The following is a 72,089-nucleotide window of genomic DNA, read 5'->3' on the forward strand; positions in this document are numbered from 1 at the left end:
GATGTAGCCCTGTCTGCGGCCTTCTGGCAAGGATTATCAGAGACCTTGAAGGATGAGACTGGGTTAATAAAAAAGAGAGAATCTGTCATGCACTCTGGCCATGTAAACCAGCACACTGGTGTCAAATCAGTCACTTAAAATGGAGCAGGGAAGTGTAAACGGACCAGAAATAGGTCAGAGCTGGGAAGGGGAACCTTACCTATGTAAGATCTTACTTTAGACCTCGGTCCTGCTTCCTCTGTGCTCCGGTTCCAGGCGTGCAGCCTTCTGTGTATACAGCATGGAAAGAAGAAATCCGGCGCCACAGCCTGTGACAAAATCCAAAGGCACTTCCGGGTTGTAGAAAAAACTTTATTGGTACCTCACAAAACACACGGCCACACCACAATCTCCCCCTCAACGAGTTTCACGCTGGAATCAGCACTTCGTCTTGGAGACGAAGCGCTGATTCCAGCATGAAACGCGTTGAGGGGGAGATTGTGGTGTGGCCGTGTGTTTTGTGAGGTGCCAATAAAGTTTTTTGTACAACCCGGAAGTGCCTTTGGATTTTGTCACAGGCTGTGGTGCTGGATTTCTTCCTTCCATGGGTTAATAAAAAGATAAATATATTTATTTATCTAAGATGTTTTTTATGTAATACCTGGTTTATCTTGTTTATATTTCAGTTAGTATTTACCCAGTCTCTTTCCATTATTAATATCATAATATACCATCTATGAATGAAGTATAAGCCATTGAGATGCACCGATTGGTGCTAGAATTTGTCTGTCAACATGTTCAACCAATGAGAGAGCTAGTAATGGGTTGCTAGGATATTCATGTGGCATAAATAAGCAGAGAATGGACTCACTGTATTTCCCTTTGGGAAAGTCGCCCATGTGTGATGAAACGTGTCAGGGAGTGTCACTGTACGCACATTACGTCATCATGCTGCGTGCGGTTGAGCCAGAAGCACACGCGGTGTTGATCGTCGGCTTTACCATCCAGGAGATTACACTGAAGCTCCAAGCAGACGCTTTGAGGACATTTCCAGGTGTCATCCAGCCCTCCAGCGGACCGTGCTGTTCTGTGACCCTACTAAGTGTGATTCTGACTGGGGAGGTGGTATGAAGACATCCAGCTGGTGGTGATATTATATTCATAATTGCCTGATTTTAACCTATCTCCTTGTGAGTGCTATTCCCCCTTTCCCCTTCCTTGTCCTTTATCTCATCAATAAATGTATGTTATTATGCTATGGGGCTCTCTTCTTTCTTTCCTAGGTTCCTATAGGACTTTGTTTGTCCTATTTGAGAGCTGCCTGAGACCCCCTTACCGGATTCCATTATCTACCTGATGGACTTTGCATAGGACTGGTTCTTATACCTATTTCTTCATTTATTGTATTTTTTGTACTGTTTGTTTTATTGTTTGTGTATTCACACTATTGCACATTGTGTAAAACAATTGATATCAATTTTCCTTATATAATTTTATATTACACCTAGTTCTCACTTCACATATTATAATAGAAATGTAGAGTTTGGCGCTACTATACATGTAGTTTGTTTTGTGTGTGTATATATATATATATATATATATATATATATATATATATATGCAAATACAACTGTATGCTCATCTGCATGTCCTAGGCAGGTCTGCAACCCCGCCTTTTACCATTATCACCCAGCACACAGCACTTCCACTGCAAGGGATTCTGGGAAATGACATGCAAATGAGCACGCAGTGCCACTTTTTGCTTCAAAAAACATTTTTAACATGGTTCCCTATAGGCTTAAGCTTGCTGCATGGTCACAGCTTTGAGCACAGCCAGGGTTAAGGTGCATACCCAGAAAACCACCCACAGACAGCTGTTTCGACCTTAATGGGTCTCATCAGTGTGGAGTTGATTAACTGGGTATGCAAAGAAGCTAAGGGAAATTATATATATATATATATAGATATATATATATATATATATATATATATCTATATATATATATATCTCTGTTATAATTATAATACATAGGGAGGGGAGTGGGGCAGCCAACATGCCCTTAACCTCAGGCAATGTAGCTATCTGCTTCTGCTCAGTCTATATATTTTGACAGATATGAGGGAACGGTAGAAAAAAGGGTATATTATCGCCCTCAATTATTATAGGGTTTCTGCTCCACTCCCCGTTTTGGAGGTTTACCAGAGGGAATCCAGATCGGGACATCTAGCTCTCCCTGCTTTCACAGGTCTGCAGCAGCTGATTGAGGCAGGGGAGCTGACTAAAAACCTGCTCTGAGCAGAGCAAGGCAGTTCAGTTTTGACTCTCAGAGAAGTTTGTAATGAGAGCTGGTTTGTGCTCAGGAAGAGCAAGGACTTTTGTTCTGTTTGTTTGTTTTACCCCTGTTATCTGCTGTAACCTTTGAATGGCAAAATAAAAAGGCCAATGTTTTTCACCTCTGTGTCAGAAGACTGTCTCCTCTAACTGGAAGGCTGTGTGGAAGTGCTGTTCCCAGGACAAAAAGTACATAGAAAAGGGTACTTTTGTCACAATATATATACACTGTACCTTTCATTTTCCCACCCCAACTGCCTAGCCACACCCTCCCTCTGGCCTGTGCAATCATAGCACTCTGCCCACCTGCTCAGAACTTGCTCCTCAGCCAATCACCTAACACCTATCCCACATGTGCCTGGTTACACAAGGCTCATTTTCCCACCATAACAGAACTAGCCCAAATCGAAACCCAGAGGTGAACGAGGGGCTTAGTGTTCCATGCCGCCCCCCAATTGCCCTTTGCCCCACACAGCTAAATACTTTTCATTCTGGTTTAGAGTTACAAATACAAAATACGTTTGGGTGTGTGTCTCCTGGACTCTGACCATAGATTTTGGCCTCGGAATCCCATATGAACACCTCCCTCAGCCTGGCAATGTGTTTGTGGGAAGGTAATGCCAGCGCATGTGTAACAGGAATCTCTGCCATAGAGTTGTGCAAGTGTAACCATCGGTGGGAAAGGTCCCTGTGTGAGGTGGCACCACTTGTTACATCATTACTGCATATGTCATTAATAAAGGGACACTTAACCCCCTCAGGTGCATTTTCATGTATACGTGTAGACTGTGAAGTAGATGGTGAGCCATTGCTGCTCTCTAGAGATATTTAAGGAACAGGATATACAGTATATAAAGGCGACTGCATTAATGTCCCTCACTGGGAACATTAGTCTGTGTCTCCTGTCCTCCACCTCAGTATTCAAAGGACATCATTTGGTGGCGGCCGTTTCGCTGCGACTCACCCCAACGCTGGCCACTTCGCCACTAAGTTAAGTGCCTAAACCCCCACCCTAACCACTAAAACCACTTAAATTAAACACCTAAACAGTCATAACATTTACATTAGAAGCAGCTGGTTGCGGAGGGTCCATCTGCAGCCTAACGCCGGTGGACAAATGGTTGCGGCGAAAATATTCTGATTCAAAGCTAAGTGAGACAACATACCGCTTCAGCATAATGGGAAACGCACATTTTATTAGAACCAACAGCATGGACATATAAAACATTATTAAAGAACAACATTTTTCTTTCAATAAAACTACAAAACAAATTATACAAATAACATGCATTTAAAAAGTTATAACTTTTTTTATCCTTTTAAAATGCTCGTTTTAGGCACCATAAACTAACGTCACTTTTCATTGTGATTTAGAGTAACACAGATACACGACTTATAAGTGAGCATCTTAGTCGCTGGTTATCCCTAAACATGCCTGGCTTTAGAGATACAGTTGTGTGAAAAAGAAAGTACAGCCTCTTTTAATTCTATGGTTTTACATATCAGGACATAATAACAATCATATGTTCCTTAGCATGTCTTAAAATTAGGTAAATACAACGACAGAGGAACAGCAACACATGACATGTTACACCGTGTCATAATTTAACAAAATAAAGCCAAAATGGAGAAGCCATGTGTGAAAAACTAAGTATACCTTATGATTCAATAGCTTGTAGCACCACCTTTAGCAGCAATAACTTGAAATAATCCTTTTCTGTATGACTTTATCAGTCTCTCACATCATTGTGGAGGAATTTTGGCCCACTCTTCTTTACAACGTTGCTTCAGTTCATTGAGGTTTGCGGGCATTTGTTTAAGCAGAGCTCTCTTAAGGTCCCGCCACAGCATTTCAATCGGGTTGAGGTCTGGACTTTGACTGGGCCATTGCAACACCTTGATTCTTTTCTTTTTTAACCATTCTTTTGTAGATTTGCTGGTGTGCTTGGGATCATTGTCCAGTTGCATAACCCAATTTCGGCAAAGCTTTAGCTGTTGGACAGATAGCCTCACATTTGACTCTAGAATACTTTGGTATACAGAGGAGTTCATGGTCGACTCAATTACTGCAAGGTTCCCAGGTTCTGTGGGTGCAAAACAAGCCTAAATCATCACCCCTCCACTACCGTGCATGACAGTTGGTACGAGGTGTTTGTGCTGATATGCTGTGTTTGGATTTCGCCAAACGTGTCGCTGCGCATTATGGCCAAACAGCTCCACTTTGGTATTTTGAGCATTGCACGGTCTGACCTTGGGCTGAATTTGATTAGACGTCCACTCCTGGGAAGATTGGCAACTGTCTTGAATGTTTTCCACTTTTGAAAAATCTTTCTCACTGTAGAATGATGGACTTTACATTGTTTGGGTATGGCCTTATAACCCTTCCCAGATTGATGGGCAACAATTGCTTCTCTAATATCATTGCTGATGTCTTTCTTCCTTGGATTGTGTTAACACACACCTGAATGCTCCAGACCAGCAAACTGCTAAAACGTCGGCTTTTATAGAGGTGGTCACACTTGCTGATGATCCATTAATCAACGGCATTTGATTAGCAGCACCTGTCTGCTACTTAGCATCTTAATTCCTATGGCAGCAGTAAGGGTGTACTTAGTTTTTCACACATAGCTTCTCCATTTTGTCTTTATTTTTGTTAAATATATCATGACACAATGTAATATGTCATGTGTTGTTGTTCATCTGAGGTTGTATTTACCTAATTTTTAGACCTGCTAATGAAAAGATGATTGTTATTGTGTCCTGATATGTAAAACCATATAATTCAAAGAGTGTGTACTTTCTTTTTTACACAACTGTAGGTCTCTCCAGTTTGTGCGTCCTCTTATGTTTCCTCAGGCTGCAAAACACACTAAATCCCTTCCCACATTCCCCACATAAATACGGTCTCTCCCCTGTGTGTGTCCTCTTGTGTCTGATCAGGCAGGATAAGTCACTAAATCCCTTCCCACATTACCCGCATAAATACGGTCTCTCCTCTCTGTGTGTCCTCTTGTGTGTGTTCAGGCAGGATAAGTCACTAAATCCCTTCCCACATTCCCCGCATACATACGGTCTCTCCCCCGTGTGTGTCCTCTTGTGTGTCCTCAGGCAGGATAAGTCACTAAATCCCTTCCCACATTCCCCGCATATATGCGGTCTCTCCCCTGTGTGTGTCATCTTGTGTATATTCAGGCTGAATAACTGACCAAATCCCTTCCCACATTCCTCACATACATACGGTCTCTCCCCTGTGTGTGTCCTCGTGTGTGTCCAGGGTGGATGACACACTAAATCCCTTCCCACATTCCCCACATACATGCGGTCTCACCCCTGTGTGTGTCCTCAGGCCAGATAACTGACTAAATCCCTTCCCACATTCCCCACATGCATATGGTCTCTCCCCTGTGTGTTTCCTCTTGTGTTTGATCAGGCTGGATAGCTTACTAAATCCCTTCCCACATTCCCCACATACATACGGTCTCTCCCCTGTGTGTGTCCTCTTGTGTATGATCGGCTGGATAAGGCACTAAATCCCTTCCCACAATCCCCACATACATACGGTCTTTCCCCTGTGTGTGTCCTAAAAAGTGTGTGTTCAGGTGGGATAACCGACTAAATCCCTTCCCACATTCCCCACATACATGGGGTCTCTCCCCTGTGTGTGTCCTCTGGTGTATGTTCAGTTGGGATATCGTACTAAATCCCATCCCACATTCCCCACATACATGCGGTCTCTCCCCTGTGTGTGTCCTCTTGTGCGTGTTCAGGTTAGATAACACATTAAATCCCTTCCCACATTCCCCACATACATGCGGTCTCTCCCCTGTGTGTGTCCTCTTGTGCGTGTTCAGACTGGATAAGTGACTAAATCCCTTCCCACATTCTCCACATACATGCGGTCTCTCCCCTGTGTGTGTTCTCTTGTGTGTGTTCAGGTTAAATAACACAATAAATCCCTTCCCACATTCCCCACATACATAGGGTCTCTCCCCTGTGTGTGTTCTCGTGTGTGTGTTCAGACTGGATAAGTACCAAAATCCCTTCCCACATTCCCCACATACATGCGGTCTCTCCCCTGTGTGTGTTCTCTTGTGTGTGTTCAGACTGGATAAGTCCCTAAATCCCTTCCCACATTCCACACAAACATGCGGTCTCTCCCCTGTGTGTCCCCTCTGGTGTCTGATCAGGTGGGATGACTTACTAAATCCCTTCCCACATTCCCCACATACATAAAGTCTTTCCCCTGTGTGTGTCCTCTTGTGTGTGTTCAGACTAGATAACTTACTAAATCCCTTCCCACATGCCCCACATACATGCAGTCTCTCACGTGTGTGTGTCCTCAGGCCAGATAACTGACTAAATCCCTTCCCACATTCCCCACATGCATATGGTCTCTCCCCTGTGTGTTTCCTCTTGTGTTTGATCAGGCTGGATAGCTTACTAAATCCCTTCCCACATTCCCCACATACATACGGTCTCTCCCCTGTGTGTGTCCTCTTGTGTATGATCAGGCTGGATAAGGCACTAAATCCCTTCCCACATTCCCCACATCCATGCGGTCTCTCCCCTGTGTGTGTCCTCTTGTGCGTGTTCAGACTGGATAAGTGACTAAATCCCTTCCCACATTCCCCACATACATGCGGTCTCTCCCCTGTGTGTGTTCTCTTGTGTGTGTTCAGGTTAAATAACACAATAAATCCCTTCCCACATTCCCCACATACATAGGGTCTCTCCCCTGTGTGTGTTCTCGTGTGTGTGTTCAGACTGGATAAGTACCAAAATCCCTTCCCACATTCCCCACATACATGCGGTCTCTCCCCTGTGTGTGTTCTCTTGTGTGTGTTCAGACTGGATAAATCCCTAAATCCCTTCCCACATTCCACACAAACATGCGGTCTCTCCCCTGTGTGTGTCCTCTGGTGTCTGATCAGGTGGGATGACTTACTAAATCCCTTCCCACATTCCCCACATACATAAAGTCTCTCCCCTGTGTGTGTCCTCTTGTGTGTGTTCAGACTAGATAACTTACTAAATCCCTTCCCACATGCCCCACATACATGCAGTCTCTCACCTGTGTGTGTTCTCATGTGTGTGTCTAGGTTGGATGACACACTAAATCCCTTCCCACATTCCCCACATACATGCGGTCTCTGCCCTGTGGGTGTCGTCTTCTGAAAGTTCTGGTCTGATAAAGTCAGACTCTTCCCCCTTTCTCCAAGATCTTTTCCTGTGGCAGCAGCTAATATATCTCTTTTGAAATGAGAAGCAGTTATATTGTTTATTAATTGCCTTGACTGGTTGAAAGATGTATTTTCTGTCATATTTATTGGAATGTTGCAAGATTGTTCTGTCCTCATCTTTTCCATATACTCATTTGGGTGTTTGAGCTTCAGATGCTTGAGGCGGTAATCCTGACTGCTAAAAGCAGCCTTGCACTGTGGTCATGGGTGGATTATTGGTGCTTGTCTTTGTACTAGACAAGACAAAAAAGTCAGTTACACAAACTGTCTTACAAAAGGCCATGCAGGAGAGGTAAGTTGGCATATCACAAAAAGATCAAGATGAAAGTAAACTGTAGATGTACATTGTAAGAATGAAGGTTTAGCACAACATGTGCAGCATTAGGGCCGGGAGAGTAGATGTAGTGGATCATACAGTACATTTAAAGTGGATCATAATATATAATGATGTAAAAAGAAATCTCATTAGCTGCAAAACACCAATTAAAGTGGCAGAAATCATTTGATAGATAGTAAGTCGATAGTTTCAGTTGTGAAGGTATAATTAATTTTTTTTAGTACAATGAATAGAATATGTGTCTCATTAGAAGCTCACATATCAGTCACGGGTGTTCCCGTTACCGCACCATGTGCCAGGTCTCTAATAGTTATAGGATGACCCAACTTTCTGCTAAATCTCCATTGTTAAATCAGGAAACAAATGCACAATTATTGTATTTTAACATATTGCATATACAATGGTGATGGGGACAATGCAAACACAAAAACGATGCAAAATCATGGAATGTGATTCCCTCCCTTTAAAGTGCCATCCCAGCACCTAAAAAAGGGCATTCATCACATGATACATCTACCAACTCCCTTCTTTACCTTAGCGGTTAACACGGACGGGGTTATTAATGTATTTTAATATTGTTGATGTATTATTACTGGGTTACTATTTATCGCAATGTGGATATCTGGGCCCCCCATTGAGAGGGACTAGTTATCCACAGTGATAATCATTGGTTTAATGTGTAAATTGTATTTTGAATGTTCTTTTTTGTTTTGTTTTAAATGTGTATACATTTTTTGTTAATATTTAAAACCACATTTGTCTAATAAGGATATTGGGCATTAGACTAGAAGAGGGGCAGAGGTAGGGAATATGGGCGATGACAGTAGTTTCCCCAGGGAGGGGGGTTAGTCTTCCGTGGGGGTGGAAGTGGTGGTGAGAGGGGTTAACCCCTTAATTACCTTAGCGACTAGAATGGCAATGCTTTACTGGCAAACTAATGGGGTCAACAGGGTTAAGTAATGTTTTCTTTTAATAAAATATTAACCCCTTTGGTATACCTTGGTAACCACAGGCATGAAACATGTTAATGTTATTTTGATCATAGGTTTCTGTAATAATAGAAATATTAACCCAATACGATATGTAACACATTATTAACAGTCGCATTAATTCCCATATTGCAAGATTGGACCAAATATCGAGCCAACTAACTTGGTCAGGTAATTTAAAAAAAATAAAGTATTAACCCCTTTGGTGCCTGCGGTATACCTTGTGGTATAATAATGTTATTTTGATCAGAATTTTCTGTAATAGAGATTACAGAAGCCTATAATAGAAATATTATCCCAATGCGGTACGTAACATTATTAACAGTCATGTTAATTCCCATATCGTGAGATTGGCCCAAATATCGCACCCAGTAAATTATTACCACAATCTTGATATATACCAACTTAAAATTGCCGTAATAGCACCCGTTAGTTTATTATTTCCCAGGGTTCGATATTAACTCCACTTTAACAGAATTTGATGTATCTGAGCCGTAGTGTTTTGTTTATGCATTCGGGACAAACCAAGAACTAACCATGCTTTACTAGGCACTAAGGCGGCAAAGGGGGGTGGGTAATGTGTATATTATCCCATTTGTGGTCAGCTAGTCATGGAAACTGATGACTAGTTGACCCGTGGACTACTAAGGGTTAATATGAACTGGAGTGTATTTTAACAACTATTTTATCATCTATTCCTGTGGTTCCCAAACTTTTACGGTTCAAGGCTACCAAAGGCGATCAGGATTTTTCTGCAGCGCCCAAAGTGAAAATAAAAGTTGTATAAACATGCCTAGCAGTTGCAGTGCGCAATTGGTGGCTTGGTGCGGTTACGGTTAGTGAAAAAAATTCAACGCGAATGTAAAAACCACAAAAACAATGTATTGATGGAATAATTAGTGAGACAAATGAGCCTGTTTTTCACTACACATCTTTACAAATCTCGGAATCAAACTGGATACAGCCACCCTCATTTCCTGTTTCACGCTGATTTTCGCACGATATTTGCTCTTTATCACTGCGACCGCAGAAAACCCTGCTTCGCACAAATATGATGTTGCAAATGGAATTAAGATTCGCTGAGCTTTACCATTTAACAGCAGATATTCATCTTTTACTGATAGCCAAAATTCAGTAAGATCCATGGTGCTAAATGTTGTCTTCAGTGTATTGTAGCAAGTTAGCTCAATAAGATTTTCTGCTTCTAAAGAAGTAAATTCAGGTCGAGGTTTGGCTTTGAATGGGTCTTGAATCCATGCGAATTTGTCAATTGGCATCTTAAGAGTGATGCATTTAAAGTGATCATTTTAAGTGACAATATATAGTTAGACTATAGTTTATATATTTACTTTTCTTCATGCAAGACCTATAACCTCAGCTGATATGGCATGGATCTAATTGCATTCTCTCCACAGGTATGTCCCTGATCTGCAAGTCCTGTTTTAAAAGAATTACACACCCGGCGTGCACTATTGATATGTTTGAATATCAAAAGGTGGATTTTTTCCCCCCTCTTAACTGTGTGCTGCTAATTGACCAACTGGAACAAGCTGATTTATTGGGGAGGGGGAGGGTCATGTGACTGCTTTAGATGTATAAAACAAATACCCCAATATCCCATGCTTGTTAGCCGGCATATTTTAACCCCCCCCCCCACCCCTTTACAACTTATTTCACTGCAGCCTCTCCCAAAAGTGACTGCACAAAACTACCTCCCACACCCACTCAAACCCTGAATTGACTCTAGCATTGCAATGCAGCAAAACATTTGACAAGGAACAGGCACACCCCTGCGGTTTTCTGCACACACTCACTTTGCTCACTACAGCTCCATGCAGCACTGCCTACCTCTGGCATAATGAACCTGCTATGTTTCTTAACTTTTTTTCCTTTCTCCTGGCCTAATGGAGATGTTACTCCCTCTATCCACTACAAACTCCTCCCTTCTGGCCCACACCCAACATCACCATACACTCTGGACTACTCAAAAGCCTTGCACCATCTACTGAATGTTGTTGGAGAACTCTAAAAGCCAGCACACCAACCACCGCACACTCAAATTGCAAACATCAGAAATGTAGAACTTGGAGGCGCATGCGCGATGGTGAGGGGAACGGTTGCCTAATCGTATAGCTCCCACCCCCGCCAAAGCATTTTTCAAAATAAAGCTAACCAAAACTACCAAACCTATATAAAAAGAACGTTTACCGATGCCGGAATACACCGCGATGGCCCCGCCATCAACAAAAAAAAAAAGAACACAGGGGATCTGCGGAGGTATCTGAGTAGATCCTCATCCAGAGATGGGAGGGCAGAAATGGCGCCCGGCTCGGCACCAGGATCGGGATCGGAACGCGAGGAGGACCGGGAGGAGACACCAGAGCAACGGCCAGTACGGCGGTGCGATTTCGACCGGCTGTACAACGACATGAAGTCGTTATTTAGAGCCGAAATTCAGGAACTCCGACAGGAGGTACAGGGCCTGGGAAAAAGAACTGGGGCCCTGGAGGACAAAATGGTGGCGGTTTCCTCCACAATTAAAAAATCAGACAAACGTGCTGCATACCTGCAAAACCAGATCACAGAGCTGGCCAAGAGACAGGAGGATGCTGAGAACCGGGACCGGCGGAGCAACATTCGCATCCGAGGCATACCAGAGGAAATAACAGAGATTGAAGTTTTCCTCACAAGATGGATGACGAGTTTGCTCCCTGACACTCCAGCAGCTGAACTAATGTTAGATCGATGCCACAGGGCCCTACGGAGCAAACCGCTGGCGAATGCGCAACCCAGGGATGTGATCGCCAGGTTACACTACTATCGCACCAGGCAGGCACTTTTTACGAAAGCCCGGGGGGAGGAAGCCTGTAAATTCGAGGGTATCTCGATACAGCTTTTTCAGGATCTGTCCCCCCTGACCCTGGCCAGACGCCTGAAGCTACAGCCCATAACCCGCCTCCTCAGGGACAAAGCCATCCGTTACCGGTGGACCTTTCCGTTCGGCTTACTAGTCATCAGGAACGGAAAGGCCACCTCAATGAAAAACCTGGAGGAGGGGGAGGAATTCCTGCGTAGGCTGGGAATAACGACCGGAGAACCCAGGAGCCCCCGGGCAGAGAGAGAGCCGGACAATGAGTGGCAGCAGGCCGGCACATCCCGGAAGACTCGAGCCTCCAGCGAGCCGGAGAAGGAGTGAAAAAGCAAAAAAAAAAAAAAAGAATGCTCAGCTCCAATAAAATGTTTTGTTACCAGTTTTGGTTGCCTACAAGTTATGGCCTACAGTTGGGACTCTCAGGACTGCTAACAGCTAGATGCGCTAAGTAGCGGAGTAGGCATAAGTAATGCCACAGCTTCACCTATCTAAGGCGGGATAAGCAGATTCTATTCCACGGGGTCAGACCTAAACCTGCAAAAGAAAAGACTTACCAGAAATTCCGGTGACAATGGCTGCCCCGCAACCCGGAAGAGACGCGTGACACGCACCTAGGAAAGATGGAGGCATCGCGACTCGTGGCGGGACAAAAAAACTGCACGGCCGGAAGAAGATGAGCCCAGCGCGGGAAGACGTCCACTTCCGTCGACATCCGGCGGTGAATGAGCCAGGACCGGAAGGACGTCACCGGATATGGCCGTGCGGCCATCTTGGTAGAGGCGCCCAAGAGGGAAAGGAGGATCTACGACGGCGCCGGAACAGCCCTGAGACCGGAGAAACCGGATGTCCGCGGCAGCACACAAAAGAAGGCACAGCCCCACGGACAGATGAGCAGTGTCGCCCTGCCCGCAGACTCACCGGCCGCAGACTCCCCTTTGGAGGACACCCCGGCCCCGCTTGCAGACGCCCCCCCGATGGACAGGGCCAATACCTACCCATAACATAGACACGGGGATAGGACATGTCGAGGGAAGTAGGGGGAGGGAGGAATACCCAAGTGAGGCAAGGCAGGGCGGAGTAACACCACACAGCGGACAGCAGTAACGCCACTAATTAAAGGGGAGCAGGACCACCTAGTCTTATGCTCCAAAGTGGGGGGCCAGTAAGGAAGGGGCTCGGAGAGAGCTAGCATGTAAAAACGGCCGTAAAACACCGTGGGATAGATAGTGGCCACAGGGCACAGAGACACCACACACCACATAAAAGCTAAGGAATGGGAAAAGTCCCCCACATAGATAGGGTACACATGTATACCGAATCAGCTTGCAGTCCTGAAGACGCCGGACGTTCACACTGACTAGAAAGAGTTGCCATAAGCATGGTTAAAATCTGATGGGGGGGGGGGGTAGCCTCCTTCTTGCCGTCGCCATGAGTCTCCTCATGGATACCTGGGGGATAGCCCCCAGGAGATTCATGCAAGACCCCGGTGGGCCGGGGAAAACGGGTAAGGCTCAACCTCACGTGATCAGAGGTGGGCCCGCTCGAACCGGAACCCCACGTGGGGCAGTTCAGGTGCCCAGGGGATCTCGGTCCTCTGAGGTCACCGAAAGTTATCAAAGTTTATTTGTTGTCTCCCCAATGTTCCCATTGTGTTTACCCCAGTGTTTCTCCCCTGCGCAGATGAGCAGTATACAAAGCAGTTCACAAGATCATACTCTGAGGAAGTTCATGTCCCCACTAGAAAGAGGTAAAGCAGCAATCCCTATTGAAAACACCAATGGGTAAGGATTTTACTATCTTATCACACAACACAAAAGGTTTTAATAGCCCCCTGAAAAGAAAACTTGCATTCACAGACTACCGGAGGCAAGACCCCGACATAATACTACTCCAAGAGACCCACTTCTCAAGGACCAGTTCCCCCAAGTTCCTAGATAGCAGATATAGAACATGGCTCTCCGCACCAGCAAACGTAAAAAAAAGAGGGGTAGCAACCCTATTACATAATCGCCTGGCATTCAATATAACTCTAACAAAAACGGATAAGAATGGTCGCTTCCTGATAGTAGTAGGCGAGATGGGGGGACAGCCCCTCACAATTGCCAACGTATACGCCCCCAACGAGGGAGCCGATACCTTCTTCACGAAATTCTTCACCATTTTACATAGAGTGGCACAAGGCGGTATAGTTTTAGGGGGCGATTTCAACCTGACATTAGATCCCAAGGCCGACAGGTGCACACCCAAGGCACCGAAGCACACACAAAGCAGAGCAATCTGGAACCAAGGCCTTAAGACAAATAGGTTGGTAGATATATGGCGGGAACAACATTCAGGAGCAAAAGAGTACACGTTCTATTCGCACCCACATGACAGATACAGCAGGATAGACTACCTCTTTGTGTCTAACAGAATGGTTTCGCAGATCTCCCATACGGGCATCCATGATATTTCATGGTCAGATCATGCGCCAATTGAGCTGCAGTGCACAGACTTCAGACTAGACAGACCAGGAGCGACATGGAAGCTTAATGAATGCTTGCTAAAAATCCCTGAAATTGAAACAGAAATAAGGGATAAAATCAGGGTCTATTTTGAGGAGAATGTCGGTAGCGTGACATCCCAATCCACCCTATGGGAGGCCCATAAGGCAACTCTCCGCGGAGAACTCATAGGGATAGCCAGTAGGCGGAAAACAGCAAGGGAAAAGAAAATTCTGATCCTCCAATCTGAGTTATCAGCCCTCTCCGCCCTACACAAAACTACCAAACAAGCGCAGACCTTACAGGCCTGGCGTGACACTAAAACTAAATTGCATCTGTTGGTGTCCTCCCGAGCTGAAAAGGAGCTGACCTGGTCTAGGCGACAATTCTATGAGAAAGTGAACAAGCCAGATACCCCACTTGCCAATAAACTCAAAAATTGTAACCGCAACTTCCATATCCAATCCATTCGAACCAAGAACGGTGACCTTACTTCTGATCCTAAACTAATTGTAGAGGAATTCAAAAAGTACTATGAGACCCTGTATGACGGGGCGAAGGTCTCCCATTGTGAGAACACTCATAGGCAGCTGAGGACGTTTCTAACTGAGGCAAAACTACCCAGCCTGGGCAGATTGGAAAGGGAGGCATTACAGGAAGACTTCTCAGGTGAGGAGATATCAGAGGTAATAAAAGCACTAAAGCCATCCAAAGCCCCGGCCCCGGACGGCTTCTCCAGCCTGTACTATACAAAATTCAGAAAAACCTTAGTACCTCACCTGGCCCGATTATTCAACTCGTTTTTAGATGGTGCCCCTATTCCTAGCCAAATGCTCCAGGCGTCTATAACAGTGATCCCCAAACCAGGAAAGGACCCAGCAGACTGTAAAAGTTACCGGCCAATATCTCTCATCAATTCAGACACTAAAATCTTCTCCAAACTATTAGCCAACCGTCTGAATTCAGTCATGCCGAAGCTGGTCCACCCCGATCAAGTAGGGTTTATATGCGGAAGGCAAGCTACGGACAATACCAGACGGATAATAGATTTAATTGATTTGGCACAGAAAAAACACATCCCGTCTATGGCATTGAGTTTAGACGCTGAAAAGGCCTTCGACCGCATTGATTGGCCCTACCTTACAGAGACGCTGCGAGTGTTCGGCATAGGGGGGAGAATGTTGGGTGCTATTCTGGCTCTCTATAGGGAACCAAGGGCGAAGGTCAGACACCAGGGCTTCCCCTCGGAAGACTTTCCAATAAAGAGCGGCACCAGGCAGGGATGCCCCCTGTCCCCACTTATTTTTGCACTATGTATAGAACCCCTAGCGGCACATATCCGTAACTCCCCAGATATAACAGGTATACAGATAAAAGATCAGTCACACAAAGTGGCCCTGTATGCATATGACATTATACTAATGTTGTCCAAACCCCTTACCTCCCTGCCAAATGTCTTCAGCTTACCAGACGAATTTAATAAGATATCGGGGTTCAAAATCAATCAGACAAAATCAGAAGCATTAAACATCAACCTGCCAAAGGTCACAGAAAAATTAATAGAACTGAATTTTAATTTCAAATGGCAAGCATCCTCCATTAAATATTTAGGTATCTATATCACTAAAGAATATACAGCCCTACACAAAGCCAATTACCCCAGACTAATTAGGACTTTGAGGGAGGATCTTCGGATCTGGTCAGGCCACACAATCTCGTGGATCGGCAGGATCCAGTGCCTTAAGATGAATCTTCTACCCCGAATCTTGTATCTGTTTCAGACCCTCCCGATACAAGTGATCAGGGATGACATCCTCCGCTTACAGTCCTCTATGGTGAAATTCGTCTGGGGTAATAAAAAACCACGAATAAAAAGTAGCATTCTCACGAGGCCAACAGTTAGAGGAGGGTTGGGGGTACCTTGCTTGATATCATATTTCAAAGCGGCACAATTAACCCAAATTATTCAGTGGCACATGCACCCAAGCCTGCGCAGATGGGTGGAGCTGGAAAAAGCATGCTGTGACCCTGTAGAGATACAAGACCTAATTTGGCTACCCAAAAAGACATATCTGACAGTGAGTGAGCCGCTGGCCGCAGTGAATAGCTCGTTGGCGACTTGGGAGAACACCAAACACAAGTGTGCACTGACAACCCAGCACACACTTATGACCCCGATTACGGGGAACCCTGATTTCGCTCCGGGTCTGTTACGCAAGAACCTTGCAGTCTGGAAAGCAAAAGGTATCACTAGATTACTACACCTGGAGAGAAACCAAACTATTAAATCATTCGAACAAATCCGATCAGAAACAGAGATGCCCCACTCCGAATTTTTTAGATATCTCCAGGTGCGAGCATTTTATGCTAAAATCCCCAAACGCCCCAAACGCACAAATTTTGAGCAGCTGTGTTCCAGAGGCACGGACACCACGGGACTCACTTCTCGGATATACAGAGAGGTGGTCTGTCCTGGACGAGACGTAGACATTAAATTAGCGTATAGAATCAGATGGGAAACGGACTTAGGGGAGACATTAGAAGACAAGGACTGGTCCACTATAGTACTGGCAGCAGCGAAAAGCTCCATATGCACCACCTTGAAGGAGAATGCATATAAAGTCCTAATGAGGTGGTATCTCACCCCTACACGATTAGCAAAGTTTGTCAAAGGTTACCCCCCATTGTGCCCAAAACAATGTGGGGAACAGGCAGACTTGCTTCACATGCTGTGGGGTTGCCCCAAAGTGGCTCCTTTATGGGAGGAAATCCAAGATTGGCTAACGAGTATTCTCGGACAGTCGGTCCCCCTGGACCCTTGGCTGTTCCTGCTGGGCAGGCGCACTCGGGGAATAGGCAGACCGGCTCAAAAATTGATTGCACATTTTGCAACAGCCATGCGGTGCGAACTCGCAGCCTTGTGGAAGCTCCCAGACTTACCCACCATTCCGAAAATTCGAAACAGAATTTGGTATATTTGCCGGATGGAGCAGTTGACAAGTCTGGTCAACGACACAGGCACAAATTTCCTTAAAATCTGGACCAAGTGGCTAGACCACTCCAATATTCCCGGGGTGAATACCACCACCATCATGCCATAATACACCTAAATGCATTCTCCTACGATGAGCCAGTACAGTCGGCGCGCAAAAGGGGTACAGGTAGGGAAGACATCCATGGAACTCCCGCAGCTGAGAGCTGCTCCTAAGTAGGACAGCAAGAGTTGAGACGGTGAACAGGCAGAAGACACTGAGCCCCCCCCCCCACCTTCCCTTTTCTATGTTTGTGTGACGTGTTAGGTATGTGAGTTGGTCTACCCAGTATGTCTTTGTAAGAACGGAGGAAGGTGGAAACGAGAAAAATTGGGTGTTGGTACATTAAAAAATGACATTGGGTTGGTAGACACTGTATGCAATGTACTGTTGCCCAACAATAAAAACCTTTTTGTGGAAAAAAAGAAATGTAGAACTTGCAAACAACTACTCAAATTTCTAGTCATACTATTACTCTCTTTAGCAGGTGATATTGAACCTAACCCAGGTTCTCCCATTTCAGCTCTGTCCCATACCCCTGAGAATTCCACCTTTACATTCCAAAAAGGGCTATCTGTCGCCCATATAAATATCAGGAGCCTGCTGTCCAAACTGGACAAACTAAGGGCATTGTGCCTTATGCATAAGCCCAAAGCCATTGTTCTTACAGAAACATGGCAAACCCCTAAAATCCCTGATGCAAATATCACCATTCAGGGATACTCAATTTCTAGGAGAGAGATAGGTCAAAGAGAGGAGGAGGGCTGTTATTTTATATTGCAGATACCTTACAATTTACACTGTTAAATTGCCCCCCAAGCCCACCCTCTTTTGAAATTCTAGCTGGCAAAATCTGCCTCCCCTTTTCTAAGCCAATCTTGCTTGCTGGCATCTACCGCCCCCCTAAAGCCCCTCTACAATCCCTGACTGAATTCACCCAGTTTCTTGGCTCCATTTCCTCTCTGAATGAGAAGAGTGAGTTGCTAGTTCTTGGGGATTTCAACTTCAATTGGCTTGACCCTAAAAACCACAAAATCCAGATACAACTCTCAAGTCACTCAACCTATCGCAACTCATTTCCCAACCCACATGGACAAACCTGAAATTGCACAACCTTTCCTTGATATTCTGGATTCTCTCCTCAAACCCCAGCAGAATCCAATCCTCTGGCATCCTTCCGGATATTTTCAGTGACCATGCAATAGTGTACTGTGTAAGGAAAATTAAACCGTCCCATTCAAGCCCTAAAGTTTTCCTCACTAGAACATTTAGAAACTTTAACCCACAACAGTTTCTGGATGACCTTACCAACTGCCCATCGCACAGAATCGATTTAATTCCCGACCCTGATTCTGCGCTCGACTATTTCCAATCCGAGATCTAAAAACTCTGCGATACCCATGCTCCACTACGCAAAATAAGGGTACGGGGGGCCCACCTTCCATGGGTTACAACTGACCTTACAGAACTCTACCAGTTCAGGGATACCTTGTGGAAAAATACAACGTAACTGGCACTACCAAGGATCTCAATCACTACAGATGCCTTCAGAACATATGCACAAGGCAAACAAGGCAAACAAGGCACGCAAAAGCACAATATTACTCTGACAATCTCCACCAGAATACATCAAACCCAGCTAACGTCCGGAAGGTTATCAACAATATATTCCAGCCTTCTAACCATCAACAACCAAGTAATGATCACTCTGGGGGATATTACTCTGACAAACCCCAATGACATTGCAAATGCATTCAATGATTACTTTGTGGGGTGTGCCACTAACTTATTAGTGAAACGTAGCCCAAACCACAAACCTGAATCTCATCCTCGGAGTACCCACATAGTCCCACCCCCTCCCAACTCTGCCCACAATTTTCAATTTGGCCCAGTATCCGAAGGGGAGATTACACAAGCGCTCCTCAAATTAAAACTAAGCAGCAAATGTGGACCTGACTTACTACAATCTAGGTTCCTATGTCTTGGTGCCCCAGCCATTGCCAAACCAATTGCTTCCATAGTCAAATCTATCCTGTCTGCAGGCCATATCCCTAAGACCTGGAAAACTGCCAGAGTTGTCCCAATCTTCAAAAGTGGGGACAAAAACACTGTCTCAAACTACAGCCCAATCTCACTTCTCCCAATTCTATCCAAAGTTATGGAAAAATGTGTCCACTCCCAATTAAGCGATTACTATACCAAGACAAATTTCCCCAGCCAATTCCAATCTGGCTTTCACCCCAAACACTCTACCGTAACTACCCTGCTAAAAGTTTGCAATGAAATCCAGTGTGGAATGGAACGGGGACAATTCACTGGTACAGTATTCCTAGATTTTGCTAAGACTTTTGATACTGTTGATCATGCTATCCTGCTTAAACTCCAGAGCTCTGGAATAGGGAAGCATGCTTTAAACTGGTTTCAGTCCTACCTACTGTAGATCCCAACATGTGTCCATCTCAGGCTCTAACTCCAACCCCCTGGATATCGCCTGTGGTGTCCCGCAAGGCTCTGTTCTGGGGCCCCTACTCTTCTCAGTGTTCATCAATGATCTTCCCATAGCTTGTAAGGAAGCCTCAATACACATGTATGCAGATGACACAATCCTATATGCACACAGCCATAGCCTCACTGACCTTCAACACATACTTCAGTCTGACTTTTTGAGACTCAAAAACTGGGAATTCCCAAAACAAACTGTTTATAAACACTAACAAGACTGTAACAATGGTATTTGGGACCAAGACTACATTTTTAAAGCTTCCATCGACTGAGCTCCAGATTAGAACCAACGCTAACACCACCCTAACCCCTGTCACTAGTTTTAAATACCTGGGCATATGGTTTGACTCTCACTTAAAGCTGCAGTTCAGTCTTTTTTTTATTTATTTATTTATTTACTTCAATAGTTTCATGTGGGCAATCTCTAATTACCTGTAACGGATCCGCACCTTAGTTTGCGGTTTGCCTTGCCTTACAGACTTATGCAGCCCTGGAATACTGATCTTTGCTGCAGCTCCACCCGGTGTTCACTCATTAAAGCAGTGCTGTCACACACCCCTTCTGCTATTGGGTCACTGACCTTTAAAGACAGCCTTTCCACAATGCTCCCTGCGGAGCATAGTCCTTCCTGGATGTCACAAGTGTTCTGCCACTAGCCCAAAGGCTTTGGCTCTTTTGTGTACTAATCTCTCTAGTTCTTTTCCCTAGTTCACGCAGAGTTCTGTTCCTGTCTCCTGTGCTGAAGCGGAGTACTCTCCCTGTTTACTTCAGCTCCTTGTTTCCTGAGACCAGCTGCTAGTGTCACGCAGCGGTCTGTTCCTGTCTCCTGTGCTGAAGCGGAGTACTCTCCTGGTTGACTTCAGCTCCCTGGTTCCTGAGACCGGCTGCTAGTCTCACGCAGCGGTCAGTTCCTGTCTCCTGTGCTGAAGCGGAGTACTCTCCTAGTTACTTCAGCTCCTTGTTTCCTGCGACCGGCTGCTAGTGTCACGCAGCGGTCTGTTCCTGTCCCCTGTGCTGAAGCGGAGGTTTCCCCAGTGTTGCCTTCAGCTCCCTGGTTCCTGGGGCCTGCTGCTCATTCTCTATTGCAGAGGCCGTGTCCTGGTTCCTGCGCTGAAGCGGAGGAGTCTCCAGCCCGCTCAAGACTCTTGCGCTGAAGCACTGATCTACCACTGCTGCCTGATGGTGTGCCCACTCCGGTCTACCTATCACTTCCTGAGACCAACACCATGGGCCATGGTCGCCGCACGCGCGGAGTCCACTCCCGCGCTCCTAAGCTGAAGCGGGGAACTCCTGACTACCTGTTGCCGAACTCCTGCTTGAACAACGTTTATCCTGATGTCTCCAGGCCTGACCCTGGCTTATCCACTGACGATGCTGCCTTCTCCAGTCCTGACCCTGCTACGTACGACTACGAACTGCGCAATCCGGATCAGCCTGCACGGTCTAAGGTCGGTGCTTTTACAACCCCACCTCAGCCATGCGGTCCGAACCAGGTTTGTGGCGAGCACAACCGTGATATTACCTAAAGAACGGTCAACAGGTCAATTCATTCTCCATGTATTGATCAGCGCAATTTGATGACATAATTAGTGAAGGGATCTGTTTATATTCTGCTTCAGTCCAACAGTGGAAGCTCATGAATATACATGAGCACTCCTGCACTGACATGTGCAAGAGGGAGGGCAGTGCTGACAAAGGGGTGTGCCAGGGCTTGTGACAGGACATGAAGGGGCAGTCCCTTAGCAAATGCTTGTTAAAATAGAATACAAGAAAATTGGTCTTTCAAAGTTGTTGTTTTTTAAAACAGAAAATGCTAAAAGTATTTTTTTTTACTACAGAACTGATTTATTAAAAAAAAAAAACACATGCAGGATATTGACTGAACTGCAGCTTTAACATTCGGATGCACATTGATACCCTGACAACCAAGACCTATGCCAAACTAGGGGTACTTTACAGAACCAAATCCTCCCTAAGTCTCCTGGTCAGAAAACGCATCGCACAGCAGATGCTAATGCCAATTATTGACTACTAGCTGAGAGACCCGGCGTTGCCCGGGAGTCACACTGTCCCCCCCCCCCCCACACACACACACTGTCCCCCCTCCCCACACACTGTCCCCCCCCTCACACACACTGCCCCCCCTCCCCCACACACACACTGTCCCCCCCTCCCCCCCACACACACTGTCCCCCCCTCCCCCACACACACACTGTCCCCCCCTCCCCCACACACACACTGTCCCTCCGTCCCACACACACACTGTACCTCCGTCCCACACACACACTGTACCTCCGTCCCACACACACACTGTACCTCCGTCCCACACACACACTGTCCCTCCGTCCCACACACACACACACACACTGTCCCCCCTCCCCCACACACTGTCCCCCCCCTCACACACACTGTCCCCCCCTCCCCCACACACACACTGTCCCCTCCTCCCCCACACACACACTGTCCCCCCTCCCCCACACACACACTGTCCCCCCCTTCCCCACACACCCACTGTCCCCCCCTCCCCCACACACACACGGTGTCCCACACACACTGTCCCCCCTCTCCCCACGCACACACAAAGCCCCCTCACCTCTGACAGGACTCACAGCACCGCTCCTCTCTCCCGCGCTCCTCCGATTGTCACGCGCCTGGCCCTTCTCTGCTCTCCCTCCTCCCGTCCGGGGAGCGCTGCGCATGCGCCCCCTCTCTGCACCTGTGAGTGCGAGCCGCCGGGAAACCTGCAGCAGGGAAGGTGCAGGGCCTGTCCGTGTGACGGGGAGAGTGACGGCCACCGGGAGGGGGTAAGGTGCAGGGCCTGTCCGTGTGATGGGGGAGAGTGACGGCCACCGGGAGGGGGTAAGGCGCAGGGCCTGTCCGTGTGACGGGGGAGAGTGACGGCCACCGGGAGGGGGGAAGGTGCGGGGTTTGTCCGGGTGATGGGGGAGACTGACGGCCACCGGGAGGGGGGAAGGTGCGGGGCCTGTCCGGCTGATGGGGGAGAGTGACGGCCACCGGGAGGGGGGAAGGTGAGCTGCGGTCCGGGTGACGGGGGAGAGTGACGGCCACCGGGAGAGGGGAAGGTGAGCTGCCAGGGGGCCTGAAGCAGTGGTGTGAGTGTGTGAGGCCAATGATAGGTGTGCGGGGGCGGGCCAAGGGGGCCTGAATCAGTGATGTGAGTGTGTGAGGCCAATGAGATGTGTGCGGGGGCGGGCGGGCCAAGTGACCAATGAGATTGCCGCTAGGGACAGGGAACACACCACAGACAGGGACACATACAATGCTTTCAGAAATATATAGTAAGATGGAGACATAGTATATGGCTCAGCACCTCAAACCCACCTTAGCAAACTTGACACCCTCTACAATTCAATTTGTTGTTTTGTTCTCCAATGCAACTACAACACACATCACTGCGAAATGCTCCAAGAGCTAGATTGGTCATCACTCGAGTCTAGGCGCAAAGTTCACCTTTCCTGTCTTGCCTTCAAATTCTTTCTGGGCAAGCTACCCACCTACCTGAACAAGCTCCTCACCCCTACCACATGCAGCACTTATCATCTGAGATCAGACTCCAAAAGACTGTTCATGGTCCCAAGGCTCAACAAAGTATACGGCCGTTCCTCCTTCTTACCGAGCACCCCAAAACTGGAACAACCTACCAGAGACTCTCACAGCCACCACCAGTTTAAGTTCTTTCAAATCTAAGGATGTCTCACATTTTAATCTGGTCTGTAACTGTTGCATACTCCCATAATATATATTTTCATTAACTGTGCATGCAATGTCATATATAATAACGCATACCCTGTTCATTTATGCAACTGTATTTGTAACCATGTATTATTTGTCTGAACTCTGTTCCAGGACATACTTGAAAACGAGAGGTAACTCTCAATGTATTACTTCCTGGTAAAATATTTTATAAATAAATAATATCATCTTCCTCCTGAAAGTATTTTTCAAACCACTTGATAATCTGTGATAGGTGATCTTCAAAAACAGATTTAGAGAAATCAACGTCATTGGAGATGACAAACTGCCCTCACCCCTCCCCCCTATGTACACACAGGCAGACAAGTGACGGGTGGTAGAGATATGAAACACGAGCCGCCCGCGAGGGAAGCCCCGGAAATAGCTCCCTGGCACCGGCAGCAACGCGCTCACCTCATTCGGTCACTGCAGTGGTGCGGAGCGCCTCATAAAACAAATTAACCGCCCCCCCCCCAGGAGACAGCGCCGGGAACTCCTCTTGCTGTCGCTGCCCGCAGCCGGTGAGAGGGCGAGAGGTGGCTCCAAAACCTAACAGTTCCCCTTTAAATGATTGGAAAAATAAATGGGAGTATAAACAACCAGAGATCTTGAGCCATGCCCGGTATAAGCATTGAATAGCTGGTACGCTGTGCTTTCTCCAAAAGAAGGGTGTCTGCATCACACTTGTTATAAGCAGGGGGCTTTTAGGTGAGCTCCCAATAATGGTAGAATGGTAGGGTAATCTAGCAAAAAAATAAAGCTCTTCTTGAAAGCTAAATATTAGAATGCTACCATCGCAGTTTGAGTACCCAATACTCCCACTACTTTTTACAGCAAAGAAGTAAATATTTTCACTTTTAGTAAGATGGTTTACCCACAAAAACACCTTGGATGGTCAAAACCTTTGTTGGCAAGTGCAAATCACAAGGCATCTGTGAGAATTGAGATTTTGGTTTAAAGTTGCCCATATCACTTGCATTCATAATAGATTCTGCCCACCTTGTATTCTGACCCAATTCTGCGATTAAGTCAATTTGTCATGGAACAGAAATACCCATGTCTGCCTTCTCTGTTTCAGCCCCCCTTCCCTTGGCAGTTCTGCCTGCTAGCTGTACTTGGATGTTACTTTCCTTGCCGTTTTACTCCCAGTGCAGATGGAATGGATACATTATGTAGCCCTTTTTCCTTCCAGTCTGTCACACCCCTGGTTGCTCTGGCAACATTTCCAGTCCTCCAAGTTAATGGGCTTTCCCATTTTCCCCCCTGTCCTTGCTGACAGTTAATGCAGTCTCACTTCACCTTTAGTGTGATCCTTGCCCCTCACTTCCTTTTCCACCTTCACCACTGACTGAGTGAGTACCCTGCTGTAACTGCTCTAGTGGCAAGATTACCCTTTTCACCTGTCCTTAACTACAAGGCACCCACAGAGAGACCCTATTTAAACACCAACATCTCTTCACAAGTGCCTGTCTTTTATGCTACTTTCCCCAAATAAAGTAAAGAAAAGAAACAGAACTTGTTGTGCTTTGAAAAGAGGGCCGAGTTGAAACTATCTGGGCTAATCATCCCATTCATGACCCTGGCCTCCAGAATACAATTAATGGTATCAAAGTATGCTAACACATTTAGCATACTGCTTAGTTTCTGCAAATAATGTAACCCTTAATTGCTAGGAGAGTAGGCCCAAAACAGTTTTACAATGCACTGCTCAGTGAAAACAAACAGTATTGTAATATATACGTTGTTTAAACACTTCATGTTAATATTACTGACAAGCATTGAAATGCAATCTAATATTGGGGGAGGGGAAGAAACCATTTGCGATGCAATTCACATTAAATACGCAAGATACAATACATGTAAATAATTGTGAATGTGTGTACCTAAAATCACTTACTGTACATGCTGTTTGCTTTTGGCATCCTACAGGGAACCCAGTGCTTTTCAAGTTCTAACAAATCTATAGTGTGCTGTAAAACCCTGAAAACACCCAAGCATTACATTTTGCGGAGCTATTTTAACCAATGTAACACATTAACTAGGTAACGGGATGTCTTGTGAGGAGGGGGGCTAATTGATAGTCAAAGTTGAATAAAACAAACTACCGGTAACTACAAAGCCCATGCTCTAAACACACCCAGTGCAGAATAGTGTATTTATCACCAGACTTTAGCGTCACAATCATGAAAACAATATGGTCATGCAATCTTCCTACAGACAGGTTGCTGTCTGAGGCAACAATTTGTGGGGGTGGGAGGGAAGAAATACTGCTGTTCAATGTCAATGAGATGAGAAACGTACAAGGCAGTCTACAATTTTTTTTTTTATTATCCAAAAATGAATTGCTACAACTCTATATACCAAATAACTGGCCTGTACCTGGCAATTCTAATGGTATTTCATTTGGCAACCATACACTTTTATTTAGTGTTTTTTTGTTTTTTAAATACACCAAGCTGATACTACCAATTTGTGTATGCACCAAGTGATTATAAAGCATCAAACAGGTGTAAGAGGTTTGGTTGTATTTTATCTACCTACTAGCTGAGAGACCCGGCGTTGCCCGGGATGTAATTTTGGGGGGGAGCGTACGACAGGGTTAGGCTTCCCCCCCCCCTTGACAGCTAGGTGGGTGACTGAGTTGACTGAGTGTGTGGGTGACTGTGTGGGTGGGTGGGTGACACTTGACTGAGTGGGTGGGTGGGTTGGTGACTGAGTGGGTGACTTTGGGTCGGTGACTGAGTGGGTGAGTTTGGGTCGGTTTGACTTTGGGTCGGTGGGTGTGTGACTTTGGGTCGGTGGGTGGGTGGGTGACTTTGACTTTGGGTTGGTGGGTGGGTGACTTTGGGTCGGTGGGTGGGTGGGTGACTTTGGGTCGGTTTGACTTTGGGTCGGTGGGTGGGTGACTTTGGGTCGGTGGGTGACTTTGGGTCGGTGGGTGACTTTGGGTCGGTGGTTGGGTGGGTGAGTTGGGTCGGTGGGTGGGTGACTTGGGTCGGGGGGTGGATGACTCTGGGTTGGTGGGTGGGTAACTTTGGGTGGGTGGGTGACTGGGTCGGTGACTGGGTGACTTTTTCAGGGTCGGTGACTGGGTGGGTCAGTGACTGGGGTCGGTGACTGGGTGGGTCAGTGAGTGGGTAGGTGGGGTCGGTGAGTGGGTGGGTGGGGTCGGTGAGTGGGTGGGTGGGGTCGGTGAGTGGGTGGGTGGGGTCAGTGACTGGGTGGGTGGTTTTGGGTGAGACTGAATGGGTGGGTGAGTGTGAGACTGAATGGGTGGGTGAGTGTAAGACTGAATGGGTGGGTGAGTGGGAGACTGAATGGGTGGGTGAGTGGGAGACTGAATGGGTGGATGAGTGGGAAACTGAATGGGTGGATGAGTGGAAAACTGAATGGGTGGGTGAGTGGGAAACTGAATGGGTGGGTGAGTGGGAAACTGAATGGGTGGGTGAGTGGGAAACTGAATGGGTGGGTGAGTGGGAAAATGAATGGGTGGGTGAGTGGGAAACTGAATGGGTGGGTGAGTGGGAAACTGAATGGGTGGGTGAGTGGGAAACTGAATGGGTGGGTGAGTGGGAAACTGAATAGGTGGGTGAGTGGGAAACTGAATGGGTGGGTGAGTGGGAAACTGAATGGGTGGGTGAGTGGGAAACTGAATGGGTGGGTGAGTGGGAAACTGAATGGGTGGGTGAGTGGGAAACTGAATGGGTGGGTGAGTGGGAGACTGACTGGGTGGGTGAGTGGGAGACTGACTGGGTGGGTGAGTGGGAGACTGACTGGGTGGGTGAGTGGGAGACTGACTGGGTGGGTGAGTGGGAGACTGACTGGGTGGGTGAGTGGGAGACTGACTGGGTGGGTGAGTGGGAGACTGACTGGGTGGGTGAGTGGGAGACTGACTGGGTGGGTGAGTGGGAGACTGACTGGGTGGGTGAGTGGGAGACTGACTGGGTGGGTGAGTGGGAGACTGACTGGGTGGGTGAGTGGGAGACTGACTGGGTGGGTGAGTGGGAGACTGACTGGGTGGGTGAGTGGGAGACTGACTGGGTGGGTGAGTGGGAGACTGACTGGGTGGGTGAGTGGGAGACTGACTGACTGGGTGACTGACTGGGTGGGTGACTGACTGACTGGGTGACTGACTGGGTGGGTGACTGACTGGGTGGGTGACTGACTGGGTGACTGACTGGGTGGGTGACTGACTGGGTGACTGACTGGGTGGGTGACTGACTGGGTGGGTGGGTGACTGACTGGGTGACTGACTGGGTGGGTGACTGACTGGGTGACTGACTGGGTGGGTGACTGACTGGGTGACTGACTGGGTGGGTGACTGACTGGGTGACTGACTGGGTGGGTGACTGACTGGGTGGGTGACTGGGTGGGTGACTGACTGGGTGACTGACTGGGTGGGTGACTGACTGGGTGACTGACTGGGTGGGTGACTGACTGGGTGGGTGACTGACTGGGTGGGTGACTGACTGGGTGACTGACTGGGTGGGTGACTGACTGGGTGACTGACTGGGTGGGTGACTGACTGGGTGGGTGACTGACTGGGTGGGTGACTGAGTGGGTGGGTGACTGAGTGGGTGACTGACTGGTTGGGTGAGTGGGTGACTGACTGGGTGACTGACTGGGTGGGTGACTGGGTGACTGACTGGGTGGGTGACTGGGTGACTGACTGGGTGGGTGAGTGGGTGACTGACTGACTGACTGACTGAATGGGTGGGTGACTGGGTGACTGACTGAATGGGTGACTGAATGGGTGGGTGACTGAGTGACTGGGTGGGTGACTGAGTGACTGGGTGGGTGACTGGGTGGGTGGGTCACTGAGTGGGTGGGTGGGTTACTGAGTGGGTGGGTGGGTGACTGAGTGAGTGGGTGGGTGACTGGGTGAAAGTGACTGAGTGGGTGGGTGACTGAGTGGGTGGGTGACTGGGTGAAAGTGACTGGGTGGGTGTGTGGGTGACTGGGTGGGTGACTGGGTGACAGTGCGTGGGTGGGAGACGGTGGGTGACTTACCTTGACCCCGTGGCATCTGGCTGGGGCAGGAGGTGAGTTCGGGAAGCTGGGGGGGGGGGCAAGAGTGGCAGGAGACCCGCGCCGCGCTTCCCCTCCGTCCGGGAGCCGGCGCACGTGATGGGGAGTCTCGCGCCGCGCTTCCCCTCCGTCCGGGAGCCGGCGCACGTGAGGGGGAGTCCCGCGCCGCGCTTCCCCTCTCCGGTAGCGGCGCACGTGAGGGGGAGTCCCGCGCCGCGCTTCCCCTCTCCGGTAGCGGCGCACGTGAGGGGGAGTCCCGCGCCGCGCTTCCCCTCTCCGGTAGCGGCGCATGTGAGGGGGAGAGCAGGAGGCCCGGGCCGCGCCGCGAGGGGGGAGGAGCCTGGAGTTTGCTGCTGAGCAGGAGGGCCGCGGCGCACGGTGAGGGTGATGGTGCGGCTGGGGATGTTGTGGAGCGTGGGGATTTGGGTGAGGTGGGGGGAGAGAGTGAGGGGCACCGGGAGAGGAGGGGGGGGTGTGTGTGTGGAAGGTGAGCTGCGGTCCAACTGACGGGGGAGTGTGTGTGTGTGTGTGTGTGTGTGTGTGTGTGTGTGTGTGTTTTTGCCCGTCACTCTGCCTCAGGCCAATGAGAGGTGCGGGGGCGGGCAGGCCAAGGGACCAATGAGATTGCCGCTAGGGACGCAGACATACAGTGCTTTCAGAAATATATAGTAGATCAGAAGCCAATAGTTACCCCACCCTTAAAGTGAAATATCACTCGTAACTTTAATTACTGTAAGTGCTTCTAGTCTCCCTTACAAACAGGCAAATGTGCCCCAGACACTACTACGGCACATGGATTGCTGCTTGCTCTTTAAAATAAAATCACCACTGTTAAATTAGTCCATCATAACTCCAGATAAGCAGTGCTACTGCATCATTTAATTTGACCACAGCAAATACTGCTATGAAACTGTTCATTTAAGTGGACATGGTAAATCTTTGATACTAGCCTATACAGAAGCTATAAACAAATTCTAGTAAAGCCCCTCTGGCAATTACTTAATCTCTGAGATAAGGTGGTAAGGCTTACCTTACATGGAACGCGCAAACGGCCCGGTTCGGTTGCAGCCCTTCGCCATTTTGGTTTCCCTCAAGCACGTGCTGCATTGTGGGGAGGGATATCGCGGCGCCCCTCTAGGCAAGCCACGGCGCATCAGGGCGCCATGCACAGATTGGGAACCACTGATCTATTCCATATTGGTTTAGCTCATCTTGCTTATGTATATAATGGGCAGTATATTGGCCATTATATACATAGGAAAGACAGGTCTAACACAGCCTGGAGTAGGTGATAAAATATTTGCGGTATTTCTGCCGTTCATTCCGTTCCAATAAATAAACAGAACTTGATCTATGGCAGTTTTCACTTAAAAAATTGATATTTTGCCTGTTTTGTATCGGATCTGATGCTTTTAACGGGTCCGATAAAAAGTGCTTTATTTTTGGTGCTGCAAAGCTAATTCATTCCACGAAAATAAAGCACTTTTAATGGGCAGTAATATGGCATTTTTGGTTACCGCAGCTTGATGTATCTGGCCCTTTGACTCAAGTCAGGTTTAGTGATATTAAATTCGAGTTGACCCGTAATGGTGTATGCAGATCTATCATTATTTGTAATTTAACATCAGCAATAAGACAATAGAGATGTAAAACACACATATTACAGATTACCTTGTGCTGGCGCGTTACTTTTCCACAGCGTACCACTTGATACCAAGCTCTTTCCCATATTCATCTCCATACCAGACCAGGAGCTCTGTGCAGGTTCTGTAGTAGATTTTCATGTGGTATTGCAACGCCACAAGGTTCTGTTCTTCCTCGTTTCTTGCACAATTTACAAGTCTAAAATTGGGACAGTTAGTGAGGTCTCAAAGTAATGTCTATTTTATAAAGGAAGAGCTGAAAAGATACAAGTTGTTATTACTGTGACTTGTCTTTTCTTTCTTCTCTACAGTTTTAGAGGTGAACAGAAGTTAATGGAGACCAATGTATATACAATGGCTCACTTGTATGTACCCACATTTTGATTGGAATGGGAGCCACAGGCCACACCAGTGACTACTTTATTACTTAAAAATAAATAAAAACACAGTTGTAATTAAAAAGTCCCGACAAGATGACACAAGTGACACAAAGGTGAGTTTTCTTCCGGTGGAACTAAACACAAAGTGGGGTTGATGTAACAAGGTGTTGTAGCAGGAATTTGTTTCATTAGCAACCTGAGCTTATAACATGCCCTGGACTGATTTGGTGTCACGCTTGTGCGAGCCCACAGACAAGACCTGACCCCGGCACTGAGGTGGGAAGGACAGTGCCACACACCCACAGTAGCGAAGGCGGGCCCAGTAGGTAGTTTGTAGCGTTGCTGGGTCTGGGTATGAAGAAAAAGGGTTAATCAAATACTCGCCAGGTTCCAAGGGTAGGAGAGGTACACTTAGTCGTTATCCGTAAGCCAGGGGTAAAGAGCCAGAGAGAATCCAAATGCAAAGCCAGGTCGGTACACGAGAGGTTAATCCATAAGCCAGGGGTCACGAGCCAGAGAGAATCCAAATGCAAAGCCAGGTCGGTACACGAGAGGTTAATCCATAAACCAGGGGTCACGAGCCAGAGAGAATCCAAATCCAAAGCGAGGTCGGTACACGGGAGGTAACTGTAGAAAACAAAGCAAGGCAGGGCACACGGGAGGTGACTGTAGAAAACAAAGCAAGGCAGGGCTGTAAAAGTCAGGCACACACAAGGCTACACAAAGTCTATGTTCACCAAGGTATGCCAGGAAGAGGCAGTCTTATATAGGAGACAGGAACCAGTAGGGGAGGGAGCGGAGGCGGAGCCTCCGCAGATGCCAGGATAGGCTGCAGGAGACAAGGCTCATAGCAAAGCTTGACACGTAGCTGGGGCTCGTTGCACGCGGTCATGCGCGTGCACCGCGCACAGCAGAGGTGCGGCGCGTCCCAAGGGGGCGGAGCTATGCTCAGTGACCGTGCATAGAAAGAGCGGGTGCGCGCACGCTCTGTAACAGGAACGGTGATGCGCACATCAGCGGGGGGCGAATATTCGTCAGCTGCCGCTCAGGCGAGAACTCCGGGCGAGCCAAAACAGGATTACTCAGGGATCTGGGTGACATGGAATTGTTCCTGAACCCTCTGGGCATAGTGGAAGATCTGCGGCAAGGGCATTTGTCAGGGAGCGCTTTCTTCAAAAGAAAAAGCAGTGGCACAGCAATCAATAGAAGGTCAGCACCCCTAGGTAGGTGAGGTTTAGAGAACATCAGGTCCAAAGTCTGGGCATCCTCAGAGGTCACAGGGGACACTGAACAGCATCTGGGAAAAAGCACACCAGTGCCCCCGGTGGGAGCACCAGAAGCAGGGACTGGCACCACAGGTAAGGCAAGAACGTCCAAAAGGAGCGCTACAGTCTTAGAAGAAAGCACCAAAAAGTCCAGAGAGGGCACATCAGATACTACACAGGGAGCAATGGGTAGCGAAGTTGACTTGGGAGTGGAAGTCCAAGACTCTATGGCTTCTGGAGATATTGCAGAAGAATCCGTGCAGAATAAATCTGTTTTGTACACAGGGTCCTTTGAATCAGTACGGACATTTGGTACTGCTGAAAGTTCCATGAGAGACAGTCCAGAGTTCATAGCAGCAGTCATGCAGTCAGTACTGGGTATTTGCACAACAGCAAGGGCAAGACTAGGTACGTTTAATCCGGAATGGGTATTGGTGAAAGGTCTGCTTGTCACAGAAGTGAGTGTCTGAGAATCCACAGTAGGTATAGCAGATAAATATGAATTAACAACAGGATCCTTAGATGCAGCAACAGGAAACTCAGACCTTGCAAAGGAACCAGAGACAGATAAGCTTATCTCTGAAGTGGTTGGTTGGTGTAAGGAATCCGCTCCTCGGTTTAATGTTTGCCTTAACTTGCAGACCTGTGCAGTCCTGGAACACTTTCCCGGATATTTACTGCAGCCTGGATTCACTCACCAAAGCAATACTGCCACACGCCCCTTCTGCCATTGGTTCTCTGATCTTTAAGTGTTGCCTTCCCACAATGCTCCCTGCCGAGCATAGTCCTTCCTGGATGTCTCTGTGTTCTGCCATAAGCCTTGTCTTGTCTGTCTCCTTGGTTCCTGAGACCGGCTGCTAGTATCATGCAGCGGTCTGTTCCTGTGCTGAAGCGGAGTACTCTCCTTGTTGTCTTCAGCTCCCTGATTCCTGTGACCGGCTGCTAGTCTCATGCAGCGGTCAGTTCCTGTTTCCTGTGCTGAAGCTGAGTACTCTCCTTGTTACTTCAGCTCCTTGTTTCCTGTGACCGGCTGCTATATTCATGCCGCGGTCTGTTCCTGGTTTCCTGCACTGAAGCTGAGGTTTCCCTGTGTATCTTCAGCTTCCTGGTTCCTGGGGCCTACTCTTTCCCTAATCTAGAGAGGCCGCGTCCTGGTTCCTGCGCAGAAACGGAGGATTCCCCAGCCCGCTCAGGACTCTTGCGCTGAAGCACTGGTTTACCAGTGCAGCTAGGCGGTGTGCTACTCTGGTCTGTCTACCACCTCCTGAGACCAGTACCATGGGCCATGGTCGCCGCACGCGCAGAGGCCACTCCCGCGCTCCTAAGCTGAAGCGGGACTCTCCTGACTACCTGTTGCCGAACTCCTGCTTGAACAACGTTTACACTGATGTCACCAGTCCTGACCCTGGCGTGTCCACCGACGATGCTGTCTTCTCCTATCCTGATCCTGCTACGTACGACTACGAACTGCGCAATCCGGATCAGCCTGCGCGGTCTAAGGTCGGTGCTTTTACAACCCCACCTCAGCCACGCGGTCCGACCCAGGTTTGTGGCGAGCACAGTCGTAACAGTATGCTCGGCCCCACAAACTCGGACCGCCCTGTGGTGAGGGTTGGTATGTTTCTGTCTGAAATCCTGTCCCGGCCTGTAGACCAGTCCCAGTTTGAAAACCAGTATCTGTGCGAAATACTACCCCTGATTGAAGATCAGATTATGTATGAAGGTTTAACCCCGTTGCAAAGACAATGCCGTAACGATCTCATTAGTAAGGCTTATTGCCTCAAGGACTTAAAACAGTCTCTGGCCGATTGTGTTTGCTCCTCTGGTTCCCCTTTAACCTGGGATAATGTGCATCCTATCAAACTTGCCAACGCCCGAAATGCACTCCTTGCCTTGGCCTTATCATTGGACATTCACCTAGTACAACAGGACCCTCTCTTCATGGTGGTTCATGCTCAAGACACACTCCGTGTACTTTCCCTGACTTTGGACATTTGCATAAAGGAACAGGACCCTCTCCTCCCCAGCTACGCTGCCGCTTGGCAGTCCACCTGTGCTGCCAGTCCTGTCGCTAAACCTGGGGACGTATCTCCCTCTCCAGGAAATGACCAAACTGACCCACTATCACTGCCCCCTAACATAGATGCTGCCACGGTCCCTAGCCCTGATGGTACACCCGGGTACTCTGACACCAATGATACGTCTACGTTAACCCCTGCTGATCAGTCCTGTGAGGTTCCCCTGGAGTATACGTATATTTCTCTAGCCAACACTAAGGCTCTAGTATCCGAGAACAAGTCCCTTTTTCCCCTCTATTCCTAACTCTGAATCTCCCTTTTCAGCCCTCAAAGTTTTTCCTGCTTTAACCCCTGCTAGGCAGTTCTGCATGCCTTCCCTGTCAGGGAACAAATCCCTCCTACCTCCACGTACTCAGCTTCAATTTCTAAGTTCTGTTCCCAGGGTCATTCCTGTATTAAACCCTGTGGGGCAGCTCTCTGAGTCCCCTTTGGTAACCCCCTGTTCTCCGCCAGCCATGGTCACGTCCCTAGCTCCAGAGGAAGAATCCCTTGTCTCACCTATTACAGAGGAAAAACTCTCTATGTTCTACTCTCAGGTATTATCTGCTTTAACTCCTGTAAATTCTTGCTGCCTCCAAGCTAATGCCTTCGTTCTAGCCTCAGAGAATGTGTCCCCAAGTCCTATAGCAGAGGTTGCATTAAATGACTTCCCCAAGGTTGCTGAATCCTTAGTTAGTTTTTGCTATAAAACCCCTGCTTCAGCTCAAGTTTCAGCTGCTGTGCCCCCTGAAACTTCGGCTAAAGTTCTGATTCCAGTTAAATGTATTCAGTTACCAAGTTTTTCCCTAAGCTTGGTCGCAGAGTTCCCATTTCCAGGTACTTCACTGAACCAGTCTGTCACCCAGAGAGCGATGATCCCTGCTTCAGCACATAGTCCCCACGTCGTGGAATCTGCAGTCATTTCTGGTTTCCCAGACACTCCTTACCAAATACCCACTTCAGAGACCAGTACAGTAATGATTACCCCCCGTGTACTGTCTGTGTTCTCCCCTTCTCAAAGCTTAGGGTTAAAACCGTACAGTGGTCAGTATGCCCCTCCTGGGGTTCATGTTGTGTTCCCAGGAATGTTTGCTGACACACTGTTTTCACTTAAAAGCGACGCTTTTTCATATGTGCTAGCTAGAAGCCTGCACACAGTTTCCCCTCTCTCTGAAATTTGCCTTGTCGGCCCTGATACTCGGAGAGGTAAAAACCTCCCTTCAGATTCAGAATCTCTTTCTATAGAGGTCGTCCTTGCTGTTAGTTCCCCTGATTTCTCTGCCCATGCAAACCCTCCAGGGATCAGCATATCGGTTGTTACCCCCTTAGTACAGTCTGAGACCACCCTGCTTATATTACAAGTCCTGGTGTTTAAATCTGAGCTATTTAGTTTTACTGCTCTTGCTAAACCTCAGTCCCTCAGCACTGCAGCTAAACGTGCTCCAGCAACCGTTGGGTTACTCGGGGTAACAATTAAAATTCCTGTCTTAAAGGGTACTTTCTCACACATGTCCAGCAAACCTAGAACCTCAGTGATTGATTCTAAGTCACTTATCACTATATCTGATGTTCTCACTAGTCAAACCCTGACACCCTCACCACTGGCTAGGAGTCCCGTTATCAGAATTTTTGCACTAGTAAACACGCCTAAATCTGTTTTTGTCATGACAAGCACCCCTGTTCTTAGGGCCCTTGCAGTTTTGGATAAGACTCCTTTTACTTCAAAGGTTTCTGCTATTAAGAGTTTCCACGGTTCCAACTTACCGCTTATTGTCTCTTTAACTCCCATCATTACTCTCCCATTACCAGTCACTGATTCCCAGGCACCAGCTCCTGACGCTAGTTCTCCTATCGGTACCCCTGCTTTGCGAGATGTTTCTGTTATGGATTCCGAGCCTCCAGCTCCGGAGTCAATTCCTTTACTCGCTGCTGTTTTTGTAGTCTCTCAGGTCCCTGTCACTGAAGTACAGACTTCAGCTTCTGAGGTTAGCTCCCCTCCCTCCACTACCCTTGCTCTGCCTGATTCTCAAGTTTCTGATATTAGAGCCCCAAAGCCTATTCCTACTCCCCAGACAATACTATCTCCCACTGAGGGTTCCCCAGTATTTGAGAGCTCCACTGCTGAGTGCTTCTCTGCCTCTGTGAAACGATGTTTTTCCCCCTCGGAACCTTCTGTTGCCCCTGTTATTTCCTTTGAGTTGGAAATACTCTGTACGTATCCCAAGATTTCGGTCTCTATGTCTGGTTTACTGCTTGCCTTGTCACCTTCCATACCAATACCGGGAAATGCTCCCACCCTCCCTATACCCTCACTGACCACTACCTGGGAGACCTCTGGAGAAGTCCCTCTCAAATTCCAACATGCAGAGGTCAGCCAAGACTTTGTCTGTCCCGAAGGTCGCCCGGGTATATTCGATCAACTATCAAGGCCGCTTATCCTAAATTCTGGTCCCATTACTAAAGACTGGGCTCCCAGTGGGGGTTCTTCTGCCGTTTCTGCTCCGGAACCCTCTGGTTCTTCACAGCCTTGGATTCCCAAGCCATTTCGCGGGGCGAGCCAGGTACCAATGATATCTCTACCACCACTCTCATATCCTAGAACAGTACTCACCAAGGAACTGCTCGTTTACAGATCCCCTTTCCGCCTAAAAAACTTTAGGAACAACTCGATGTCCCCGAGACCCATGGATGGCCCTAGCTGGCCGCAGTTCTCTCCGGGGGGTGGGGGTACACAAAGGAGTGACCACGAGTCTCTGAACCATGACTCTAACACCAATCCTAGACGGTTCTGGAACAACTCCTGGTCCCCCAACTCTATGAGTGGTCTTGTTCGCCCGGAGGTCTCACGTGAAGAGGGGGGTACTGTAAGGAATCCGCTCCTCGGTTTAATGTTTGCCTTAACTTGCAGACCTGTGCAGTCCTGGAACACTTTCCCGGATATTTACTGCAGCCTGGATTCACTCACCAAAGCAATACTGCCACACGCCCCTTCTGCCATTGGTTCTCTGACCTTTAAGTGTTGCCTTCCCACAATGCTCCCTGCCGAGCATAGTCCTTCCTGGATGTCTCTGTGTTCTGCCATAAGCCTTGTCTTGTCTGTCTCCTTGGTTCCTGAGACCGGCTGCTAGTGTCACGCAGCGGTCTGTTCCTGTGCTGAAGCGGAGTACTCTCCTTGTTGTCGTCAGCTCCCTGATTCCTGTGACCGCCTGCTAGTCTCATGCAGCGGTCAGTTCCTGTTTCCTGTGCTGAAGCTGAGTACTCTCCTTGTTACTTCAGCTCCTTGTTTCCTGTGACCGGCTGCTATATTCATGCAGCGGTCTGTTCCTGGTTTCCTGCACTGAAGCGGAGGTTTCCCTGTGTATCTTCAGCTTCCTTGTTCCTACTCTTTCCCTAATCTAGAGAGGCCGCGTCCTGGTTCCTGCGCTGAAACGGAGGATTCCCCAGCCCGCTCAGGACTCTTGCGCTGAAGCACTGGTTTACCAGTGCAGCTAGGTGGTGTGCTACTCTGGTCTGTCTACCACCTCCTGAGACCAGTACCATGGGCCATGGTCGCCGCACGCGCAGAGGCCACTCCCGCGCTCCTAAGCTGAAGCGGGGCTCTCCTGACTACCTGTTGCCGAACGCCTGCTTGAACAACGTTTACACTGATGTCTCCAGTCCTGACCCTGGCGTGTCCACCGACGATGCTGTCTTCTCCTATCCTGATCCTGCTACGTACGACTACGAACTGCGCAATCCGGATCAGCCTGCGCGGTCTAAGTTCGGTGCTTTTACAACCCCACCTCAGCCACGCGGTCCGACCCAGGTTTGTGGCGAGCACAGTCGTGACAGTTGGGAATCAGCAAAAGAGGAACCAATTCCATTGGGAGTTATAGCAGGAGTATTAGTGACAGGCAAGTCACTTACTACATGAGAGTCAGAGGGAGGAAAACATGCTTTAGCATCAGGAGCTTTGGAAGTTACACTAATTAACTCAGGAACTGCTGGAAACTCATGGGATGTAGTAACAGGGGACTGAAAACTTGCAGGGAAAGAAAAACAAGGAAACTTTGGCTTACAAACTTGATTCTGAGATACAGAAGCAGAGAGCTGAAATCTTGTAGTGGGAGTTACAGCAGGAGTATTAGTGACAGGCAAGTCACTTACTACATGAGAGTCAGAGGGAGGAAAACATGCTTTAGCATCAGGAGCTTTGGAAGTTACACTAATTAACTCAGGAACTGCTGGGAACTCCTGGGATGCAGTAACAGGGGGCTGAAAACTTGTAAAGGAATCAGAGACAGGCTCATCCCTGAAGTAGTAGATTGAGAAACAGGAAAAGGAGAACCAATTACAGCAGGTGTCTCAAAGAAAAAAGGCTTGGACTCAAAGGGAGAAATCTCAAATGTCTGAGGGTCAGCAGTGATTACACTTGGTACTGTAAAGGGTTTAGATACAAGTGGACTGGTCTCTGAAATGGGTGTATGATAGTTTCTGCTAGGTACTGCAACTGGATTACAAAACTTTGACAAGGCTAACATGAACCCTGAAACTGGAGCTTTAGATGCAGTAGCAGTAAACACAGACATATCAGAGAGGGAACTCTTTAAAGCAGGGGTTTTAACATTTGTGATAGGCATATCACATGCTACTGGGGATTCATTAGATGCAATAACAGGAATTTGGTACTTTAAAGGGAAAAAAGGAAACTTTGGCTTAGAAACTTGATCTGTCAATGCAGGAAGGGAAGGCTCTAAGGAAAGAGATTTAGAGACACAGGCAGGGATTTCAACTTTCTGAGAAACTGGAGGGGTAACTCTAGGTACTGCAAATGTTTTAGGGACAGGGACGCTGGTCTCAGGAGTGGGAACTTTAGTTAGGGCAGAGCGGTGAAAGCAGTACATCCCAACAGGCTCGGCAGGGATTTCGACTTTCTGAGAAACTGGAGGGGTAACACTAGGTACTGCAAATGTTTTAGGGACAGGGACGCTAGTTTCAGGAGTTGGAACTTTAGTTAGGGCAGAGCGATGAAAACAGTAAATCCCAGGCTCGGTAGCTTGAGCTTTAGGAAGAGCATAATATGGAAGGTCTGTCTTTAAACCCTGAGGTTGAGTAGTAGCATGGGTTAAAGCAGATCCTGCACGAGGGTCTGATAAAGGAGAGTTTGACTCTGAAACTGGAGGCATAATAAGTTCATCTTTTGGCTGTAGGAATGAAACTTTGGCTTGAGCAATACAGTCATTTGCAATGGGAGCTTCGCAGAGCTGACTTGCAGGGGTTAAACAAGGCACAGCATTAGAATCAGAGGCAAGGGAACTTGAGTTTGAAACTGGTGACTTGAAAAATTCCTCCTTAGATTTCTGACATGCAACATTAGCTTTGGGATCCCAAGAAAATCGGGGTACCCCAAGGGGTCTTGTAGCTGGACGTGAAGCGCAGAGGGGCTGCCTCATAGCAGAGGGGGAGTCCAGGGATTGCTCCCTCTCTTTCTTGAGCCGGTCAATGGCTTGGGATAATCTTTCAGACATGGCCGGAAATACAAACAGGGGCAGGTCTTTAGACCGGGACTGACTTAAACCCACCTCAGGGGGGTCAATGTTTGTTGGGCTGAACATACTGTCACGCTTGTGCGAGCCCACAGACAAGACCTGACCCCGGCACTGAGGTGGGAAGGACAGTGCCACACACCCACAGTAGCGAAGGCGGGCCCAGTAGGTGGTTTGTAGCGTTGCTGGGTCTGGGAATGAAGAAAAAGGGTTAATCCAATACTCGCCAGGTTCCAAGGGTAGGAGAGGTACACTTAGTCGTTATCCGTAAGCCAGGGGTAAAAAGCCAGAGAGAATCCAAATGCAAAGCCAGGTCGGTACACGAGAGGTTAATCCATAAACCAGGGGTCACGAGCCAGAGAGAATCCAAATGCAAAGCCAGGTCGGTACACGAGAGGTTAATCCATAAGCCAGGGTTCACGAGCCAGAGAGAATCCAAATCCAAAGCAAGGTCGGTACACGGGAGGTAACTGTAGAAAACAAAGCAAGGCAGGGCACACGGGAGGTGACTGTAGAAAACAAAGCAAGGCAGGGCTGGACAAGTCAGGCACACACAAGGCTACACAAAGTCTATGTTCAGCAAGGTATGCCAGGAAGAGGCAGTCTTATATAGGAGACAGGAACCAGTAGGGGAGGGAGCGGAGGCGGAGCCTCCGCAGTTGCCAGGATAGGCTGCAGGAGACAAGGCTCATAGCAAAGCTTGACACGTAGCTGGGGCTCGTTGCACGCTGTCATGCGCGTGCACCGCGCACAGCAGAGGTGCGGCGCGTCCCAAGGGGGCGGAGCTATGCTCAGTGACCGTGCATAGAAAGAGCGGGTGCGCGCACGCTCTGTAACAGGAACGGTGATGCGCACATCAGCGGGGGGCGAATATTCGGCAGCTGCCGCTGCAGTACTATAGATAAGCGAGGAGGGAACGCGCCGCAAGGGACGCACTCCCCGATTCCTCACATTTGGAAACTGGACTATAGAAAAAGCCTTGAGCCACAGTCTAATGAGGTAAAAATGTCAGTTTGGGCTCCAAGTGATTTAATTTTTCCCGCCGCTAGGTTAAAATTAAAGCAGCAGTTCAAGCTGGCAAAAAAAAAAAAAGACGCGTGTGGTCATGTGACGTTACGTCGCCATGATAACGTGACATAATTTGACACTGAGTTACCAGGACGACGCGTTGCTGGAAGGTAAGTGTTTTATAGATGCCTCGCGCGGTCCCCGTGGCATTTAATTTAAATGGCTGGGGGGGCGAGTGCAGGACCTCTATAACTGCCGTGCCCGCCTCCCCACCCCCAAAAAAATCTAGTGCCCCCCGTTTCCGCACCGCTGTACTAGATACTGTAACACTTATGATCTAGCCTATGTGCCTCTGTGTCTACACTATCTATAATAGGAGATATGTAATTGAATCTATGTATCCCTAATGGTTTGTAGTTTGTCTTATCTTATGCCCAGATAAATGTGTGTAATAATGCTGCTTTTGACTGTAAGCTCATAAAACAGAACCATCTTTTAACTTGCTCCTTTTCAGCTTTAACCCCTTCGTTTTGGCAGAAAAATCATCTAAGAGAAAATATCAGCATGGCAGGTCCCAGTTCTTCAGACTAATTTATATTCATTAAATATCCTTTATGGCACCAATATAGTTGCTTCAATTTACTGTTACTTAAGTGTAACTTATGCAATTTGACTTCTCCAGCAAGTGTGCTGAGCTGTCCCTGTGTGATTCTCTATTTTGTTATTGGTTTTCCAGGTTGCTTAGCGACGTGACGTCACAAGCGTTATATGACGTCAGACTTCAACAAGGAAGTACTGAGGCTGCAGTGGCTGTAAATTGTGTAACCCTCTAGGGATATATATAATTGTTCGTGTCACTATTGCAGTAAGGTGTATGGTCTGAGGAGAGGATGTGTCTGTCCTGAAACGCCACGTGTTTGCATATACCTGCTCTGATGCTTTGAATACAAAGTACAGTAAGTTACTTACAGAAAAGGCTCCTGTGTGCTTCCTGCACCACTTTATTTCTTCATCTTCTCTTTCCCGGAAGTGAAGACACTGACTACTTCCAGGTCACAGCTCTGTGTCCTACTGCGCATGCTCAAACTAAGGGGATCATGGGAGTTGTAGTTTTTAGACTTCAAAACGGATCATGTGTCACATACCGTGTAGATTAGAAACAAAACAGTAACATTTCCCAGGCACTGTGCTAGGGAAAGATAGTTCTTCTGCATGTAGATGTGTATACTCCTCCTTGTTCTTTAATATATTTCAGTAAAGCTGCTTCAGTTCCTCCCTTTTGACAATGTTGATATGAAGGAGGTAACCTGGATATGACATAATCCCTGAGGCTGCAATACAACTAAATTAACACACACACACACATTATTAACAGTCGCGTTAATTCCCATATCGCGAGATTGGCTCAAATTCCCAGGGTGATACAGGGAAGGGGAGAAAGGGGGGGCTATTTTTTTTTTATATAAGTGGGACCCCCATTCACCACTACCATTCATTCTACCGTCTCTCACCAAGTAGCAGATTATTTAATCCTGTTACAACACTCTGTTTAATTCTTCGTCACTGTTCCTGCCTAACATGAGTTAAAGTTCTATCCCAGTTACTAGGAATTAGCTGTGATGGCTCTAATACATTTCACTCTCAGCACTATAAATTATACTATCTGAATAGTGTCTGTTCCTTCAAATGTCAGGCACTCAGCTGGCTTGTCACCAACAGCATATTTTCCATTAAACCCAGCACTCTGCATTATACTTTTCAATGGGAAGCACACACACGGTCAGCTCCCGTTCAGTTCCCTCCTTACATTCTGCTCTGTTCACAGTCTAAGTTTGTGTTATTCCAACTGTAACGGATATTCTGACCTGCCTGACCCACCCAATCTCACATTGGCCCCTGTGGTCTAACCGGTCCCCATTACATGGTCGTGTCTGGTGGTGCACCTGTTGGCAACAGGACTCCTGAGTCTCCCGCATGATGTTGTGTGGGGATTGCCAACCCAGACAGGCAGCTGAGGTAATGTGCTTGAGTCCTACCTATATCCAGTGCAGCGCCTCCACCTCATCAGGATCTCTGCGTCCGCAGGGAGATGGGTCTGATGAGGACCTCCTCTGTGGTGCCTCCTGCTGTGTAAGAACTTCACTCCCACACAGCAAGGGTTTGGTGAACTTGGGCATCTTTATTGTACGTTCAGGCAGACTGCCCCTCATAGCGGTCGTACTCAGCCGCTCATTTCTTTGCTGCACTCCATTAGGAAGGTTCCTTATTCTCTAATAGAGTTGCTCTCCACCTCTCCCCTCAAGGAGATTCACCAGCTTGTCTGCCTGCTTTCAGCTGCACAGACTCACAGCTCTTGCATCAGACTCTGCAACACTGTTGCAGACCTCCACATCACTCTCCTGAACAGAGTCAGAACACCAACAGCAACTGAACTTTAGGCAGTGCTGTGTCTTATATCACCTCCAGAAAAACAGACACCCTCTGTGTCACTAACCGGTGGACACAAAGCATGTTGTCACTTCCTTTGGGACATATGACACCTCACCAGGGTTTGAGGGCAAACCTCCATGATTGTTACTGGCAACCCTGCATACTTACCAGGATTACTGCCAGCATGAAAAAGATATGTACACCAATTTTACACATGGCTACACAACGATTGGCAAAAGGGTATTAACCCTATAACCAGTCTCCTAGGTGATCATTTACACATAAATATCCCCTCCGTTTACCTAGACGTCACCACCTCTGACAAAGCGCCTTCGCAAAACGTACATCTGGTGGGAGGCGGTGCCAGACTGACGTCACGACATCCATACATGGGAGCAAGGGTGAGAGGCACATTTGAGTGTCGGCTAGATCATCAAGTCTCCACACTGCAGGTCTGATACAATATTGTTTTCTATGTTGTTACATGAGTTAGTACTGCTGCTGTGAATTCTATATTTAGTGCATATGGAGATGGTAATGAACCGTGACACATACATAGACCCTGTCACATTTATCTCTGGGATATCAGACGGTTCTGTTTCACACTGATAATAATTATTATTGGTTTACTAGTAATACATTTTTATTTACACCCAAGCTGCATATACAGTAGCATGTTTGCTCCCAATTGTATATTTTTCTGTTGCACTAGCAAGTCGTACCGTGTTACATTTGTATTCATGCAACCATCTCTCTTTCGGTGTTTTAAGATTACCTTTGATGAACGATCTGAGGGTTGCCATACTCAAAGGTTATCTTAAAACACAGAAAGAGAGACGGTTGCATGAATACAAATTTATGCAACTGTTCAGGACACTTAACGGTGGCCTAAACAGAGATCGAAATTTTATGAGTCATTACTGACACAAGTGAACTCTCTTCCCATGAGTGCTAAAGGCCATGTCTGTACATACTGTGCTATATGTGTGCACACACAGCGGCCTCTTATACATACAGTGCTAATACTCCTTGTTTTTCCATCCCTATACACCAATAGGGACCAAATAGTATCCACACACACTTTTAGTTATGCTACTATCTCTCACATTTCCACACCATTTACATTATCTCCCACTCCACACACCTTTTGTAAAGCACTATATACACTGTGGGCTCTCCATTCATTTATATTCACACAGATACACACACACACTCTTACATCACTTACTTTCAGGAACCATTTAACACCTCTAGCCATAAATCTCATCCACACCGGGGGAAGGACAAGCACAGATAACATTCCAAGAGACACTGTTTTTAAGTATACCCGTTGCTTGCTTCATTCATTGTAACATCGCCGGAAGAAGAGATCAGTGTATCTCGAAAGCTCGCACAAATAAAAGCATTTCGTTAGCCACAGAACTGTATCATCTATTTATTTTTTGATTATTTATATATACATGTATATATATATATGTATATGTATGTATATATATGTAACAGTGTTTCTGGCCCACCCTGACCACCCAATCTCATATTGGCCCCTGTGGTCTAACTGGCCCCCATTACATTAATGTATCTTGTGGTGCACCTGCTGGCTACAGGACTCCTGAGTCTCCCGCATGATGTTGGTGTGGGGAATATCAGCAAGACAGGGGCTGAGGTAGTGTGCTTAGAGTCCATACCTACATCCAGTGCAGCGCCTCCACCTCATCAGGATCTCTGCGTCCCCTGGGAGATGTATCTGATGAGGACCTCCTCCGTGGTGCCTCCTTCTATGTAAGAACTCCACACTCACACAGCAAGGGTTTGGTGACCTCGCGCATCTTTATTATAGGTTCAGGCAGACTGCCCCTCACAGCGGTCAGCTTAGCCGCTCATTCTTGTACCGCACATCCCTTTAGAAGGTCTTCCCTCCTAATGGAGTTGGGTCACCTCTCCCCTCAGGGAGATCACCACCTGTGTCAGGTCCCTGATCACAGTGCAGATTCTATTGAATTTATCTGACAGCCTTAACTGCTGCAGACCTCCACATGACTCCTGAACAGAGTCAGAACACCAACTGATTGACCACTAACTTTAGACAGTGCTGTGTCTTATATTACCTTAGGAAATAGCCACACATCCTGTGTCACTAACAATGGACTCAGAGTATGTTACCACTCCCCTTGAGTACATATGACACCTCACCAGGGGGTGAGGGCAAACCTCCATGATTGATGCTGGCAATCCTGTATACTTACCAGGTTTACTGCCAGCATGAGAGAGAACTGTATACCATTTTTATACATGGCTACATTCTCCCACTGGTGAACCCCAACGGTCCGGCTGGGACCTAAATTTGTAGGACCTTCCTCCAGGCAGCACTGCAACATAACAGTACATTATATAAAAATACATTATATAGTTCTCACATGATAACATAACGATATACAGTGCATGCTGACCGGCAGATTGCACTGCTCCTAAGGAGAATCCCACTCTACCATCCTAATAGTAGTGCCTGGGGTCTGGCTTCCGCACCTCCCTACCATTGATGTCTTTAACTGTGAGACTATATTCTCTGGGTAGCCCATTTTCTGGCCTATATTCTACCCGGTGCATATGGACATTGTGCCCAATACTCCACACCCTCATTAACTGAGTGATCCTTTCCTCTGTTTTGTACCCAGCGTACCCACCAGATTTACTCATAATGTACTCCTCGATGGTCTCCCTCAGCCATGCATTTCTCCCATCCTTGTTCTCCTGCATCAAGGGCTCTGGTACATAAGCGTACTCCAACCCATGAGATTTTTTGTACTTCGTGATAATGGCCCTCTCAGCCCTACTGGTCCTAATCAATCTTTGATTACCTGCCCTGCCTGGCAGTACCCATGACAGTGGCTCATCCAGGTCAACGGGGTCTCTAAATATGGCTGCGCCCTTGGGATCCACTACCCCTGTGTGTATATCATGCCACCGCAGGCGCAACTCCTCTATCCTTTCTTCCTCGGAGAACTCCCCTATTCCCCACCAATAATCTACAACTCCTTCTCTTCTCAGGATAAAACATGTGCAGTCTAGCCAGGCCTCATACCCCTCAAACTTGGGTGCCCACCACATGGTCTCTCTCTCCCTAACGCTCTCTGGTACCGCCACTGGACCCTCACTGTCCTCGCGCTCTCCCCCAGACGATATCCCTGATGTCCCATTGGATCTGGAATTTGACCCCAGCCACTTAGGCCTACTAGCGGTACTCACTCGCTAAGACATGATAATACTCTCCGCGTGTACATTTCCCCTCCCGACCCATCGTCCGATGCAAAACAATCACCCCAGTCCAGGTTCTCCCCAGTCCGTTATTCGGAAGTGGCTCGGGACTCCCTAGACAACCGTTGGCTAGACTGGGACCCAGATGAGAAAGTGACAGGGGCAGGTGTCTTAACTATGGCCGGGGGTTGGGCATAGTGAAACACCGTCGGCAGACGCGGGGCTATGACCCGCAACTTCGTGCTACCTTGACCGGTACCGTCAGATTGGCACTCCGGTTCACATGTCTCCTTGTTCCCAGACTTCCGCAGGGCCTGCCAGCCCTTCCCGGATCCAGGCAACCTGGTGCAGCTTGTTGGTCGCGAGGACGCAGCCATCTTCCACCTGGCTCTGCTGTGTCCGCCGGATGTGACGTCGTCGATCTCGCGGTACTCACCGCCGCCAACTTGGGTTGGGCTCCCCACCGAAACCTCTTCCTCCAGAGTGACATCCGCCGCCGGAAGTGAAGGTTCTGCTCTCCGCTCCGCTTGGGCTAGGCCTCCTCTCGCCATTGCCACCACCGGCGCCTCTGGAGGGTAAGGAGGTGTCTCACCGCTCCGTCGGCTCGGGATGGGTTCTGCTCCGCCGTCTGCTCCGCCAGTCACCACGGCCGTGGGAGTTCTCCTCTCCGGTTGCGTCCGCACAGGCGATCTCGGCACCGCTGAACTCCGCTCCGCCGTGATACAGGTAAGGCCTGCTTCCTTCACAGCACCGCTGTAGTGGTCCACTGGTAGGCGCATCACCACCGATGTCGGGGTCGCTTGTTCCTCGTCCGAGGAGCAGAACTCCGACTCGGGGAGTGGCACTGCCGCAGGGGACCGTCAGTGAGGTTCCGGGTTCTCACCGCGGTTGTAGACCCCATTCTTTTCATGGTCCGTTGAGATCATTAGGAGCGATCCCCATTCTCCGGGATTGACAGGTTCGGTTTTGACTGAGGGCAAGGCTTCAGCCGTCAGCTGTGTCCGCTCCCGCCTCCACGGTCTGCCCTGGTATGAAGGCCCATAGATAGTGGATGCCACAAAAAAATCAAAAGAAAATCAAGCTAAAAAATAAGAAAATAAAAAACCGGCTACTAAGCAGGATAACTCAACAATATGTGAGAAAATTGGAAGAGCCCATAGGGGTAAAACAGCTCAGAAAGGGTCTACTTATGAGTTCAAAAGACCAAGTAATAATATTCTAATTCCCACACCAGTTGTGGAGGTCAAATTACCTACACATGACAAAAATCTTTATCTTCAACAAAAAAAAGCAAAAGAACGTTATGACGCATTGATCAAATCACAACAAGCGCCTATTGCTACGAATAATAAATATACTGTTGTTACTGATATTGAATCAGAAAGTGAGGCAGAAAGTGTTTCATACACACCCTTACCTACACCTGCAAACAAAACTAATTTCTCTTTTTTAGAATGGAGGAAGGAAAGGGAACATATTTTTCCAGAAGTGGAAATTACAAAATCCCATGTGGATCCCGTACCACCTCAAAACTACAAAAAGAGAAAAACAGGACCAGAGGAAGAAGAGGGGGTGCTAGTAGAAATAGAGTGAGTAGAGAGATATCTACTGTATTCAACTTAAGTCAGTATTCATTAACTAATTTGGAAAAACGTGTACTGGGCAAGGGACTTACCTTTGCTCCGGTTTGCGGTCCAAATAGTTTTAATTTATACATTGACGTACATAAATTCGCCAGGAAATTGGCTTTAAAGAAATACATTATGAAGGATGCTATATCTAATCAAAATCTTAATAATAGCAAAGAGGTTAATATTGATTCAACTCCAGGAAATTGCTTTAAGAAAAAATCTACTTTCTATCCTAGATTTGCCCAAGGACATCTAGTTAGCTCTTTTGTCGAGATGGTCACAAAGGACTTAGAACATTCCAGTAGATCATATAAAATTAAAATCGACAATTTACATATAAAAGAAAAAGAAGCTTTAGAAAAACTGGAAAAAAAGTAATCGATAGTTATTAAATCTGCGACAAGGGAGGAGGTATAGTAGTAATGGATAGACATTATTACATACAAGAGTCCAACAGGTTATTGGGCGATGTGGCTACATATCTCCCCCTTCTCAATGACCCCTTGGATCTTTATAAAGCAGATTTGGAGGTCTTGCTCAGCACGGGCTTGGCGAATAAGGCAATCACCACAGAAGAAGCTGAGTATTTATTGATTCAGTTTCCACGCATCCCTTTATTTTATACCCAAAATTCAAAAAAACATCACAACACCACCGGGTAGACCTATTATTTCTGGCATTTCATCTTTATCATCAAATTTATCACATTTTATTGATTATCATTTACAGCCAATTGTGGTGGGTAGCAGGTCCTATTTAAGGGACACGACCCATACCCTTCAAGTTTTGAGAGAACTGGAGTGGCAGCCCAACTATATTCTTGTAACAGCTGATGTAACATCATTATATACGGTCATTGACCATGAGTTGGGCTGTAGGGCAGTGTCTCAGAAATTGAACCTGGCTACTCAACTGACACCAGTTAAAAAACAATTTCTGGTAGACAGTATTCATTACATTTTAACTCACAACTATTTTACGTTTAGTTCTCAATTTTATAAGCAGGTGTGCGGAACCGCCATGGGCACTAGGTTTGCCCCAAGTTACGCCAACATATTTATGGACAGTTGGGAAGAAGACTTTATCTGGAACAACTGTCCTTTTAAGGCAAGCTTGGTGCTCTGGAAACGGTACATAGATGACGTCATTTTCATCTTGTCTGGCGGTGAAACACAATTACAGACTTTTTTCACTTACCTTAATCACAATGATAGAAATCTTAAGTTTACTTTTAAATCGAGCACTGATTACATTGATTTTTTAGATTTAAATATTTATATCACTAACAATACAGTACACACCAAAACATTCTTCAAGCTGGTGCAGGCCAACACCTATCTAAGGGCTGTTAGCTGTCATGATCCATTATGGATTAGAAATATTCCAGGGGCCAGTTCCTCCGCCTGAGACACAATTGCTCAGATGTTGAAGCTTTTGCGTCTCAGGCTGAGGAACTTAAGCAGAAATTCGTTGATAGAAAATATCCGGAGAAACTTCTGGATGAAGCAATAGAAAAGGTAACAAATCTGGACATGGATCATCTGCTTAAATACAAAAAAAAAGAATAAAAAAATAAATTTCATCAGATGGTGCCATTCATTACACAATATAATGAGATGGCACCAAAGATTAGGCAGATTATTAATAAGTATTGGCCAATTCTCCTAAGGGATAATACCCTAGTCAAAATTCTCCCTCCTAAACCTACTATCATCTTCACTAGGGCCACAAATTTAAAATCTAAATTGGCTCTAAGTTGCCCACTTAATTATTCTAAACAAACTGCTAAATTAGAAAAAGGTTTTTTAAATGTAGTAAATGTTTTGCATGTTCACATAGTTGTACAACTAAGATGTATAGATATAATGTAACTCATAATATTTACCCTATTAGGTCATTTATTAACTGCCACACAACATATGTGATATACTTACTCCAATGCCCCTGTGGCTTACAATATGTTGGGCGGACAAGTAGAACGTTCCAACGGAGGGTATATGAGCATATCTTATACTATATTAGTGAAAGCACTGTATGCCTGCCTGCCTGCCTGGATGTCCGGTGTCTCTAGGGGAAATCTCATTGGTCCCTTGGACCGCCCCCGCACACCTCTCATTGGCCTGAGGTGGAGGCACACCTCTCATAGGCCTGAGGCGTAGTGACGGGCGGGCCAAACACACACACACACCCACACTCACACACTCTCTCTCTCTACCCTCCTTAACGGCTGACACACACACACACACACACACACACACACACACACACACACACACACACACACACACACACACACACACACACACACACACACTCTGTCTCTCCACCCTCCTTAACGGCTGACACTCTCTCTCTCCTCTCTCTCTTCTCTCTTCTCTCTCCCCTCTCTCTCTCTTCTTTCTCTCTCCTCCTTAACGGCTGCCCGGCCTTGACCCCCCCCCCCCCCGCCCTTCCCGGCCGCTGGCCCGCAACAACGGAACCCCCCCTATCACCACTCCGCGGGACCTCAACATCACCCTCTCCCCCGGTGCTTCCCCCCCCCCCAGAGCACCCTCTCTCCCGGTGCTCACCCGCTCTCCCGGTGCTCACCCGCTCTCCCGGTGCTCCCTCTCCCCCGGTGCTCCCTACCCCCCCCCCCCCCAGAGCACCCTCTCTCCCGGTGCTCACCCGCTCTCCCGGTGCTCCCTCTCCCGGTGCTCACCCGCTCTCCCGGTGCTCCCTACCCCACCCCACCCCCCCAGAGCACGCTGTCGCCGCTCTCACCTTCAGGCCTAGAGGCCGCGCCCCCAGCTCACCATCCCCGCGCGCGCTGCTCCCGCTCTCTCAGTCGGGAGCTGTACAGGCCGCGGCCCACACCACCTCCTGACCTGAGCGTCTCAGCTCCGCATCGCCGGGGGAAACGGAGACCGCCGAGGAACCAGAGGAGGAGGAGCGCGGCCCGGTGCGAGGTAAGTAACCGCACGGGAAGGGATCTTTCACCCCCCCGGCCCGGCGCTTCACCCCACCCGGCCCGGCGCTTCACCCCACCCGGCCCGGTGCTTCACCCCACCCGGCCCGGCGCTTCACCCCCCCGGCCTGGCCCTTCACCCGGCCCGGCGCTTCACCCCCCCCCGGCCTGGCCCTTCACCCGGCCCGGCGCTTCACCCCCCCCGGCCTGGCCCTTCACCCGGCCTGGCGCTTCACCCCTCCCCCGCCCTGGCCTTCACCCCCCCCCCCCGCCCTGGCCCTTCACCCACCCCCCCCCCGCCCTGGCCCTTCACCCCCCCCCCCGCCCCTTCACCCCCCCTCCCGCCCCTTCACCCCCCCCTCCCGCCCCTTCACCCCCCCCTCCCGCCCCTTCACCCCCCCCCTGCCCTGGCCCTTCACACCCCCCCCCCCGCCCTGGCCCTTCACACCCCCCCCCGCCCTGGCCCTTCACCCGGCCCGGCCCTTCACCCGGCCCGGCCCTTCACCCCCCCGGCCCTGCCCTTCACCCCCCCCCGGCCCTGCCCTTCACCCCCCCCGGCCCTGCCCTTCACCACCCCCCCCGGCCCTGCCCTTCACCACTCCCCGCCCCCGGCCCTGCCCTTCGCCCCCCCCCCCCGGCCCTGCCCTTCGCCCTCCCCCCCCCGGCCCTGCCCTTCGCCCTCCCCCCCCCCAGCCCTGCCCTTCGCCCCCCCCCCCTCGCCCCTGCCCTTCGCCCTCCCTCCCCCCCCCTGCCCTTCGCCCTCCCTCCCACCCCCCGCCCCTGCCCTTCGCCCTCCCTCCCACCCCCCGCCCCTGCCCTTCGCCCTCCCTCCCACCCCCCGCCCCTGCCCTTCGCCCTCCCTCCCCATCCCCCGGCCCTGCCTTTCGCCCCCCCCGGCCCTGCCCTTCGCCCCCCCGGCCCTGCCCTTCGCCCCCCCCCGGCCCTGCCCTTCGCCCCCTCCGGCCCTGCCCTTCGCCCCCGCCCTCCCTGCCCTTCGCCCCCGCCCTTAGCCCCCGCCCTCCCTGCCCTTCGCCCGACCTTCGCCCCCGCCCTCCCTGCCCTTCGCCCCCGCCCTCCCTGCCCTTCGCCCCCGCCCTCCCTGCCCTTTGCTCCCACCCTCCCTGCCCTTCGCTCCCTGCCCTTCGACCCCACCCTCCCTGCCCTTCGCCCCCACCCTCCCTGCCCTTTGCTCCCACCCTCCCCTTTGCCCCCACCCTCCCTGCCCTACACACGTACACACACACACGTATACACACGAACACACACGTATATACACACACACACACGTAGGCACACGTATACACACACATGTCGACACACACGCAGACACACACGTAGACACACGTATACACACGTATACACACAGGCACACGCAGACGCACGTAGACACGCAGACGCACGTGGACGTACACATGCACACGCACGTAGACACGCACACGCACGTAGACACGCACACGCACGTAGACACGCACACGTGCACGTAGACACGCACACGTGCACGTAGACACGCACACGTGCACGTAGACACGCACACGTGCACGTAGACACGCACACGTGCACGTAGACACGCACACGTGCACGTAGACACGCACACGTGCACGTAGACACGTATACACACACACGTATACACACACACGTATACATACACATGTATACACACACGTACACACACGTATACACACACGCGTAGACACACACACGTGTACACACACACGTATACATACACACGTAGACACACGTATACACGCAGACGCGCGTATACAGAGACGCACGTAGACACGCACGCGCACGTATACACACACACGTATACACACACACACACATATACACACACACACACACGTATACATACACACACACACACACACACACAAGTATACATACACACACACACACACACACACACACACACACACACACACACACACACACACACACACACACACGTATACATACACACACACACACGTATACATACACACACACACACACGTATACATACACACACACACACACACACACGTATACATACACACACACACACACGTATACATACACACACACACACACACACACGTATACATACACACACACACACACACACACACACGTATACACACACACACACGTATACACACACACACACACGTATACATACACACACACACACACACACACACGTATACATACACACACACACACACACACACGTATACATACACACACACACACACACACACGTATACATACACACACACACACACACACACACGTATACATACACACGTATACATACACACACACACGTATACATACACACACACACACACGTATACATACACACACACACACACACACACACACGTATACATACACACACACACACACACACACACGTATACATACACACACACACACGTATACATACATACATACATACACACACACACACACACACACACACACACACGTATACATACATACATACATACACACACACACACACACACACACACACGTATACATACACATACACACACACACGTATACATACACATCATGTATACACACACACACATGTATATACACACACATGTATACACACACACACATGTATACACACACACATGTGTGTATACATGTGTGTGTGTGTGTATACATGTGTGTGTGTGTGTATACATGTGTGTGTGTGTGTGTATACATGTGTGTGTGTGTATACATGTGTGTGTGTGTGTGTGTATACATGTGTGTGTGTGTATACATGTGTGTGTGTGTGTGTATACATGTGTGTGTGTGTATACATGTGTATGTGTATACATGTGTGTGTGTATACATGTGTGTGTGTATACGTGTGTGTGTGTGTGTATACATGATGTGTATGTATACGTGTGTGTATGTATACGTGTGTGTGTATACATGTGTGTGTGTGTACATGTGTGTGTGTGTATACATGTGTGTGTGTATACGTGTGTGTGTGTGTATACATGTGTGACACACATTTACACACACACACGTACACACACACACGTACACACACACACACACATGTACACACACACACACGTGTATACACACACGTGTATACACACACACAAACATGTACACACACACATGTATACACATACACACACACACACACACACACACACACACACAATGTATACACACAAACATGTATACACACACACACACACACACTATCCCCAGCACCACCACATCAGCACACCGGTATCCCATGCCCCCCCCCCCAGCACACTGGCATTTTCGGCTCCCCACCATTCCCAGCCCCCATCAACACCATCAGCACCCACACATTGGCACCTTCGCACCTCCCCCATCGGCACACCCACATCCGCACCCCCATATCAGCAACAAACCCTCCCAAATCAGCACACCGATACAATCACCATCAGTACAGCCACAGCAGCAGTACCACCGCACACCGCCATGGGCCGCGTAGACCACTCCCCACCCAAATGCCACCCCCACACAACAAACATCCCGGGCAACGCCGGGGCTCTCAGCTAGTATACAATATAAAAAAGGGATTAGTCACCCATGGTGTGTCCCACCACTTCCTCACACATCATAATCAAAATCCCAAGGTGTTAATGTGTCAGGCCATTGAGACCATCCAAGCCAGAACAAGAGGTGGGAATAGATTGCAGAGATGCAGTGTGCGTGAGGCATACTGGATCTATGAATTACAGACTCTCTCTCCAAGAGGTCTTAATATTGACTTTGAATTAGGAGCATTTTTATAATATTATGAAGTCATTTTGTTTAAATACATGCAAACATTTGCTCTGACGTTTTATATTTATTTTTATTACATCAGTTTGATGGTTGTTTTATGTTGTCATGTGTAGATAATTGTTGTATATTGTTCTTTATGTTTTTTGTTCATGCAAAGCTGTTCTAATGTCAGTGTTTTGTATATTATGTGTCAAGGAGGTATCGCTTTAAGAAATGTCTTGATTGATTGGCCAATCAGATTAGTCTTATATGGATATATACCAGGGCACCACTGACATCACTCATAACCCCTGAGGAAGTGTGCGCAAGCGCACGAAACGCGTAGGGTTTTTTCATTACTGTTGGACGCTTTGATGTTGAGAGAACTGAGTGCAGAGAGCTGATCCTTTGGAGCTGAATCAAGAAGAACCTCCTCTTGAAAATCCCGCCGAGAGTCCCGCCTACCTGTGACGGAGCATCCAGTATCTAGTATCCGGTGACGTCACTTCCAGTTTCGAGGAGCACGGTGTTTGGAGGAAAGTTGCGGTTACTTCAATTTCTCAACCCAGGGAGGACAGATTACATCGGTCTATTGGGCCTCACTGCTTGTGTTCTAGAGCCGTCCTTTGAGTAGCTTTCTAGTTTTACTCTGCCGGACTGGCTCCATCACTGTTTCATCGTTCCACATTTTATTATTTTATAGTTGTATTAAACAATTTTTATTTTTCAGCTTTTCGTTTGTGTGTCTTGTCTGTGCTGGTTTGTGAGTCTATGTCTGTTAAGATTTTTTGTTAGATGTGTTGCACTAAATTCTGTGTTCTTTTCATTTCATGTTCCCCAATATACGGAGGAATCTACATCAATACAACCCTTGATTACAAGTTGTCATCATTGGGACTTGAACTATTTCATCTCGATATCCAGGACTAGCTCCCTATAACAATACAAAGTGGGGAAATATGTGAATCAAACATAAAGGATATAAAAACGAAATTTCCAGATGTAGAAGTAGCTTGCCTCAGACTAAGGGGAGAAAGAAGTCGTCCAGAGAACACTAAAAGTATCACTGAAACAGACACAGGAGGGGGGGTGGAAAGAAAAGGCAGGAGGGAAAGGGAGAAGGGAGGGAGAGGAAAATGTATGGGGTCAAACATGGATGTCATAAGCACATCCAATAATGCTAATGTAAGCAGTATGGTGTCAAACAGTAAACACTAAGCCCCAAAACAAGCAGCAATGCTGACATCCCAAACCCCCACATTATCCCCCTAGTGGACACATAGCTAGGTGATACTGAAAGACAACAGTACAAGAGGGTCACAGAAAACACCCTAGCTTGAAGTCCTCATTTAGGCCGCGTGGGGCCATAGTGTTTAGTTAAATAATCATGCGAGTTTCCAATTGTAAATAACAGTTTGCCCCTGTCGCCACCTCGAGGTCAGGCATGTGCCTGGGGTATGGGCATACATCAGTGTTGCCACACCATGTTTATGCTTTTTAAAATGCCTCGCTACAGGCTGTAGTTTGAAATCCTCACTGTTGTTGGTATCTTGTAACGCCTTCCTGATGTAGGAGCGGTGTAAGCTCATGCGCTCCTTAAGCATGCAGGTTGTCTTACCGTGGTAGTGTAAACCACATGGCCACCGGATCTTTTTTACAACGAACTTACTCTCACAGTTCATGTAATCCCTGATTTTGAGCGTGCTTGGGCTACTGGGTGAATGATGGTACTTCCAACACTTATGTGGAAGGAGGTAGTAGGGCCAGGTTTGGGAGGAAGTATAAGAAGCTCTGGTTTTGCCATGTTGAGTTTTAGTTGGCGAATGGCCATCCAGGATATTCCAGAGAGACATTCAGAAACTTTGGTCTGTATAGCAGGTGTAAGGTCAGGGGTTGAAAGGTAAATTTGTGTGTCGTCAGCATAGAGGTGATATTTAAACCCAAAAGATGTGATTAGGTCACCTAGAGAGTGTAAAGAAAAAAGAGAAGGGGTCCCAGGACCGAGCCCTGGGGTACCCCCACAGAGAGATTGATAGAGGATGAGGAGGTGTTAGCAAAAGAGACACTGAAAGTATGATGGGAGAGGTAAGAGGAGATCCAGGATAGAGCTTAGTTCCAAATACCAAGAGTATGGAGAAGAGGGTGGTCCATGGTGACACCTTCATTATTAAGGCCTGCACACTACTCTTACCCTAAAAAAACACCTTAATCCCTTACCCAAAAAAACCCTACCCCAAGCACTTACCCTAAAACCCCCTACCCTAAACCCCTTAAATTAACCCCCTACCCAAAACAGTAATAAAAACTTACCTTAGAAGCAGCTGGTGGCGGAGGGTCCGTCTGCAGCCTAATGCCGACGGCAAATTGGTCGCAGCAAAACTATTCTGATTCACAGCTAAGTGAGGCAACAGACCTCTTCAGGATAATGGGGAATGCACATTTTATTAGAACAAACAGCATGGAAATATAAAATATTATTAAGAACATTTTTCTTTAAATAAAACTACAATAAGAATGATACAAATAACCTGCATTTAAAAAGTTATAACTTTTAAATCTTTTAAAACGCTCATTTTTTGCAACATAAACTAAAGTCCCTTTTCATCGCGATTTAGCGTAACACACGTGTGCACTTATGTGAGCGTCTTAGTCGCTGGTTATCCCAAAACATGCCTGGCTTTAGAGATAGGTCTCTCCCCTGTGTGTGTCCTCTTGTGTCTCCTCAGGCTGGATAACTGACCAAATCCCTTCCCACATTCCCCACATACATGCGGTCTCTCCCGTGTGTGTGTCGTCTTGTGTGTGTTCAGGCTGGATAACTGACCAAATCCCTTCCCACATTCAACACATACATACGGTCTCTCCCCTGTGTGTATCCTCTTGTGTCTCCTCATGTTGGATGACACACTAAATTCCTTCCCACATTCCCCACATGCATGCGATCTCTCCCCTGTGTGTATCATCTTGTGTGTGTTAAGGCTGGATAACTGACCAAATCCCTTCCCACATTCCCCACATACATGCGGTCTCTCCCCTGTGTGTGTCCTCTTGTGTGTGTTCAGGCTGGATAAGTCACTAAATCCCTTCCCACATTCCCCACATACATGCGGTCTCTCCCCTGTGTGTGTTCTCTTGTGCTTGTCCAGGTGGGATAACACACTAAATCCCTTCCCACATTCCCCACATACATGCGGTCTCTCCCCTGTGTGTGTCCTCTTGTGTGTGTTAAGGCTGCATAACTGACCAAATCCCTTCCCACATTCCCCACATACATGCGGTCTCTCCCCTGTGTGTGTCCTCTTGTGTGTGTTAAGGCTGCATAACTGACCAAATCCCTTCCCACATTCCCCACATACATGCGGTCTCTCCCCTGTGTGTGTCCTCTTGTGTGTCTTCAGGTGGGATAACTGACCAAATCCCTTCCCACATTCCTCACATACATGCGGGCTCTCCCCTGTGTGTGTCTTCTTGTGTCTGTTCAGGCTGGATAAGTCACTAAATCCCTTCCCACATTCCCCACATTCATGCGGTCTCTCCCCTGTGTGTGTTCTCTGGTGCTTGTCCAGGTGGGATAACACAATAAATCCCTTCCCACATTCCCCACATACATGCGGTCTCTCTCCTGTGTGTGTCCTCTTGTGTGTGTTCAAGTTGGATAAGTGACTAAATCCCTTCCCACATTCCCCACATACATGCGGTCTCTCCCCTGTGTGTGTCATTTTGTGTATATTCAGGCTGGATAACACAATAAATCCCGTCCCACATTCCCCACATACATGCGGTCTCTCTCCTGTGTGTGTCCTCTTGTGTGTGTTCAAGTTGGATAACCGACTAAATCCCTTCCCACATTCCCCACATACATGCGGTCTCTCTCCTGTGTGTGTCCTCTTGTGTGTGTTCAAGTTGGATAACCGACTAAATCCCTTCCCACATTCCCCACATACATGCCGTCTCTCCCCAGTCTGTGGTCTCTTCTGTGCATTCTGGTCTGATAACCAAGTCAGACTCTTCACACTTTCTCCAAGATCTTTTCCGGTGGCAGCAGCTAACATATATGTTTTGGAATGAGAAGCAGTTACATTGTTTATTAATTGCCTTGACTGGTTGAAATATGCATTTTCTGTCATATTTATTGGAATATTGCAAGATTGTTCTGTCCTCATCTTTTCCATGTACTCATTTGGGTGTTTGAACTTCAGATATTTGAGGAGGTAATACTGACTGCTAAAAGCAACCTTCCAGTGCTGGCATGGGTGGATTATTGGAGCTTGTCTTTGTAAAAAAAAAAAAAAAAAAAAGTCACTGTTACACAAACTGTATTACAAAAGGTCATGCAGGAGAGGTAAGTTGGCGTATCACAGAAAGTTCCAGATGAAAGGAAACTGTAGATGTACATTGTAAAAATGAAGGTTTAGCACAACATGTGCAGCATTAGGGCCGGGAGAGTAGATGTAGTGGATTATACATTTAAAGTGGATCATACATTTAACGATTTAAAAGGAAATCTCACTAGCTACAAAACACCAATTAAAGTGGCAGAAATCTTTTCAAATGCTTTGATAGATAGTAAGTCGATAGTTTCAGTTGTGAAGGTATAATTAAAAAATGTTAGTACAATGAATAGAATACGTGTCATTAGAAGCTCACATATCAGTAACCGGGTGTTCCCGTTACCGCACCATGTAACAGGTCTCTATTAGTTATAGGATGACCCAACTTTCTGCTAAATCAGGAACCAAATGCACATTTATTGTATTTTAACATATACAATGTTGGTGGGGATAATACAAAAACGATGCAAAATCATGAAATGTGATTAAAAAAAAGGAATGTGATTCATTCCATTTAAGGTGACATCCCAGCACCCAAAAAAGGGCATTCATCACATGGTACATCCACCAACTCCCTTCATTACCTTAGCGGTTAACCACTGAGGGGGGGTTATTAATGTATTTTAATATTGTTGATGTATTTATTTATTTATTAATGGCTTACCATTTATCGCCAATGTGGATATTCTGCCCCCCCCCACCCCCCCTGTTGAAAGGACCTAGTTATCCACAGTAATAATCAATGGTTTTACGTGTAATCTGTATTTTGAATGTATGTATTTTGTGTTAATGTTTAAAACCACATTTGTCTAATAGGGATATTGGGCATTAGTCTAGAAGGGGGGCGTTGGTAGGGGATCTTGGTAATGACAGTAGTTGCCCCGGGGAGGCGGGGAGGCTTCCCATGGGGGTTGGGGGGAAGTGGTGGTGAAATGAGTTAACCCCTCAATTACCTTAGCGACTAGAATGGCAATGCTTTACTGGCCACTAACGGGGTCAACAGGGTTAGGTAATGTTTTCTAAATAAAGTATTAACCCCTTTGCTGCCTGTGGTATACCTTGGGTTAATGTTATTTTGATTATAGGTTTATGTAATAGTAGACATTACAGAAGCCTATGATAGAAATATTAACCCAATGCGCACACATTATTAACAGTCACGTTAATTCCCATATCGTGAGATTGGCCCAAATATCGCACCATTAAACTATTACCACAATCTTGATATATACCACCTTAAAATTGCAGTAATAACACCAGTTAGTTTATTATTTCCCCGTGTGCGATATTATCGCCACTTTAACAGAATTTGATGTATCTGAGCCGTAGGGGTTTGGTTAATGCCTGCGGGACAAACTAAGAACTAACCATGCTTTACTAGCCACTAAGGTAGCAAAGGGGGATAGATAGTGTAGTGTAATGTGTATATTATCCCCTGTGTGGTCAGCTAGTCATGGAAATCGATGACTAGTTGACCCGTGGACAACTTATTTATTTATTTATAAAATATTTTACCAGGAAGTAATACATTGAGAGTTACCTCTCATTTCAAGTATGTCCTGGGCACAGAGTAAAACAAATAATACATGGTTACAAGTACAGTTACATAAATGAACAGGGTATACATTATATACAAGACATTGCATGCACAGTCAAAGAAAATTTATATTATGAGCGTATGAAACAGTTACAGACCAGGTTAAAATGTGAGACAGCCTTAGATTTGAAAGAACTTAAACTGGTGGTGGATGTGAGAGTCTCTGGTAGGTTGTTCCAGTTTTGGGGTGCACGGAAGGAGAAGGAGGAACGTCCGGATACTTTGTTGAGCCTTGGGACCATGAATAATCTTTTGGAGTCTGATCTCAGGTGATAGGTGCTGCATGTGGTAGGGGTGAGGAGCTTGTTCAGGTAGCTGGGTAGCTTGCCCATGAAGAATTTAAAGGCAAGACAGGAAAGGTGAACTTTGCGCCTAGACTCGAGTGATGACCAATCTAGTTCTTTGAGCATTTCGCAGTGATGTGTGTTGTAGTTGCATTGGAGAACAAAACGACAAATTGAATTGTAGAGGGTATCAAGTTTGCTAAGGTGGGTTTGAGGAGCCGAGCCATATACTATGTCTCCATAGTCAATAATTGGCATTAGCATCTGCTGTGGGATACGCTTTCTGACCAGGAGACTTAGGGATGATTTGTTCCTGTAAAGTACCCCTAGTTTGGCATAGGTCTTGGTTGTCAGGGTATCAATGTGCATCCCGAATGTTAAGTGGGAGTCAAACCATAAGCCCAGGTATTTAAAACTAGTGACAGGTGTTAGGGTGGTGTTAGCGTTGGTTCTAATCAGGAGCTGTCACTGGAAGCTTTACAAATTTAGTCTTGGTCCCAAATACCATTGTTACAGTCTTGTCAGTGTTTAAAAACAGTTTGTTTTGGGAAATCCAGTTTTCGAGTCTCAAAAAGTCAGACTGAAGTATGTGTTGAAGGTCAGAGTGCTGTGTGCATATAGGATTGTGTCATCTGCATACATGTGTATTGAGGCTTCCTTACAAGCTGTGGGAAGATCATTAATGAACACCGAGAAGAGTAGGGGCCCCAGAACAGAGCCTTGCGGGACACCACAGGTGATATCCAGGGGGTTGGAGTTAGAGCCTGAGATGGACACATGTTGGGATCTTCCTGATAGGTAGGACTGAAACCAGTTTAAGGCATGTTTCCCTATTCCAGAGCTCTGGAGTTTGTTAAGCAGGATGGCATGATCAACTGTGTCAAAAGCCTTTGCAAAATCTAGGAATACTGCACCAGTGAGTTGTCCCCGTTCCATTCCACACTGGATTTCATTGCAAACTTTTAGCAGGGTAGTTACGGTGGAGTGTTTGGGACGAAACCCAGATTGGAATTGGCTAGGGAAATTTGTCTTGGTATAGAAATCGCTTAATTGGGAGTGGACACATTTTTCCATGACTTTGGATAGAATTGGGAGAAGTGAGATTGGGCTGTAGTTTGAGACAGTGTTTTTGTCCCCACTTTTGAAGATTGGGACAACTCTGGCAGTTTTCCAGGTCTTAGGGATATGGCCTGCAGACAGGATAGAGTTGACTATGGACGCAATTGGTTTGGCAATGGCTGGGGCACCAAGTCGTAGGAACCTAGATTGTAGTAAGTCGGGTCCACATTGGCTGCTTAGTTTTAGTTTGAGGAGCGCTTGTATAATCTCCTCTTCAGAAACTGGGCCAAATTGAAAATTGTGGGCAGTGTTGGGAGGGGGTGGGACTGTAGGGATACTCCCAGGATGAGATTCAGGTTTGTGGTTTGGGCTGCGTTTCGCTAATCCACAAACCTGAATCTCATCCTGGGAGTATCCCTACAGCCTACTTAGGGGTTAATATGTACTGAAATGTATTTTAACACCTATTTTATTATCTATTCCATGTTGGTTTAGCTCATCTTGCCTATGTATATAATGGGTAGTATACTGGCCATTATATACATAGAAAAGACAGGGCTAACACCAGCCTGGAGTAGGTGATAAAATATTTGCGGTATTTCTGCTGTTCCTCCTGTTCCGATAAATATCAGAACTTGATGTATGGTAGTCTTCATTTGAATATGCGGTATTATGCCTGTTTTGTATCGGATCTGATGCTTTTAAAGGGTCCGATAAAAAGTGCTTTATTTTTGGCGCTTGCAACGCTGATTCATTGCACGATAAGGCACTTTTTATATGGGCAGTAAATGACATTTTTGGTTACTGCAGCTTGATGTATCCGGCCCTTTGACTCAAGTCAGGTTTAGTGATATTAAGTTCTAGTTGACCCGTAATGGTGTATGCAGATCTATCATTATTTGCAATTTAACATCAGTAATAAGACAATAGAGATGTAAAAACCACGAAACACACATATTCCTGATTACCTTGTCCTGGCGCGTTACTTTTCCACAGCATACCCCCTTGATACCAAGCTCCTTCCCATATTCATCTCCAGACCAGGAGCTCTGTGTGTGGGGGGAGGTCTGTGCAGGTTCTGTAGTAGATTTTCCTGTGGACTGGAACGCCACAAGGTTCTGTTCTTCCTCGTTTCTCGCACAATTTACAAACCTAAAATTGGGACAGTTAGTGAGGTCTCAAAGTAATGTCTATTTTATAAAGGAAAAGCTGAAAAAGATACAAGTTGATAATAATGTGACTTGTCTTTTCTTTCTTCTCTACAGTTATTGAGAACAGAAGTTAATGGAGAGCAATGTACATACGATGGCTCACTTGTATGTACCCACATTTTAATTCAAATGGGAGCCACGGGCCACACCAGTGACTACTTTCTTATTACTTAAAAATACGTTCGTCCTTTAATAACAAACATACCTCTTAGGAGGGGGCAGGGCACCTTCAGCTGCATGCAGGGTGCTCGAATATATCAGCCAGGGGTACGTTTGCTATTTAAAAACCATTGTGCATGGTGCTAGAATAGCGCAGCCCCATGTGAGGAGCTACTGGGGATGGAAGCGCTCCGATCACGAGCACATGTCCCGCCCCTATGACGTGATGACGAGGAGGACGAACGTATTCCATGATCCATATTTGTGGATGTTTCATGTAAACAGGCACTACTTGTGCACTGTTAAAGCAGCTACTGATACTCCTAAGATTTATTTAGTCTTGTGACACCTGGCATACGCAGGTGCTCACTGTGACTACTTACCACAGAGCGCATCTGTCCACACCCTTACTGAGGGTACTTATTATATTACTCACCATATAACTGTGGTGGGGACATTAGTACTACTCTAGCTATCTTGGGCAGCTGTGTATGCTACTATTACTGGTCCAAGGAGTACAGACAGTATAGCGACCACTATCTAGTATTCATTCGTCCTATTTTAAATTCGCTGTATACTGGCTCATAAGAGTATTTCACTTGATCCACAGCGTTCCCCCCAATATTTTATCATTCTGAGTTACGACTCAAATTAAAAAAAAATTATTCACTCACTCCTCCCATTCAACACATGGTTCCTAGGCACACCTGTAAATATATACAGTAGTGTGCGAGTGCTCTCCTTGGGGTTCTTTTTCTTTCGTTGCTATATTAGTCAAACACATAAATGTTCCTGGAGAAATACAGAACAGGATTTCTTTCCCAATACACAAATAAGTAAAACAGTTGTTTTAACCCTTTGAGTGACGGAGGGGTCACGTGATCCCTCCCTCACTGATGACAGAACGGATGGGGAGACCCCCTCCCTTCTATCCCACGTAGTGATAGATCCGTCCTGCCCTGCACAGGAGCACAGAATATCATCTCCCCTAGGAAAAACCAGAAGGATTACTATGACGTAGCTATTACGTCATGGGGCCAGACGCAGTGACATGGCAACTACATCAAAAGGGCACCCAAAGAGTTTAATGGTGATTTTATCCTTTTCAAGGAAATCCAGTCCCTGACACAAAATCTGTCTTCCTACAGACACTTTTTTACAACCCATGGTAAAGAAACTGCCTTCTCACCTCAGAGACACAACACAGGTGTTACATATATTGAAAGAAGTAATCTGGGAACAGAATTATGTCTTGGCAACCTGTGATGTTTCCTCCTTTATATACTAGCATCGGACATCAGCAGGGATGTGAGGCCATTGCCTATAGTCTGAATAAGTATGAAGACATGTAAACCAACCAGGTAGACTTTTTACTGGAGGGCATAGCCTTCATTTTAAACCACAATATGTTTTGGTTTGAGGGTGACCACTACCTCCAGGTTAGAGGAATTGTGATGGGTACCAGGTTTGCACCTAGCTACGCCAATCTCTTTTTGGGTTGGTAGGAGGACCATACCACCTGGTCCAATCCCAGCTATGGTGCAAGCCTGGTACTCTATTGCCGCTACATAGATCATATCCTCATAATCTGGAAGGGCAGTCAAGAGGAACTATAAACTTTCTTTGAGGAGATCAATTTAAATGACCTCAATTTGCAGTTCGCTCACAAAATGAGTACTAGAAGTGTGGAGTTTTTAGATCTAGAAATTTTCATAGAAGATAATCAGATCCACACCAGGATCTTTAAGGAAGTGAACTGCAACAATTACATCACGGCCAACAGTTGCCATAAACCCACATGACTAAGTAATATTCCAACGTGTAAAGTGGAACTGCTCTAAGAAACAGGACTATGAGGGTCAGGCTTCCCTTTTGAAAGAGAGATTCCTAGAAAAGAACTACAAATCAAGGACAATCGATGCTGCAATAGAAAAGGTAGATAGGATTGATAGGTCTGATATGTTGATATATAAAAACAAGACAACATATCCGGGAGTAGAAAAACCTTTTATTCCTTTCATTACAGCATACAGCAAACAGTCAAAGAAAGTAAAGGGAATCCTGAGCAAGCATTGGCATATATTACAGCAGGACCAATGGCTTAAGGATGTCATTAGTGAGAAACCTGACGTCTTATTTTCAAGGGCCCCAAACTTGAAGTAAAAGCGGGTACCCAGTTTTCTGGCCACTAGAAAACATGAAAGCTGGCTAAGTAGAGCCCCAAAGGGCTTTTTCAAATGCTTGAACTGCAAAGCAACAAAAATCAGGAAACAAAAATGAAAGTATTTATATGCACTGCTACAGTCACAAATTTTGAAATAAAATCTAATATTTCATGCAATGGCAAGGGTGTTGTGTATGTACTAGAGTGGAGTTGCCATTTGCAATACGTGGGCAGAACAACACGGAAATTGAAAACTAGAATCAGCGAACATATTAGGAATATAACTATAGGGTTAGGGACCCATACTGTTTCAAAGCATTACAAAATAAAACACCAACAAGATCCAAAATGTTTGAAAATGTGGGGCCAAGAGCATGTGTTACATGATTGGAGAGGGGGTGATTTTACAAAAAAAAAATCTACACATGAAAAACATTTTGGATTTTCACCCTGCAAACACTGGCACCCAAAGGGTTACATTACGACATTTGCAGCCCTTCTCTAGCATGTATGCTTAGTCCCTATCAGAAGTGAAGATCCTAGGTGTTTTCTAAACTTATATTGTATTTTTCACCTCAGCTGGGACCTCTGCAATGCTTCTGGCATGTAATCTTTAACCCATAGGGTTACATTGCAGTAGGGACCCTGCCCTTTTCACTTTTCGTCTACCGAGTGAGATATATGTTCCATATGGCTACAGATGTTATACTGGGACCCCTTTTCTTTTTATGGTATGTATCAGTTTTATTAATTTTATTTGAGTAGCTATAGAGGTTCTTTTACTATTTTAAAGAACAGTCTGCAACAATCAATTTCACTCACATTTTGAATAATCAAAGACTTAATTGAGGACGCTGTATAAAAGGACTCCTAACCCCTGCATACTTACATCACTGAGGAAGGCATTGCTGAAATGCGTCTGATGTGTTTCGGGCGCTCACAGCCACCATAGTTGTCTGAGAGCAGAGCTAATTCCTCACACAGTCGTCGGAGCCTGGTCACATGCGCTCGTGCACGTCTGGAGCAGGAGAGGAGACGCAGCCTGCTGGGAAGCAGAGAGGCCGGTGGAACACCACACTGCAAGGAAATCAACAGAGGGCGAGTGAAGGAAGATCTGCCTAACAAGGACAACAGGAGCTGGCAAGCTATGCACCAATGCACTGCTGTATAGCTCGTTTGTGAGTGTTCCTACTTTTTATCTTTTCCTGTAATAAATGTTATTATGCCATGTCCCTCTCTCTTTTCTTTTCTTAAAGTGGAACAAGTGTGAAGATATACACCTATCATCCGGATCAAGTTAACCTTTGGATACTTTCTCCAGTGGACTTACTTTGCGGGACATTTTCACTTGGGCATTTGTTTATGTAAGTGCACTATTTACAGAGACTGGATATATTTTGCACTATATATAGGATAGTTGTGTGTTTTATAGGTGTCAAACACAGTGGTTTTGCACATTAGGGCACATTTTTACCCACGCGCTGGTATTCCTTTTTCCTTTGTAGTGATAGATCCGTCCTGCCCTGCACAGGAGCACAGAATGTAATCTCCCCTAGGAAAACCAGCAGGATTACTATGACATAGCTATTACATCATGGGGCGAGACTAGTGTCATAGCAATTACATCAAAAGGCCACCCAAAGGGCTAAATGGTGATTTTATCCTTTTCAATGAAATTTTGTACTCTAAGTGGTTTCAAGTTTTTCCACCGCTAGGTTGGATTTAAAGAAGCAGTTCAAGCTGCCTTTAAAAAAATAAAAATATATACGTTTCCCTTCAATATGCGCATCAATGCAATCCCAACACTGACAAGTGATTAGCTAAATTGCCGATCGATCCGTTCTCCTGTAATCAATCGGCGAAGATTCAGCTTGAGGGTTCAATAAATCAGTGTGATGCAGTCAGTGGGACACATATTTATATTCATATGCGTTCCACTGACGTGTGCTCACTCTCGAGCCCTGGTCCTGTCTCATGGGGCTTCTCCAGCAGCAGCATCTCCCTGTCGAAGTATTCTGACACGAAACGAGTAGGATGGAGCTATCCCTAACCGTGAGTGGAGGCACCAGGAGTTCGGCGCCCGGCAGTGTCGTCGTCAGGAGAGCCAGTGTGAGGAGTCACGGCCGTGAATTGAGGAGAGCAGTGCAACACTGATCTCAGCTGCCGGACACCACTCAGGAGGCTCAAGCCGCGGCGGTAATTTGTGTCGTGCAACACGTGCAGACACACTGTGTGGTTATTTTTATGTGTGTGTATTAATAAATGTTTTAATCAGTACTACACTAGGTACGTTTTATTTAACTTTATTTTGGGAGAATCACGCATTGTTGGAGATCCTGGAGAAGGAATGCAGGTGTGGACCTGATCAAGCGCAGGGGAGAGTATTAACGATACTCATTTTTTGCCAGTGATCAACTTCATTCCTGTAAGCAGGCAGCTGCCAGGGTGAAACCGGCCTCACAATCAAAGGTGCTGCGCAATGATTTGCCCCCTTTATATCCATAGGAAACACTGTTAGGAGGAAAGACAAGTCTAAAGCCATCGACGTGGATAACAGGACTGGTTTTCATTACCATATACAGGACTGGTATTGTACTGTTCTGTTCCTTTTGCACCTGGGACTTGATTTGTGTGTTCAAGTTCTGTATTTGACAAGTTTTGGAAGACTTGTCTGTCTTGTCCTTAAGGCTGCCATTTCTTCAATCTTGGACTGATCTATTACACTCCTTTGATTGGGACTTTATTTCAATGCTTTCAACTCGTTGATCTAAGAGTTGGGCCATTTATTTTTGGGAGAAGTTATTAAGATCAAACCCACAGTCAGTATTATGTATATACGTGGGGTATCTGTATTTGGGGTCGGTCACATCCTTCACCTTTTAGGTATAGCTTTATCAGTACACTAGGTACGCTGCCCAACAGGTATTTTTTAGGCTAAGTGCTTTGTGTAAGTAAATAGTTCTTTTATTTCAGTAAGGTGTATGGTCTGAGGAGAGGACGTGTCTGTCCTGAAACGCCACGTGTTTGCATATACCTGCTCTGATGCTTTGAATACAAAGTAAGTTACTTACAGAAAAGGCTCCTGTGTGCTTCCTGCACCACTTTATTTCTTCTTCTTCTCTTTCCCGGAAGTGGAGACACTGACTACATCCGGGTCACAGCTCTGTGTCCTACTGCGCATGCTCACACTAAGGGGATCATGGGAGTTGTAGTTTTAAATTTCAAAACGGATCACGTGTCACATACTGTGTAGCTTAGAAACAAGACAGTAACATTTCCCAGGCACTGTGCTAGGGAAGGTTCGTTTCTTCTGCATGTACAGTATACTTTCTCTTGTCCTTAATATATGTGTCTCACAGAGGGCTGGGGCAGCACAGGCAGGGCTCAGATTGTCCTGATTTCATCATTTACTTTATTTTGCAAGTTAATAACAAATTCCCCCCCTGCTCCCTCACACAGAGAGCCCCCCCCCCCCGCTCCCTCAAAGAGAGTCTTCCCCCCTCCCCGACTCAGCACACAGAGCCCTCTGCCTTCTCTCCACACAGAGCCCCCCTGCTTCCCACCCAGAGCCCCCCCTGCTCCCTCACACAGAGTCCCTCCCTGCTCCCTCACACAGAGTCCCCCCCCCTCTCCCTCACACAGAGTCACCCCCTGCTCCCTCACACAGAGTCCCCCCTGCTCCCTCACACAGAGTCCCCCCCTGCTCCCTCACACAGAGTCCCCCCCCTGCTCCCTCACACAGAGTCCCCCCTGCTTCCCACCCAGAGCCCCCCCTGCTTCCCACCCAGAGTCCCTCCCTGCTCCCTCACAGAGAGTCCCCCCCTGCTCCATCACACAGAGTCCTCCCCCTGCTCCCGCACACAGAGTCCCCCCCTGCTCCCTCACACAGAGTCCCCCCCTGCTCCCTCACACGGAGTCCCCCCCTGCTCCCTCACACAGAGTCCCCCCCTGCTCCCTCACACAGAGTCCTCCCCTGCTCCCTCACACAGAGTCCCCCCTGCTCCCTCACACAGAACCCCCCCCCCTGCTTCCTCACACAGAGTCCCCCCCTGCTCCACAATCAGAGCCCCCCGCACACAATCCCCCCCCCCTGCTCTGCACACAGAGGCCCCCGTGGGTCTGAGATTGAACAGAGCGGAGCTGCAAAGTGCTTCATAAGAACCCTGACCCTGCATTCTGCCTGGCCCCAAATAACACTCCCACACCATGTTTGTTGGACCTAATAAAGGGGCAATAAATGAGAAAACTGCAATGACATATCGGGGGGAGCGGGGGAAGAAATTATGATTTTGGTCTTTTTTTTTTTTTTGGTTCTTAATCATTAAATATGTAAGTAACTATTAAAAAGCTTCTGCTAGGGAGCTCCCGGGACCCTCATAGCCTAAAACATTCAGAAGCTAATTTCCCCTGCAGCTTTCTCACGTTACACAAACGGACCACGTAGTTAAACCTCCAGACATGTCTAAGGCCTTGCCCCCGCTGCATGCTGCAGTGTCCGCTGTGGCGGACGCTGCGCTCACCAGAGCCCTCCCCGCAACGGCGCCGGGCCCGCTGCGAGGGGGGGCCGCAGCGCTCGCGCGAGAGCAGGAACTCGCGTCGAGCGGCTAGGCACGCCCCCCGGCGGTTCAGCCAATGAGGGCGAACCTGCCGGGTGACGTCATGGCCGCGCCCCCGTCACTCCTCCGGCACGCCCCCCCCGGTCTCTGCTCCTGCAGTGAGCTGCAGACCGGGGATCGCCGGAACGCGCAGCCGAAAGCGCGCATTAGAGCGCCGTGACCGGGGCCTTAGCCTTAGGCTGAGGCCCCGCTGCATCAGACAGCACGTCCGCACTGCATACAGGCAGCGCGTAGAGAGGCACTTCACTGCTATCTCCATTAGGTCCGCAGGAGAGGGAGGGAGGGTGTGGGTCTGGGGGGTTGTGGGTCCAGGAGGAGAGCGGAGGGGTGATACAAGGAGGCAGATAGATCAGGTGCTGTAAAGTTCCCCCCTCCCCCGTGTGTGTGTTATAGAGGAGGGGGAGTGTAACAGGGGACTTATCCCTATTCCGGTAATGTGCCTCTAATCCAGCAGTGTGGTGGTTAACTGCTCTTAGTTAATTAACCTTAAAACACCTGCCTGATTAGATGGCTTAGAAAACCTGTCTTGTGAAACAGGAAGTGAGAACTTTGTAGCTCTCACTGAGAGCTGACCCTTGGAGCTGACCAGTCTTGAGCTCTGCACAGCAGACCTGATTTCAAGACCCAGGGAAAAACTTCTAAACCGGTATGCTGACCAACCCTGAAGGGAGCTGAAGCAGGGACAGTGAAGATTTTTCCCTCCAAACCACAAGGACCAAATAAGACTTCTAAAACCTGGATGCTAATATTTTCTATGCACGCATGGGTGCGGATCCAGGAGAGCAGAGAAGCTTACAAACAGATAAGACTTTTATTCTTAAGAGACTGTTCATATCTGCTTATTTTCATGCTATGTTTGGGGCTGGGAAGAAATGCTTGACTGGGGAGATGTGAATTGATTGCAGTGTTTTCACTAGAAATACTCCCAAGTGAATGGAAGCTTTGTTCCCCCCCCCCCCTTGTTTGGATGTTTTCCTGATAAAAAGGAAAAGGCACAATAAAGCCTTATTATAATTTCACATTATAAAGACTCAAAGTGTGTACCTCTGTGAACGTCCGTCCACAGGGAGATACACCGGGGCTTTACATAAATACATACATACACACAGGAAGGTACAGCCCCCGGTGCTGATAGGCTCACCAGCGTGCCACATCACCGCTCGGGATCACAATCCTCTTGCATCCCCTGCCGGCTGACATGTCAGAGTGCGTAGTGAACCTTGCAGTGAGGAGGGACTGGGGCCGGCTCGGGAGGAAGTCAGGAGCTGGTGAGTGATGCGCATGCGGCCACACGCACAGTCGGATACAGCGGGACAGTAGCCTAACAAGATAAAAAAACTGACCGTTTAGGATGTCTCACGATATTTCTCGCCACCACACCATGGGTCAAGCACAGCCCCTGGAGAGCAGGATGGCGCAGTGTAACGCACTCCAACAAACAAAGACTGAGATCGGCCAATCATAGGCTAGGTTGCGGGGGGCGAAATCACACGCCCTTATCTAGAAGTGCTCCTCACAGCAATGCATGAAAAGCTGCATCAGTCCATACAGATGGATTTGAAAACTGCTGTTGCCGAACTGAAGGAGGAAATAAATGGCCTCTCTCAGAGGACAACAGAATTGTGAGGCCCTACAACTACAGATGGCGGCGAATTATGAATTCCTACGCTTGGGTTCAGGAGATTAATTATGTTAAGGACAGTCTTGAGAATCAAGAAAATCGAGACCGAAGACAAAATCTGAGGATTTGCAATATCCCAGAAACGGTTCTCCCTTACCTCCTTCGGCCCTATCAAATACAGTATAGTTAACACCATATGTGAGGATCTCGAGGAAAAAGACCTTGAAATTAATCGGGCCCAACGGGCATTAGGTCCTAGGGTCAGACGACCCGAAATGCAGGAGAGATGTTATCATACGGCTCCATAATTATTCTGCCAAGGAAAGGATCATTGGAGCCTGCAGAGAGAAGAATTTCATCCACTTCCAGAACTAACTTCTGCAAATATTTAATGATTTGTCCATGGTGACTATTGGAAGAGGTTGTGAATTTAGATATCTGACCCTGCTTCTATGGGAAAACTGGGTGCGGTATAGATGGGGGTTCCCATTTAGACTTATTGTGTTTAAAAACGGGAAACATCTCTCCATCAAGCATCCAGAGGAGATGGATCAATTTGCTCGTGTGTTGGGTCTGACGCCTCCACCCCTCCAGAATCAAGAACCACCAAGTGCCAAAAGAATGGAG

General features: G+C 47.4%; 2 protein-coding genes across 2 annotated transcripts; both read right to left on the reverse strand.

Annotated features, from left to right (window-relative positions):
- Nucleotides 1-3,487: 3,487 nt before the first annotated feature.
- LOC142466696 (uncharacterized) lies at nt 3,488-41,491 on the reverse strand. Its single transcript, XM_075572007.1, has 3 exons — nt 41,395-41,491; nt 30,219-30,389; nt 3,488-7,784 (listed from the first exon to the last, which is right to left on the reverse strand). Exon 3 carries the CDS (start codon nt 7,675-7,677, stop codon nt 5,755-5,757), a length of 1,923 nt encoding a protein of 640 aa, XP_075428122.1. The 5' UTR covers nt 7,678-7,784; nt 30,219-30,389; nt 41,395-41,491; the 3' UTR covers nt 3,488-5,754.
- A 15,352-nt stretch (nt 41,492-56,843) lies between these two features.
- LOC142466699 (uncharacterized) lies at nt 56,844-68,379 on the reverse strand. Its single transcript, XM_075572014.1, has 4 exons — nt 68,297-68,379; nt 66,115-66,302; nt 62,660-62,843; nt 56,844-58,692 (listed from the first exon to the last, which is right to left on the reverse strand). The coding sequence occupies exon 4, from the start codon at nt 58,590-58,592 to the stop codon at nt 57,078-57,080; it is 1,515 nt and encodes a 504-aa protein (XP_075428129.1). The 5' UTR covers nt 58,593-58,692; nt 62,660-62,843; nt 66,115-66,302; nt 68,297-68,379; the 3' UTR covers nt 56,844-57,077.
- Nucleotides 68,380-72,089: the final 3,710 nt, after the last annotated feature.

Source organism: Ascaphus truei, chromosome 15 (assembly GCF_040206685.1).
Source record: "Ascaphus truei isolate aAscTru1 chromosome 15, aAscTru1.hap1, whole genome shotgun sequence".
In the NCBI taxonomy this organism is placed as follows: Eukaryota; Metazoa; Chordata; class Amphibia; order Anura; family Ascaphidae; genus Ascaphus; species Ascaphus truei.

Excerpts from the sequence above, each read along its gene's own strand:
- LOC142466696 (XM_075572007.1), bottom strand. The coding sequence starts at position 7,677 with ATGGAAAAGATGAGGACAGAACAATCTTGCAACATTCCAATAAATATG.
- LOC142466699 (XM_075572014.1), bottom strand. The coding sequence starts at position 58,592 with ATGGAAAAGATGAGGACAGAACAATCTTGCAATATTCCAATAAATATG.